Source organism: Impatiens glandulifera, chromosome 1 (genome assembly GCF_907164915.1).
Source record: "Impatiens glandulifera chromosome 1, dImpGla2.1, whole genome shotgun sequence".
Taxonomy (NCBI): Eukaryota; Viridiplantae; Streptophyta; class Magnoliopsida; order Ericales; family Balsaminaceae; genus Impatiens; species Impatiens glandulifera.
This window is the reverse complement of record NC_061862.1, coordinates 9,366,232-9,438,320: the sequence shown is the minus strand read 5'-3', so window position 1 is coordinate 9,438,320 and position 72,089 is coordinate 9,366,232. Positions and strand designations below refer to the sequence as shown.

The 72,089-nt window shown below is 32.5% G+C and overlaps 4 protein-coding genes and 3 non-coding genes across 7 annotated transcripts; 5 read left to right on the top strand and 2 right to left on the bottom strand.

Annotated features, from left to right (window-relative positions):
• The first annotated feature begins 14,688 nt into the window (after nucleotides 1-14,688).
• On the top strand, nucleotides 14,689-17,153 carry LOC124920721 (G-type lectin S-receptor-like serine/threonine-protein kinase At2g19130). The gene has a single exon (XM_047461274.1). It carries the CDS (start codon nucleotides 14,697-14,699, stop codon nucleotides 17,106-17,108), a length of 2,412 nt encoding a protein of 803 aa, XP_047317230.1. The 5' UTR covers nucleotides 14,689-14,696; the 3' UTR covers nucleotides 17,109-17,153.
• A 23,483-nt stretch (nucleotides 17,154-40,636) lies between these two features.
• TRNAR-CCU lies at nucleotides 40,637-40,709 on the top strand. The gene has a single exon. It is a non-coding gene; the product is annotated as a tRNA-Arg (tRNA).
• Nucleotides 40,710-41,944: 1,235 nt separating this feature from the next.
• LOC124919777 (xyloglucan endotransglucosylase protein 6-like) lies at nucleotides 41,945-43,376 on the bottom strand. Its single transcript, XM_047460110.1, has 4 exons — nucleotides 43,157-43,376; nucleotides 42,974-43,074; nucleotides 42,685-42,878; nucleotides 41,945-42,499 (listed from the first exon to the last, which is right to left on the bottom strand). The coding sequence occupies exons 1-4, from the start codon at nucleotides 43,320-43,322 to the stop codon at nucleotides 42,079-42,081; spliced, it is 882 nt and encodes a 293-aa protein (XP_047316066.1). The 5' UTR covers nucleotides 43,323-43,376; the 3' UTR covers nucleotides 41,945-42,078.
• A 16,106-nt stretch (nucleotides 43,377-59,482) lies between these two features.
• On the top strand, nucleotides 59,483-60,485 carry LOC124938790 (protein DESIGUAL 3-like). The gene is made up of 3 exons (XM_047479592.1): nucleotides 59,483-59,646; nucleotides 59,771-60,012; nucleotides 60,089-60,485. The coding sequence occupies exons 1-3, from the start codon at nucleotides 59,548-59,550 to the stop codon at nucleotides 60,294-60,296; spliced, it is 549 nt and encodes a 182-aa protein (XP_047335548.1). The 5' UTR covers nucleotides 59,483-59,547; the 3' UTR covers nucleotides 60,297-60,485.
• Nucleotides 60,486-61,631: 1,146 nt separating this feature from the next.
• TRNAG-UCC lies at nucleotides 61,632-61,703 on the top strand. Its single transcript has one exon. It is a non-coding gene; the product is annotated as a tRNA-Gly (tRNA).
• Nucleotides 61,704-61,859: 156 nt separating this feature from the next.
• On the top strand, nucleotides 61,860-61,931 carry TRNAG-UCC. Its single transcript has one exon. It is a non-coding gene; the product is annotated as a tRNA-Gly (tRNA).
• A 661-nt stretch (nucleotides 61,932-62,592) lies between these two features.
• On the bottom strand, nucleotides 62,593-64,391 carry LOC124941679 (peroxidase 27-like). The gene is made up of 3 exons (XM_047482058.1): nucleotides 64,230-64,391; nucleotides 63,288-63,476; nucleotides 62,593-63,203 (listed from the first exon to the last, which is right to left on the bottom strand). The coding sequence occupies exons 1-3, from the start codon at nucleotides 64,389-64,391 to the stop codon at nucleotides 62,631-62,633; spliced, it is 924 nt and encodes a 307-aa protein (XP_047338014.1). The 3' UTR covers nucleotides 62,593-62,630.
• Between the last annotated feature and the right edge of the window lie 7,698 nt (nucleotides 64,392-72,089).

Genomic DNA, 72,089 nt, shown 5'->3' with positions numbered 1-72,089 from the left:
ACCTTACTATTAATGGGAGGATAGGTTGCAACACCAGCTTTACCAATAAAAATCCTAGTCGGATCCTTTTGTTATAAGACAAAATTAAGAATATCAAATGGGTGGAAATCTTACACGTGGAGCATTGGAAATCGTTGGATCTGAGGAACAACTTTTTCTTTTTCTTTCGTTTTTAAATAATCATTTGGTTATTATGTTTTCCCTTTTTACATTTATCTCCTTATAGTGTTTATCTTCTTACAAAGTGGCCCTTAGTTTGTTAGGCCACCTCAACAGTTGATTTGTAACATAAATAAGGGGAATCTTCTGAGCACTATATACTTAGACAGATTTCTCACATATTGAGCACGTTGAATGTTAAGAGTAGTGGCTCCTTCTTTAATCTCACATTTCCCTCTATCAAAATCCAGATCTCTTCATCTATTCGGTGAACAATTATCTCCTCTTCCCATTCATTTCTAATAAGGGTATCATTTGGTATCAGAGTTGTTGATCTTTACAATGGTCGAAACAAGACATCAGTCGAATAACGATTCACTGCGTGTATCGATAGAGTCAATAAACCAGACGATAATGGAAGTACGTAAATAGATGGAGACTAAAGTCGGATCCATCGAAGAATAGTTACATACCCTGGCGACTAAGGATAACGGTGATCGTTCGAAGGATGGTGCAGGGTCTTCACGAACAGGTGCACCAAGGGATAGGTCATATGTTCCGCCTATAAGACTCACGAAAGTTGATTTTCCTAAATTTGATGGAGTGGATGTTGAAGGCTGAATATATCGGCAGAACAATTCTTTAGGGTCGATCGCACCACAGATGCAACTAAGGTAGAGATCGCTCCTATTCACTTCTCAGGGGATGCTCGAAACTGGTATGGATCATTTCTGCAAACTAGAAATCAAACAATAGCATTAACTTGGTTAAATCTTAAGAAGTCGGTGCTTCAGCAATTTGGTCCATCGATTTGTGATACCCCAATCAGGCAGTTGATGAATCCGAAACAACCAAAATTGTTCAAGATTATAATCTAAGGTACATGACTATTTCTCAAAAACTTATACACATGTTAGATGAATATATACTATACTTTTATCTAAGTGGTCTTAGAGAAGAGATCGCCAACTCGGTACGGCTATTGCAACCTCATTTACTTAACAATGTTATGGCAGTAGTCAAGGTTCAAGAAGCCACCTACAAGTCCTTGATGAGTAGTGGTTACTTATACAGTCCTAGACCACCAATATTACCCACGCCCTCCTATCCGAAATCTACCTTGTCTAATCATCCCAAACTATATCACCCTAACCCATCTTACTCTTCCCCTTTTAACCCAAATCCCAGACATAGGTATATGCAACAAATAGATCATAAAGTTCTTGATGACTGAAGGAAGAAAGGTCTCTGTTATACTTGTGATGAGAAATACGATTCCAATCACAAGTGTAAAGCCAAGTTGTTTATGATACTAGTGAATGAAACTAGAGAATGTGAGAACATACCTGAAACTACTGAAACCGCTAACCTGAATACTCTTATGTCCACGCCGAGATGTGAAGAACCTTCCATATCTCTCCATGCCTTGTCTGGATCGAAGAACTATCAAACCCTGCGAATTTTGGGAAAGATTGGGCTACTATCAGTTGTTATTCTTATAGACACTAGTAGTACTCATAATGTTATTAGTAGTTGGGTTCTCAAAAACATTCACCAACCTATTGTTACAACTAAATCTTTACAAGTAAAGGTAGAAGACGGATCAAACCTAGTAAGCGACAGTTGTTGTCAAGGCTTAAAGTGGACCATGAACGAAGATGAATATACAGCCGACATGCGGGTGCTATCTATGTCCAGTTATGACGTGGTTTTGGGCATTGAATGGCTTATAACTTTAGGGCCATCATCATGGGATTTTGAGAAACTCACATTGATTTGTGAACGATAGGGGAATACTAAATGTCTGCAGGGAATTAATCAAACAAAGATCAACATAATGAAGAGTAACAAACTGCCTAAACTACTGCAAAAAGGAAATATGGAAGCACTAGTACAAGTAAGGAACTCACTTGATGAAGGAGGACAATTCTTCGCGATTGGTGTTGTGAGTTTTCATGAGGCCCTTAAAGGCCTGGCTGGAATTTTGGCTTCGTTTGAAGACCTATTACAGAAACCCACCAAACTTCCATCAGGCCGGGATCATGATCACCAAATCATTTTGAAAGCAAGTACGGAACCAATATGCTTAAGATTATATCGTTATCCTGCATTACAAAAAACCGAAATTGAGACCATGGTGGATGAAATGCTGGAAAAAGAATCATTCGACACAGTCATAGTGCATTTGCTACACCAGTTGTCTTAGTAATAAAAAAGATTAATCTTGGAGTTTATGTATAGACTATCGCCAACTAAATGCAGCTACAGTCAAGGACAAATTCCCTATTCCCATCATTGAAGAGTTACTGGAGGAGCTTCATGGTTCTAAATTCTTCTTGAAACTCGACTTTCATTCGGGCTATCATTAGATTCGTATGAAAATGGGTTATTGACACAAGACAACGTTCTTCACGCATGAAGGGTTGTATGAATTCCCGGTAATGCCCTTCGGGTTAACTAATACCCCATTCACTTTTCAGAGTCTTATGAACACTATACTTAAATTGTTTTTGAGGAAGTTCGTACTGGTCTTCTTTGATGACATCCTGGTATATATTCGCACTTGGGAAGATCACATGATACACGTTACTCAAATTCTAGAGATTCTAGGAACCCACATCCTATTTCTCAACCGTGAAAAATGTGAATTTGGATGTATCCAGATAGCATATTTGGGACATATCATAAGTGAAGAGGGAGTAGCAGCTGACCCTAAAAAGCTGAAAGCTATGGAAACCTGACCACCTCCTACGACGATCAAACAACTTAGAGGGTTCTTGGGTCTTACGGGATATTATCGTCGATTCATTCAAAAATATGGATTGATAGAAAAACAATTAACATATTTGCTAAAAGAGGGGAATTTTAATTGGACTGAAGAAGCAGGGCTGACTTTTAAACACCTCAAGCAATTGATGACGTCTCCTCTTGTTCTAGCATTACCTAATTTTGTTATTCCTTTTGTCGTTGAAACATATGCTAGAGGAAGTGGAATCGGAGCAATACTAATGCAGGAAAACCAACCTATTGCATTCATAAGAAGGTCCCTTCCAAGTGATAACAATCATTCTTCAACTTATGAAAGGGAGTTGTTAGACCTCACATTTTCTGTCGAGAAATGGAAACCCTACATGCGATACAAACCATTCGTAGTTAAGATAGATCATGAATCACTCAAATATCTGCTGGAACAAAGAGTACAAACACCCGCCCAAAAAAAGTGGCTTTATAAGCTGATCGGGTATGACTTTATAGTACAATTCAAACGTGGAAAAGATAATGTAATGGCGAATGCTTTATCTAGAAAGGGTAATAAAGTGCAATGTGCGGGTATTTCAATTTACCATTCACCAGTCATCTATAAGATTAACCAAGCATAGACCACTAATCTTAATCTAATAAAGATCATCTAGGAAATCCAGGAAAATGAAGATGTTCATAAGAAGTTTACCTTCATAGATGGTACGGTGAGGAAAAACGGTAAGTTGGTGGTGGGCTATGATACTGAGCTTCGAATGATACTCATTGTTGCAATGCATTCTAGCCTGATTGGTGGTCACTCAAGTACTCTTATCACCTGTAAAAAAATTGCAATTGGTATATTATTGGATATGAATGACACGAGATGTTAGGGAATATATCCGATCATGCGATGTTTACTAAAGAAACAAAAGAAAAACATAGGCTCTGAAGGGTCTTCTACAACCGCTGCCTATTCCTAATAAATTATGGGAATCAATATCTATGGATTTCATAAAACACTTACCTAATGTAGGGGAAAACAATGATTTTTGTGGTGGTTGATCGCCTATCCAAAATGGCACACTTCGTGGGTCTACATCATCCTTTCACAACTAAAAAGATTGCAAAAGTATTCTTGGACAACGTCTTCAAACTCTATGGAATGCTTTATCAATAATAAGTGACCTAGACAAAAAATTTATTAGCATATTCTGGCGGGAGTTCCTCAAAATGCAGAGTGTGCATCAAGCCCTTTCTTCAACTTATCACCCACAATCTGACGGTCAATCAGAAGTCGTCAATCATTGTTTGGGAACATATATGCGTTGTATGATAGGACAACGCCCGAATTAGTGGGATCAATGGCTTCCCCTTGCGAAATGGTGGTACAACACTAACTTTCATTCAACCATTCAAGTTTCTCCTTTCGAAGCTATATATGGGTATAAACCCCCAGTTTATACACCATATCTAGTAGGAGATTCTCGAATTGAGGAAGTAAACCGCACCTTGTTGAATAGGGAAGGTACCCTCCAATTACTCAAATTTCACCTGCAAAGAGCCCAAAACAGAATGAAACAGATTCATGATAAACATCAAACATAAGCAAAGTTTTCTGTGGAAGATTGGGTTCTTGTTAAACTTCAGTTATATCGACAATTTTCTGTAAGGAAGACATATCACAAACTCCCCCCAGATTCCTTGGTCCATTTCGTATAACAGGACGAATTGGGGAAGTAGCCTACAGGTTGGATTTAAGGCAAGAAGCTGAAATTCATAATGTTTTTTATATATCACAACTAAAAAGTCATCATAGAACACCGAACAAGATTGAAGACATACCTAGTTTGGTGGTTCCGGACTGTATCCCGGAAGAAATTCGAGTAGAAAAACACTTGATGAAGGAGGGAAATCGGCGTCGTCAGTTGCTCGTTAAATGGTCAAGCAAAGAAGAAGAAGAAAACTCTTGGGAGGATGTTGAGACGTTGGTTATGGAACACCTTGAGAAAATCCTGGAACAGGGGCAGACAAGGAAGATATCGGTGAGACTTCGTTGAGGTCAACGAAATATTGAAGAAGAGGGTATTGTTAAAGACAAAATTAAGAATATTAAATGGGTGAGAATCTTACACGTGAAGCATTGGAAGCCGTTGGATCTGAGGAGCAACTTTATCTTTTTCTATCGTTTTTAAATAACCATTTGGTTATTCTATTTTATCCTTTTGCATTTATTTCCCTGTAGTGTTTATCTTCTTACAAAGTGGCCCTTAATTTGTTAGGCCACCTCAACAGTTGATTTGTAACAGAATTAAAAGGAAACTTCTGAGCACTATATACTGGGGCAAATTTCTCACATGTTGGGCACGACAAATGTTAAGAGCAATGACTCCTTCTTATATTTGTCCTTTCCCTCTATCAAAATCCAGATCTCTTCATCTCTCCGGTGAAGAATTATCTCCTCCTCCCATCCTTTTCTAATAAGGGTATCACCTTTATTGAAATCGCTCCTTGCCTTCCTATAGTAGGGGATAAAATTGTGATATATATTTTTTTAATCTTACATGTACCAGTAAAAACCTTTAATAGGAATCCTTATTTGTTAGGAAATTGTCCTTGTGCTCTCTCTATGAGGATAAAAATGTAATGTATATTTTTAATCATTACCTCTCATTATAGATCAGGACCTCAACTGAAAAAAACCAACATAAAATGTAATTGTTGACCCACGTCAAATTTTAAAATGAATCAAATATAAATATAAATATAAATATAAATATAAATATAAATATAAATATAAATATAAATATAAATATAAATATAAATATAAATATAAATATAAATATAAATATAAATATAAATATAAATATAAATATTAATATAAATATAAATATAAATATAAATATTAATATTAATATTAATATAAATATAAATATAAATATAAAATAATACTTAATTTCAAAGTGTCTGAATTGTCGGAACGAGAGTTGTGATTAATTTGGATATATATATATATATAAAAGAGTAAATGAAAATTTGGATTGAACGGTGAGTTGATACGTTCATAAACTTAAAACGGTTAAATATAAAATTAAAAATGTTACAGGTATGTTTCGAACTTTCAATCAAACAAAAACACTTTCAATCTAACAAAAACAAGTACAATCAAGAATTAATAAATTTTATAAATAAAATTTTAATTATATTATATTAAAATAATTATTTATTATATATTTTTGAATTATTTCTTTAATTTAATTCTCTAGTTAATAAATTAAATATACAGACAACAAATAATAAATTTTATAAATATAATTTTAATTATATATATATATATAATAATAATGCTTAAAATTTAAATGGCTTGAATTATTACGTGATTAATTTGAAACTTAGCGTAAAACTAATGATATTGTCTGTATGAGTCGAACTATGAGTTGGTTTAAATAAAAAATACTTTTTATATGTTTTTACATTTCACCGTCTAACTAATAAATGAAATATATAATAATATTAACTATTTAAAAAAATATTAAAAAATATATATAAGTATTCATTAATATATATATATATATATATATATATATATATATATAATTCTACACCATTTTTTAAAATTATATATATTTTTATTTCTTTTTCGTTTTTATTTTAACTAATAAATAAAATATCAACCATTCAAGAATTAATCATACAAAATTAATTTAATTATATTAATATAATAAATAATAAATTTTCTTCTATAGATTTTTTAATAAATATTTATATATATTAATAATTTTATTTGAATTAATTATTTTTATATTATTATTATTATATATATAAACCATATTTTTCAAATATATTATATATATATATATATAACCATCTATTTAAAATTTAATTTACGATATATTTAAATAAATTATATTTGTGGATAAAAGGAAGGTAATAAATGAGAGATGATTGATTTCACGAGGGATAAGAGACTGGTAACATTGAATTGTGATGTCAATTGAGATTGGTGGTTGAATTGTCGATGGATATGAGATCGATAATATTGGGATTTAGATGATTAAAATTGATGGTTGGTTTGCGGTTGGTTTACTGAGTTATAAGAGATGTCGTCGATAGAGATTTTGTGGTTGATTTGCTAAGAGGGAGGGACAAGAGGCGTGTGAAATTATTATTGAGATTGGTGGTTGGTTTACCGAGGGATAAGATTTATGAAAGTGTGATTAAGATTTGTGGTTAGTTTACCGAGGGAAGAGGCCGGTATTATTGGTTTGTCAATGATAAGAGATTTATTGTTGGGTTGTCGAGGAATAAAATGAGAGATTAATTGGAAAACAAAAATATTGGTTGTTAAATATATGAATGAGATTGTTGGTCTACTGAAAAAGTTAAGGTAAAGAGGTTAATGATATGATGAGATTGTTGGTTTGTAAAAAATGAAATTAAAATATGTTGGTACTATATTGAGATAATTGGGTGCAAAAATGAGGTTACAAGATTAGTAAATATGATATATCTATTATGTAAGAAATGAGGGTTAAATTGGTGAACTACTGAGAAAAAAAATTAAATGAATGTCTTTTTATCAAATTTGTTATCCTATTTTTTTTTTATGAATAACAAAAACAACGTTGAATGAGAGGAGTAAAACGACCACTAGATTGTCTCAACTATTGAATCCCCTCATGTTCATACCATAGATATTATCGACGAAAATGATGATGAAGGCGATGAAAACGATAATAATGATGACGATGACGACAAAGATGTGAAAATTATTTATTTCAACTTTGTAAATGTAAATTTTATTTATCTTTGCATGCGACGTTATGTTAGTTTGAAGACATTATGCTAGTTTGAAGAATGGTACAACTTGGGGAACATGGTAGGTTAGATCATGTCCTCCGACTATCCAGTTATTAATGATAGTAAGCAAAGTGAACTACAACCGATAATTTTTATTTATTTTGTTCTTTTTATGTTGAATTTATTTGAAAATTAAGTAGTTTATCACTATTACTATTCCAATTAATTTTGAAATTTGTGAAAGTGAAAACTAAAAACCTTTTTAGTATTATTTACTATGAATAATGTGATTGAACTGAATTGAATGAAACTTTTAAAAGTTAAAAATAGATGAAAAAAATTATTTTTTGATAAGTTATTATCAAGCTACATACAAAAAAATATTTCTATTTTTTCTAACAAATATTATTAGTTTTGATTTTTGTCAAAATAAAAAATATACAACAAATAAGCTCAAATATTATAGTTATGTATTAACCTAGAGAAACCCATTTTTTAGATTAAAGAAAATATATTGCAATTTTATTAATGAATATAAAACATTTACTCCTAATAGAATATAAAAACATTCAAATTAATTACCTAAAAAACTTTTAGGTAGTCGGTAACTTTTAGGTAGACGGTAACATTCCTTTAATCAATGTTGCTAAAGAATATTTAATAAATTCCAAACAAATAATGTGTTACGACTCGAATATGTAACTAATGTTTATGAGTTTTTGATTTCAAGAACCGAGTGAGAAATCTATGATCAAAGTGCATTGGAAGAGTTATGTAAAGAAGATTTCAAGATGAGGGAAAAAGAAGAATAAAGGATGAGAAAAGAATACTGCTAGTATACAAATGACAGTCCAAAACAAAGGGTCAAAACATAAAATACAATTGGGGTAAAAATTTTCACAAGAAATTTCATATATTCATTCATTCGATAGCCATTTGGGGAAGTGGGATCAACATTATATAGTGGTTGATCTCCCCCAGAATATTCAGTTATTATTGTTGCAACAAATACTTAAGACATAACAAAAATCAGTTTGGGAAATAATAAAAAAATTGAATCAAAACAAAATTTTAAACTAAGAAGCAGAAATCCAAGTCCAAGTGCTCAATTGGACCGTTAAATGATGCTGGATTTATTTTGGAACCGCAACAATTATTTCTGGACCGTAATAATTTCTCCCCTTTCAAAATTTGTCGCCCTCAAAGAAAATATCGTGGTCTGGTCAGCCTCTAATGCGCATCCTCCAATCGTCAAAGAGAGCTCTTTTTTCTTATTGTTCGGGGGTATTTTTGAATTATTTCCGGTCCTACCCAACTTTCAAAAACTTTTTCCCAAACTACCCACATTTTCATTCTTTTTCCCAAACTACCCACCTTCCCTCTCTACATTCTTAATTAACCCATTAATTAATTCACTCTCTCTCCTAACCCAATAATTAACCCCCTTCTCTCTCTCTAAACCCATTAAATAACTATCTCTTAATTATTAATTAACATCATCTCTCTGTAAACTATTAATTTACTTATTAATTAATCTATTCTATCTTAATCAACTAATTAAAATATATTATATAAATATTAAATAAAATAATACATATATTTTATTTTATTTAAATTTATAAATATAATATATATAATTAAAATTAAATACACTAAATTAAATAAATTAAATAACTATTATAAATTAAAATAAAATTGAATACATTACATAAATATTAAAATAAAATACATTACATAAACATTACAATAAAATACATTACATTATATCCCAATCAAATATATTACATAAACATTACAATAAAATAAAATACATAATAAATATCAATCACATTCAGTACATCGCGAACTTCATCCTGTATGTCCTTCTTGTCTGCATCGTCCACAAACTCTCACTTTTCGAGAGTTATCCATTTCAGTTCGAATACGCGAACTTTGACCCTTCATACCAAGCTTTTTTTTCTTAATGTCTTCATCACAAATGAGAACACCATACCTTTCCCAATTATTTGAGAGTGGAAATGTTCAATATGCTTGATTAAGAATTGGGTTAAACTTGTATTTCCACATTTCACAACGTGTTGATAAATTATAGCATAATTCAATATATTGTTTCCAATCTAAGTTCATGTCAAACAACTTGTTACAATCAAAGTTAATATTTTATTTTAGTTTATAACATTTATTTAAATGATTTAGTTTACTAGGTTTAGTTTTAATTATATATTATATTTATTAATTTTAATTATATATATTATATTTATAAATTTAAATAAAAATAAAATATATATTTTATTTTATTTAATATTTATATAATAAAATATATATTATTTTATTAGTTGATTGTGATAGAATAGATTAATTAATAGTTGAAAAGAGGAGAATGTTAATTAATAATTAAGAGAAAGATGATTATTTAATGAGAGAGAGGTTAATTATTGGGTTAGGAGAGATAGTGAGTTAATTAATGAGTTAATTAAGAATGTAGAGAAATAAGGTGGGTAATTTGGGAAAAAGAATGGACAGATGGGTAGTTTGAGAAAAAGTTATTGAAAGTTGGGTAGGATCGAAAATGATTCGGTATTTTCAGCAGGTCCAAAAAAGGTCAGACTATAGGACTGTATTTCTTGATAAACCTTCGGTAACATCTTTTCAATAGTGGAGCTGGCCTTAGCATTGCCGTGTAAGTCGCCACTTCACCCATGTGGGAAATTTGTGTGCACCCAAAGTCAATTTTTCTTTTGTTGAGAACTGACATTTGTTGCAGCAATGTCGCCAGGACCTGGTGTAGATATAAAAATAACTTCTTCTAGCTCCGCACATACACTAGGGTGGTATCAAAAATCCAGAACAAGTCCCTCTTTCGGACCAGCACCACAGGTGCAATAAAACAACCATGACTTCTAATTACTCTCATAACTGGTGGTAGGTCTTTGGGTTGCTGGAATAGAGCGTTGAAGACTTCGATTAATTGTTGGAGATCTTCATGAATCTCTTCCAATGTCATTATAGCAAGTGAAATAGTTTGGCCTTCGTGTTTACTCCTTATTTTCACCATGGCAGCAACACTACAATTTTCCAAGGTCTTCTCTAGCTGGTTGCCTTGTATCATGTTCTTCTTTGTCCGATGAATACCCTGTAAGACCGTGATTTTCCCTAGCTTCTCATAAAAAATTGTCAGTTTTTTCGAAATTTCAAGATGAAGGCCTAAAGTAATCAGTCACTCGATGCCTAACACAATATTGTATCCGTCCATGGAAATTTCCTTCATTTTTGTTTGGTAATCATTTCTTTCCATTAACCATTTCAAGTCTTGGCAAATGCTAGAGCATAAAATGTTGGAGCCATTAACCACTCTAACCGTTTGCGCTTGGGTAGCCATACTTTTGTGGCTTATTTTCTCCAAAATCCTACTATTGATAAAATTATGGGTGTTTTCTATATCAATCAAGATCACCACCAACAAGTTCCTGATTTTACCAAGGATCTGGAGTGTTTGAAAACTTTTAGAACCGGTTAATGCATGCAAAGAAATGGTTGGTTCATCCCCTACCTCAAGCAACAAAGGTGGATCATTAAAAACTGGTTCTTAAATGGGTTCTTGAACTTCTTGATGATTAGCCGAGACCATGAATAATTTAGATTTGCAGATATGGTTGGGCTCCCACTTTTCATTGCAAGTATAACATTGGTCTTTCTTCCTTTTTTTCATCCATTACAGTCGGGTCTAATTGCTTAATGTAGCCTTGGTTTATGCCGGAACAAGACACGTGGAAAGAATTATTGGGGTCAGTATTTCGGTTGGTGCTTGGCCCGACCGTGTTAACATTGGACGGCTTGGGCAGTAGTAGCGGTTCAATGTTGTACAAGTGCCCTTTGCTCATTAAGGACTTGTACATTGCTTCTTGGACCTTAGCCATGGACATGGCTTCATTTAGGGACCTAGAAAATCGCATCTTGATGTAGTTCGCAATCTCCTCCCTTAAGTCGGGCAAGTAGCAGTCTATAATGTATTCCCTCGGCATGCTATGTAATTTTTGGGAAATTGACATGTAGTGGAGATTATATTCTTGGACAGTATTAACTTACTTTGGGTACATTAATTGCCTCATAGGGGTGTCATGTATGGAAGGATCGAATTGTAGCAAGAGGTCTCTCTTGAACACATCTCACGTCATGGATTCTTTATGGTTGCGATTCTACAAATAGGACACATACCACATTATTGCTTCATTTGTAAAGTGAATGGGGGTAATGTCCAGTTTAGTGGCATCATTAGTCTTGATTTTGAGAACCGAGTGAGAAATCTATGATCAAAGTGCAACGAAAGAGTTATGTAAAGAAGATTTCAAGATGAGGGGAAAAGAAGAATCAAGGATAAGAAAAGAATACTGCTAGTATACAACTAACAGTCCAAAATAAAGGGTCAAAACATAAAATACAATTGGGGTGAAGAACTTTCACAAGAAATTTCATATATTCAATCATTCGATGACCATTTGAGGAGGTGGGATAAACATTATATAGTGTCTGATTTTCCCCTGAATATTCATTGTTGCAACAACCACTAAAGACATAACAAAAATCAGTTTGGGAAATAACAAAAAATTGAATCAAAACATAATTTAAAACTAAAAAACAGAAATCCAAGTCCAAGTGCTCAATTGGACCGTTGGAGGGTGCTGGATTTATTTTGGGACCACAACAATTATTTCTGAACCGTAACATAATGTTACTGTTTTTAATAAAGAAATAGGAAGAATGTCAATTTTATTTATAAAGTTGGAAGGAAGTGTCAAATTTGTTTATTAAATTGTAAAATTATATTTGTATAGAAACTTATCAAAAAGTGTCGAATTTATTGAGCTTAACAGATTTCTCTAACGAAAGTTAAAATATAGGCATTTTGTCATTGACATGTCATATCCACGTATTATTTTTATAATCAAAATTTTCAATTCAAACGAATCTTAACATTAAACAAATAAAATTAAAAATAACTTCATCTCTTCAACATGTTAATCTCTCATAACTCCGACAACCAACACCGATAAAATAATGTCTTTGCACATCATCAAGAATGGCGACACAAGAAGGGATGGTTATTATTGAAGTTGTCTCTTTCGTATCAATAAAGAAATGCATAAACCCTAAACAATTTTTCTCTGTTTCGTTCTTTTCTATGGCGGATTTTTCATAGACAATGATGAGAAGAGATCAGTATAAGAGATCATCAGCCAAGAAATTGACAATTGCGTCCTCGAACAGGTGGATGCCGTCAATTGTGTCGGCTTCAATCCCGACTCCGTTCTCCCCACTCACCTCGAGACTCGCTTCTATAAAATCAAATTGTTCCCAACTCCTTCTTTCGGTTCAAATCTCAAGCTTCCTTCAACGAAATCTATGGCAAGATCCACTCATCAGTCAAATGATGATGAAGAAGAGAACAAGAAGCTAGAGCTGAAAATGGGTATGTTTCTTCGCCATCTAATTTATCGAATTCGTTGACTATAAAGGAAAATCTCTCGCAAATGAAGGAAACCTGAGCAGCGCAAAATTTAGATCAATTACTTTTCTTCGGATTTGTCGAATCTGTATGAGTCTTCTCTGTCTCCTTCACCGCCTAAGAAAATGGGTTGTTTCTGGTGCTCCCCGAAGAAGGATTCGTCGTCGAAGAAGAGCAAGCAGAGGGGAAGGATGATTCCGGCGACATTTGTGTTGGAATGGGAAAGTGACGACAAAAAGGAATTGTTATTGGACTTGAATATGTTTTCGAGGAAGTAGCAGGAGAAAGTGTTGAAGAAGGCTATGAAGGAGGAAGAGAAAATTAATCCCGAAACATTTATAATCTCTAACGAAATCTATTGCAGATGGGTTGCTGGTGTTGGTTGTCGGAGTTATTGTCGGAGATGTATTAACGGTGTTAAATAAAGATGTCTTGAGAGAGAAGAAGTTATTTTTATTTTTATTTAGTTTTATTTTTAATGATAAGATCTGTTTGAATTAGATTATTGTTTATAAAAATAATATATACAATAATAATACGTGGATATGACATGTCATTGACAACAACACTACATTTTATCCTCGTTAGAGAAATCGGTTAAATTAAATAAATTTGACATTTTACATAGAATTTAAAACTTAACAAATAAATTTGACATTTATATTCAACTTTATAAGAAAATTCACATTCTTCCCATAAAAATTCAGTTTAAAATTTATGTTTGGTACCATAAATTACATTTGCATTTCATTTTTGTATATTTGTTTTCGAGGAATGTACTTTAATTTATCTTTTCATTTAATTTCAGCCTACTGACGCAAATAATATGCCGATGATTAAGCGCCGGCAAAAGTCTAGTATGAAATGTCAAACCCCTATCTTTTTCGCTCATTACTTTGATATTAAATAGCAAACCCATATATCTTCATTCATAACTGATATTAAATAGCAACCTCATTAGTTTAATTCATTATCAACCCCCAATAACTGATTTAATCTCTATTATTCCTTTTGATTTGACAATTCAAGTTCTCACTAACCACAAAGTCAAAGTTCATAGAGAATTAAACACGTAATCAATTTTGATCGACATCATATTCAAAGTATATTTCGAGATAAACTTATGAATTTTGAGTGCATATAACATTAAAATTACGAATTTGATTCAAACTCAAAACGTCTTAAATTAATGATTTGAAATTTGTTCATACTAATATTATGATTAACCTTAATGTGATGGTAATGGATTGTAAATTTCATGTTTTCCATTTTGTTTGTTGGATTTTGATTAGTTCTTTAGGTTTGTTGGTTGTATTTTTATTTTATTTATAATACATCCAAAATTATCATTTAAATAAAAAAATAATAATGTTTGTTAAAATTAAATAGAAAAATGGCACAATCTACATTAAATAGCAACTCTCTCTAGCTAAGAAGTTTGATTCATTAAATAGCAAACCAACCTCTCATTAATTGAGAGTAAAATAGTGAAGCTATGAACACCATTCTCTTTGTCGCCGCCGCCGTCGTTCTCCTCCTCCACTTCTCCTTCATCCACGGTGGCAACACCATATCATCAAACCAAATCCTGTCCGGAAACCAGACAATCGTGTCAGCACATGGAATATATGAACTGGGTTTCTTCAAACCAGGTAATTCCTCCTCAAAAAACTACATAGGAATATGGTATCACAATATCCATCCCCAAACTGTTGTTTGGGTAGCAAACAGAGACAAACCCATCTCAGATACACACTCATCTCAACTCAAAATCCTCGGCCGCAAATTGATACTTCTCCAATCCCAAACACTAATCTGGTCCACCGATGAAGACAACGTCTTTTCCCCCCATAATTCATCATCAAACATTGAAGCAATCCTCGGTGACAATGGTAATTTCGTGTTAACAGATGAATCCATAATGATTTGGCAGAGTTTTGATCACCCTGTTGACACATGGTTACCCGGTTCCAAGCTTTCGTATAACAAACTCACCAACAGGCACCAAATCATCACTTCATGGAAAAACTATGACGATCCATCTCTCGGTTTATTTTCCATTGAATTGGACGCAAGTAACAATGAATATATCAGTCGGTGGAATCGATCGGTACCGTATTGGTTCAGCGGTTCATGGGATGGTGAGATTTTCAGTAATGTCCCGGAGATGAAGATAGGGATGTTCTACAATTGGAGTTATATTGACAATGAAAACGAGAGTTATTTTACGTATTCCACTTTTAATACCAATCTTCTTACTCGATTCTTTCTGGATTTAACCGGTCAAGTCAAGCAAACAACTTGGATCGATGGTGTTGGATGGAATTTATTCTGGACTCAACCGGGAAAGCAATGCGATGTTTATGCTTCATGCGGCCCAAATGGAGTTTGCAATCAGATTCAAATGCCCTTCTGTAATTGCATTCCAGGTTTCACTCCAAAGTCAACCCATGATTGGGATCTTGGTGATTTCTCCGGCGGCTGTGTTATGAAGAACACCCAATTGAAATGTCATCATAAAGAAGGGTTCAAGTTGCTTCCTGGATTTAGATTGCCTGATAGTTCAATTCCTTGGCCGGTTGAAAGTGAAAAGGATTGTGAAACTTCCTGCTTCAATAACTGTTCCTGCTTTGCTTATGCTTATGGCAAAGAATGTTTGATTTGGAGTGAAGGGCTATTGAATCTTGAACAGTTAAGTCTAAGCGATGGTAATGGAAAGAGTATTTATATCAAACTAGCCGCCGGCGAGCATCCTAGTGGAAAGAGGAGTACGAGAATAATTATGGGTGCTGCCGTTTTGGTTTTCCTAGGTGCTGTCTCTGTTTTGGGTCTGGTTTTGTTCTACATTTGGTGGAAGAAGATTAGATGGGTTGGAGTGTCAAAGATGGAAGGATATCTGATTGCGTTTGTGTATAAAGATTTGCAAATTGCAACCAAAAACTTCTCGGAGAAATTAGGAGGAGGAGCATTTGGCTCAGTTTATAAAGGGATGTTGAAAGATTCAACTTTGATAGCCGTTAAGAGACTAGACAGCATAAGACAAGGAGAGAAGCAGTTCAGAATGGAAGTAAGCACGATTGGAACCGTTCAACACGTTAACCTCGTCCGCCTTCGCGGATTTTGTTCCGAAGGCGACAATAGATTGCTCGTTTACGACTACATGCAGAACGGTTCACTCGGTTCTGTTCTTTTCCACGAAGAGAATTCTAAAACTCTAGACTGGAAAACACGACAGAGAGTCGCAATCGGAATTGCGCGTGGCCTGACTTATTTACACGAGAAATGTCGAGATTGCATCGTCCACTGCGATATAAAGCCTGAAAACATCCTCTTGGATTCGGAATTCTGTCCCATGGTGGCTGATTTCGGTCTGGCAAAGCTAATAGGTCGAGATTTCAGTAGAGTTTTGACTACGATAAGAGGAACTAGAGGCTATCTTGCTCCGGAATGGATATCGGGACAAGCTATAACTGCGAAAGCTGATGTTTATAGTTATGGGATGATGGTGTTCGAGTTGATATCGGGAAGGAGGAACTCGGAGTGGTTGGAAGACGAGAGAATAAAATTCTTCCCGACTTTGGCTGCAAATTTGGTGTTGAAAGGCGGGGATATAGTGAGTTTGTTGGACGATCGATTGGATAGAACGGGTGTGGAGGCGGAAGACGTGATGAGGATTTATAAGGTGGCATGTTGGTGCATACAAAACGAAGAAAGCGACAGACCTACAATGGGTGAAGTGGTACAGATACTAGAAGGTGTTAAAGATGTGAATCAACCTCCCATTCCGAGGCTTCTACAAGTCTTTGTGGATAAGTACGAGGATGATCAGGATGATGGTGACCTCTTTTTTTTCACAGATCCGGCAGCGGTTGCATCCTCCTCAACGGATAAAAGCCGGCAGAATTAAGCATATATTCATTAAGACTAGTGAGTGTTTATGATTATTTTGTGGGTAATGTGTTAGTATAGGTCTACTTTAAAAAAATGTATCTTCATCAATATATAAATTTCGAATACTAAAATTATGTCTCATTGACTAGGTTATGCTTTTAAAATTGTCTCATTATGATCAACATCAAATTTATAGTGTTTTCAAATGAGGGTTGTGTTTCGAAATAATTATTTTTTCTTAATTTTTTTTTATATATATTAAGAAAATCACCTAGGGTGTGTTTGATGAATTGGAATTGGAATTGAAATTGGCATTGACATTGGAATTCTAATTCCAATTCTATGAGAATTGGCATTGAATTACAATTCAATTCCTATTTTTGGAAAAATTATAGAATTGTAATTGAATTCCAATTCCTATGTTTGGGAAAATGATAGAATTGTAATTCAATTCTAATTCCTATGTTTGTAAAATAAAATATCAGTTCAAAATTTTAATTTTTTAAATATATTTTCACGTTTTTGGCACGTTTAATACGTTTTTGACATGTTTAACACGTTTTTGACTTGTTTAACATATTTTTACACATTTTTGGCACGTTCAAACACGTTTTTGACATGTTTAACACATTTTCACACTTAAAACACATTTTCACACGTTTAACATGTTTTTCACACGATAAACATGTTTTTCACATTTTCCACAATTTTTCACGTTTTTCACACGTTTTAACACATTTTCACGTTTTTCACACATTTTTCACACGTTTTCACGTTTTTCACACGTTTAACATGTTTTTCACACGTTTAACATGTTTTTCACACGATAAACATGTTTTTCACGTTTTAACACGTTTTAACACATTTTTCACGTTTTTCACACATTTTCACGTTTTTCACACGTTTTCACATTTTTCACACGTTTTCACATTTTTCACACGTTTTCATATGTTTTTCACGTTTTCCACAAGTTTTAACAAGTTTAACATGTTTTCATGTTTTTCACACGTTTTGGCACATTTTTAACATGTTTAATACGTTTTTCACACGTTTAACATGTTTTTCACTTTTTTCACACGTTTTTGGCATGTCTAACACGTTTTACATATTTTTGACACGTTTAACACGTTTTTTCACGTTTTGGCACATTTAACACGTTTAACACATTTAACACGTTTTTCACACTTATATCACATATAACACGTTTTCATACGTTTAACATGTTTTTCACGTTTTTGGCACGTTAAAAACATTTTTGGCATTCTAACACATTTTTACACGTTTTACACATATTTGACACGTTTAACATGTTTTTCATGTTTTGGCAAGTTTAACACGTTTTCACACGTTTTCAAGTTTTCCACACGTTTTAACACGTTTTTTTACGTTTTTCACACGTTTAAACACGTTTTTCACACTTTCACACATTTTCACGTTTTTCACGTTTTTGGCACATTTAACACGTTTTTGACATTTTTCATACGTTTAACATGTTTTTCACACGTTTTGATAGGTTTAAAACGTGTTAAACATGTCAAAAACGTAAAAACGTGTTAAACGTATAAAAATGTGTTAAACATGCCAAACAAGTGAAGAATTTATTAAACGTGCCAAAACATGAGAAACATGTTAAACGTGTTAAAAACGTGTTAAATGTGTTAAAAATGTGTCAAACGTTTCAAAAACGTAAAAAACATGTGAAATGTGTCAACAATGTATTAAACGTGTTTAATGTGTTAAAAACGTTTTAAACGTGTTAAAAACACGAAAACGTGTTAAACGTTCCAAACATGTGAAAGACTTGTTAAACATGCCAAAACGTGTTAAACGTGTCAAAAATGTGGTAAATGTGTCAAAAACGTAAAAAAAATGTGTTAAAGACGTCAAAAAACGTGAAAATCGGTTAAACGTGTCAAAAACGTAAAAAAATGTGTTGAATGGTAAAAAAACGTGAAAACATGTTAAACGTGTCAAAATAAGGTAAATGTGTCAAAATCGTAAAAAAAAATGTGTTAAATGTGTCAAAAACGTAAACAAATGTGTTAAATATGTCAAAAACGTAAAAAAACGTGTTATATGTGTCAAAAACGTGAAAACGTGTTAAACGTGTAAAAACGTGTTAAATATGTGAAAAACTTGTTAAACGTGCCAAAACGTGCAAAATGTGCCAAAATGTAAAAAATGTGTCAAACGTGTTAAAAACATGAAAATCGTGTTAAACGTGTCAAGGACATGTTAAACGTGTTAAGGACGTGAAAAACGTGTTAAATGTGTCAAAAACGTGTTAAGGACGTGAAAAACGTGTCAAAAACATGTTAAACGTGCCAAAAACGTGTTAAACGTGAAAATCATGTTAAATGTGAAAATCATGTTAAACGTGAAAATCATGTTAAACGTGTCAAAAACGTGTTAAACGTGTCAAGGACGTGAAAAACGTGTCAAAGACGTGAAAAACATGTTAAATGTGTCAAAAACATGTTAAACATGTCACAAACTTGAAAAGCGTGTTAAATGTGTCAAAACGTGTTAAACGTGTCAAAAACGTGTTAAACGTGCCAAAAATGTGTTAAACGTGTCAAAAACGTGAAAATCTTGTTAAACGTGTCAAAAACGTGTTACACGTGTTAAAAACGTGAAAATAATGTTAAATGTGTTAAACGTGTTAAGGACTTATTAAACGTGTCAAAGACGTGAAAAATGTGTTAAACATGTCAAAAACGTGTTAAACGTGTCAAAGATGTGAAAAACGTGTTAAATGTGTCAAAACGTGTTAAACGTGTCAAAAACGTGTTAAACGTGCCAAAAACGTGTTAAACGTGTTAAAAACGAGAAAATCATGTTAAACGTGTCAAAATGTGTTAAACGTATCAAGGACGTGTTAAACGTATCAAAGACGTGTTAAACGTGTCAAGGACGTGTTAAACGTGTCAAGGACGTGAAAAACGTGTTAAATGTATCAAAAACGTGTTAAACATGTCAAGGACGTGAAAAACGTGTTAAATGTGTCAAAACGTGTTAAATGTGTCAAAAACATGCCAAAAACGTGTTAAACGTATTAAAAACGTGAAAATCATGTTAAACGTGTTAAACGTGTCAAGGACGTGAAAAACGTGTTAAATGTGTCAAAAATGTGTTAAACGTGTCAAAGACGTGAAAACGTGTTAAATGTGTCAAAACGTGTTAAACGTGTCAAAAACGTGTTAAACGTGCCAAAAACGTGTCAAAACGTGTTAAACGTGTTAAAAATGTGAAAATCATGTTAAACGTGTTAAACGTATCAATGACGTAAAAAATGAGTTAAATGTGTCAAAAACGTGTTAAACGTGCCCAAATATAAAAATATGTTAAACGTGTGTAAAACGTGTTAAAAACGTGTTAAACGTGTTAAACATGTCAAAAACATGAAAAACATGTTAATTTGGAATTAAATTCCGACCTAAAAAGATTGGAATTGAGAACTATCAAATTACACTATATTGAATTCCATTGGAATTCTAATTCCAATTCCAATTCTTAATATTAAAGTGTCTAACAAACATAAGAATTGGAATTGGACCCTCCAATTCCAATTCCAATGCCAATTCCAGGGTCATCAAACACACCCTTATAGTCATTTAATTTTTTTGAAAATGGTTCATTCAAAATGATGAAAATGAGAATCGATTAAGTTTAACAACAAAAATATAATGATCTAATGAACAAATTTTAACGAGTACGAAGATCTTCAAGAAGATCAATGATTTTCTTAACTGTCTCAACTAGTTGAACGGTTTCACTGATTGTCATAATAATGTAATTATGAATTAAGTGTTCGGTCGATAACGATTATTGAACATTTTACGGTTCTGTTAGGATCTAGGTCGCGGCTGGAAGACCGGGGTTGGACCGGTTAGCGCGTCTCACTCAAAGGGTGGTGATTAATCCGGTTAGAGATTAACACCGGGGTTTCAATACCACACAAACTGTCACAAACCCTTGAACCAGGTTCAAGCGCGGAAGATGTTTGTTTCAGGTTGAAGCAGCACACTCACGAGATAGGCAGAACCGGTTTTGGATAGGACAGGTTTTGGGGTTGCTGAGTCGGTTTTGGATCTTAGTGATTCGGTTTAGGTAGTGTTGAATCGGTTATAGTGGTGTAAATGGGTTAGTACAAATCGGTTAGAATGTAAAATTGACAGAAAATAAATAACAAGACATGTTTTTATGGATGTTCGGAGATAAAACTCCTACGTCACCCCTTCCTCTCGAAACCGCAAGAAGGATATTCACTAAGGAATACAAACACAATCCGATCGAGACTTATTTCCTGCTCGATAACACCCGTACAATTTTAACCGAAATTGTAAATACACACTTCAACTTAGCACTAAAGCTCTCTAGAGATAGAACACAATATTATCACTTGTAAATTAATTGTCCACTGTGTCCCACATTTACTCCTCTTCAGCTGCTCCTTTTATAGATGAAATGTGCCAACGGTCACATTTCATTTCCTTGAATTTGATTGGTTGAGCAGAGGTTCAATGATTCAGACCTGGCGGTCAACTTTTCAGACCTGGCGGTCTGTTCTTCCAGTATGTAGGTCAAACCGGCTAGGTTTGTCTTTTACTCAATGTGGTAACTGTCGGTTAGACAGTTGTCTGTACTTGGGAGATTGTCTTTCTGATTTATCCTGAAGTAGAAAGATCTTGTAAGACTGTCTTCTGCACCCTGCAGACTGTCCACAGACTTGTATGGATATGGCAATGTTCAGTCTGTTCCTTTTGTATCATTCTCAACAGATACCCGAAGTGTCTTTTTATGCTGGTCGGTTGTTTATGTTAACCGGATGACTTCCGGTTTTTCCATAGCTTTTGATTGACCGACTGTCTGGTGTTTCCGGCCTTCAGTTTTGGCCGATCCTGTCTTTCTTGTTCGGTCAGGATTTTAGACGGTTTGATGACTTGACCGGTGGAGTTTCTTAACCGGTTGAGTGATTTTGACCGGTCCGGTTCTTTGTCTGTTCCTGCATAGAAGATTTATTTGTGTTAAGTTCTATTAACCGGTCTAATTTTATCTAACAATTTCTCCCATTTTGATTATTTTATTTAAAATGATCAAAATCATGTAAGATTGCAAATGTAGGCCGGTTCTATTTTTAAGAGTTTGTTTTGGCCGGATTTTTGGAAACTGACTTGGGAGAATTTTTCGAAAAATTTTGGAAAATTTTGAAAACTTCTATCTTTAATCTTATCAATTTCTCCCTTTTTGATTATTTTAATTAAAATATTCAAAATCAAGTCGGAATGTAAATGTAGGCCGGTTTCCAAAAATAACTTTATATATATAAGTAAAGATAACCGCAAAAGGGCAAAATATTATATATGTAGAAACCGAAATAAACATAAGTGAAGATAGAAAAGAAAGCCCCTAGTTCAATCTGGATGGCAGGAAGTCTTCCATCAGGTCATTTGTTGGTTGTTCCTTAGCCTGTTGAGCCGGCCTTGAAGAGGGACCTTCAGCTCCCGTGGTGTCCGGGTGAGGAGTTAACGGTTGACCGACCGTGCTGACTGGAACCGCATTGAAAACTCGCTGTTTTGTAGGTGGCGGCTCGAGATCCTCTTCAAGTCATCCTCGGTTTGCAAAGCCGGGTTCAGTGGAGGGTCAACAACTGTCTCAGTGATTCTGCCCAGCATTTCGGTGACTTGAGCCTTCCTTGATGGAACTTTCCTTTTTCGTGTTACCGGAGCCGAAGAGGAGGGAGCCACCTTGGTCTTCTTATGAGCCTTGGCATATTCATCGTACCTTTGTTTTTCAGCGTTGAACCGCTTTGCATCCTTGGCCTCTTGAGCTGCTATGGCCTTTGCAAGTGCCGGATTTCTGGCCGATACATTTCGTACACGTTCGGCCAATTCCGCATCAGACAATCGTGGTGCCTCCTTCTTCTTCCGCGTCTCTTCGTCCAGCGCATCTTGAAGTTCCTTAGCCGCCTGAGTGTTTGCCTCCTCAACCGCTTTATCGGCAGCCAGCTTAGCCTTTATCAGTTCATTCACCTGTTCGCTGACCGCCTTGAGGTTGGCCTCAAGCTTGATGTTCCTTTCCTCAAGACTTGCATTCTTCTCTTCGAGATTTGTGACCCTGTCGAGTGTCGAACCGACTTGGGTACTTGACCGCCCTAGGTCCTCATCGACCTTTGTAAGCCGTTGCTCGGTCTTCTCTTGAAACTGTTCTAAGTCATCCACCAACTTTGAAGTCGTATCTTCCAAGGCTATGGTTCGGTTAAGATGAGCGTCGTACAGTACCTCGGCATCACGGTAGTGGGTTTCGACCGACGTGATCCGCTCGTTTGCCTTCCCAAGATCATCCCTTGTTGTTTCGGCCAACTTGATTATTTGAACCGTGGTTTTCTTAATTTTCTTCTTCCACGGCTTAACCGCGGTGTTGGCAAATTCGTTGATGATAGTGATGACCTTCTCTTCCGTAATGGCCGGTTCCAAGTCCCGGACTTGATCAGATTCAAGATTGTCGGTGAGAGGAGGCTCTGTCCTATCGTCGGTTATGTTGATAGCCTGATCCGCCAGAGGGGACTTATCGCCTGGGTTCTGACCGTCATCGTTCTCAAGAGTTGGAGAGTGCATTGTATCTTGCTGTTCGGGCACCGCTTCAAGCCGCGCCACTTCGTCGATGAACTCTCCTTTCTTGACCGCAAGTAAATCCAACACCATGAGTTGTAGTTGAGACTTCGGTGTTCCTGGAATATACATTTCTGTAAGTTTTCGAATATGTTCGGCTAGCTTTTGTAGCCGAGCACGCGGTTCCACTATTGCGTGTCGTTCCAAGGCTTCGCTGGGATCCTTGGCTTTTGTTAGGTTGATGACGTCCTCCTCTATCTCCATCAACCTTTCGAATCTTTGTCCAGCGGTTAGTCCCGGTAGCATTTCTTTGTAGAATTGGTCACACCGGTACCAGAACCATTCACAGTATACTTCGGATGCCTCGTGAGCCTGCATATCGATTTCCTCCATGATTCTGCGCACTATATTCTCGGCCATCTCATGGTCTTTGTTAACTTGAACGTCTTCCTCCCAGGGCCGTCTGCACCGGTATCTTCATGTTGAAGACTGGCCGATTGTTCCTGTTCAATCAGTCCTTTTTCTTTACCGGACTCATTTTCTTCGGTATAGTGTGAAGCAGTTCGGTCGGAGCTGGAGGCCGAATCGTCCTCATCTCGCGTTTCAGAGGGCGGATCCGCGAATTCTATCGGTTGTTTGTCCTTCCTGCTTCCGGATCTGCCCTTTACCGGAGCCAGTTTTTTAGCGGCAGACTTCTTCCTTCGGCCACCTGTAGAGCCGGAGGCCGGCTTTTTCTTTTTTAGAAATTGGCGGGATCTTATTATTTTACTTGACGAAAGAAGAACACTAGGACCGGTGTTGATGTTGTGGTGGAGCATGATCTTCCCGAGTGGGATGGCGTATCCCCATGACCGGGTGGAGTCCGGTCTCACCATTTCCTTTAGGTTGGTGAAAATCTCCTTCGCCCAATTAATATTTATGCCGTTTAGTAAACCGGCAAGCATCTCGATTTTTGCCTCGGTGAGGTTGTCGAAATTTCCCCCTCTCGCCTGGACCGACTTGGTGAAGATGTCACAAAGCGGTATGTATTCCGGTCGCAGTGATGATTTCTTTCCGGAGACTTCTACAGGAACCGCGGTTGCCGAGAGAACCTGGCAAGCCGCCTCGAAAGTTTCTCGATCTAAATCCATCGAAATGTTGCGTCCATCTGTTGGTAGGCGTAGGATTTCTGCAACCGATTCTTCGGTTATGTCGAACTGTTGACTGCCGACGGTTGCGGTTATTGTTCTGCCGGAGAGAGATGCGGTTTTAAAGAATTCTTCAACCGCTTCTTTGTATAAAACAAACGGACCACCTAGGAAGTATTCGAGACCGGCCTCGGAAATCCGGATAGAACTCGTTTTGCCGGAGCCGAACCGTTTTCTCTGATTTCTTCAAAGTCTACCTGGATGATATGTTTGAATAATGCGGAATCACGACCCATTGTTGATGATTGAATCGAGAGAGCAAGAGAAAAACCGTTTTGAGAGAGTTTGAGAGCTAGAGAGAGAAAGTCGTTTCGCGTAAGAATGAAATAAAATGGCTAAGGACCCTTTTTATAGGTGCGGTTTGGAAACTCAACCGTCGCAAACCGTCCCATCACCCTCAGGCGGGAATTTTCCCTCCAATTGGATTGGGCGGCAAACCAAGGGCGGCAAATCAAGGGCGGGATGTTTGAGCGGGAGTTTTTTGGCGGGAAATTTCCCTCCAAAAATTTCGAGTGGACTTTTGATTTCAGTTTTAATGAAACGGTCCCTTTTCAAAGCCGTTTATGAAGAGATGTGATTTATTAACCGCGAAGATGCGATTTATGACTTTAATCGGAGTTTTCAGTGAAGACAAAGTGATTTATTGATATTGACCGGTTAGTTGGATGGTTGTTCCGATTTTGCAGCTTTTGACCCGGTTATTAAACTTAAATAGATTTTTATTGAAGGAACAGTACAGGATAGAAACCGAAAAGTAGATCGGTGTAAAAATAGACATACATAAGATAGAAAGATACAACTTATGTAATAACTACCCTAGAAAGCTTTTCTTCCACCCCATCCATATCAAGAATGTTCGAAGGAGATGCCGGTGTGCCCGGTCCAAATTCTGGGCGGTACTTGAGAATGAGTCGACTGATGTGAGAAGCATAACCGAGACCTTTCTTGGTCAGCACCATAATTTTCAAGTTCTGGAAAATGACCGATGACCAGTTGATAGGCGTATTGCTAACGATGTAGGTCATCATGTCAAATATTTTCTTAGAGTAGCGCTGGTTCGGAGATTGACATATGATAGATCGGTTAACAATCTCATGGAGGAGTTAGATGTGGTGAGCAAGGCGGGTTTTTAACCCGTAGTTCTCTATCGGTACATCGGTTCCAGAGAACATTTCCGAATAGTCGGTTGCGTCGCTTCCCACCCGTGTTGGAAAGTCAAAAAACCCTTCTGTGGGCAGATTGAATGTTTGGGCAAATTCGGCTTCATCCAGCCAGAAAGTGTGATCTCTCACCGTGGAAACAGTGTAGTTTCTTCTTATGCAAGCACTTCTGAAGAAGGTCTTGACATCATCAAGCAGTATGGGACCGGATTCATCGAGAAAGGTGCGAAGACCGGTGTCGATGAGAGAGTCAAGCATGATTTCCCTAGTTTCCAGATCCCAATGTTCCATACAAGATTCGAAATCGATGCTCAAGAAGTTTCCTAAAGTTCGACTCGGCATGATTCTAACTTTGCTAAGAGAGAGAGTTCAAGAAACTTTGTTTTGAGATGTGTTAAGTTGATTAGGGGATGGCTTCTTATATAGATCCGGTTTTGGAGGGAAAATATCATCATTTAATGTTGAAGATCAGTTTTGTTTTATCAGGGAAGAGAATATTTATGTTTCCAAAACGTATTGGGAAGGGGTTACTTTTGACCGGCTACGAAGCTCGAGGTAAGAATCTAGTTGAGAAGTAACTAAGTTATTTGGGTAGTAATTACTCATGTAGTTGGGAGTTACTGCATTAATTGAACGTTACTTTTCATTAATGACGGATGTTATAAGAAAAGTAACCGATTGAAACCGAATATAAAATAAACCGGGCCGAAACAAGCATAAGATAGTTGAACAAAGATACAACTGGTTCGTGTAGCAAAATGACCGGTTGTAAGAAGGAGTGACTTAATATCCGCTGGAGTTGGCGTGACCGTTGGAATTGATGTGGCGGTTCCTCCTCTTCCAAGCCTTTTCAAACCGCTCATAAAATGAATCGGTGACTTCCTTGGTGAGTACCTGGGCTTGGTTCAACCCTTCGCCCGGACTGTTCGAACGCCAATCATTCATATTAGGACGTCGAACAGCACCCTTGACCAGTTGACCGGTGTACCAGTGGTTATAGCGGCCATGATGTTGAAGGCAGTGGTGCAATACGTGTTGGTCACATCCCTTCCCAGGATGCCTCGACCGATCACGTCGTTGAGAAGCTGGTATTCAGCTTTCAACAGTGACTTGGCACCGTGGTCATCAACTGGTTGATTTGACCGGGCAAAGGCTAAGGAGATCTCGGCTTTTAGTTCAGCCGGTACATTAAGGTCGGTCAGCCCTTGCTTTGGTAGGTCAAAGCATCTTGCAAAGTCATTTTCGGTAAAGTCGAATACAATCTCTCCCACTTTTGACTGAATATGTGTGTCAAAGTGAGGAGTTCCACGAAAAACTCTAGCATTGTAGAAGAACTCCAGGACAGATTCAGAGTAGATGACATGTTTGTCATCTAGAAAGTGTTGGAGACCAGTGTCTTCAAGTGACTTGATCATCTTGAAGACATCGTAGTGTTCAGTACTTAGAGCAGATTTGAAGTCCACTTGAAGGATGTTTGGAAACTGAGACATTTTGTCTTAGTTAGAGAATGGGTTATAACTTGTGATTGTTTTGTTTAAGGTTTGCTTAACTTATATACTAGTGGAGAGAGGATCTTATTATCCAATGTGTCATAGGTAATAATGTCTATTAACCTTAGGATAAAGAGTTTTGCATGAAATAAGCATGTCTATAGCCTAAAAATATCAAATCTTCACGTCTTTTGAGGTGTAACCATTTTACTTTGAAAAGGTAATATTTCAGGACAGATAAGTTTAAACACGGGTAATTATTTCACTTTTGTTCGAAGACCAAATAATCTAAGATAAACTATTTCCGAACCGGTCAGTTATCAGTTGTTCGTCCCGATGCGGTTATTTGGTGCATGCACTAAATAACCGGTCGGTTTACTCTGGCTGATGGACCAGTCGGTTCTTCCATAGATACCTTGGGAAATTTGAAGTCCGGCAGTTTAGGAGGAACTACCGGTTTTTTCTGTCTGAACCGATTTCCCTTTTTAAGCATTCTTAGAGATAATTTGATTAATATCGGTCAAACCAAGTGTTAGCCTAAATTGAGAAAACTTAGCTTCCTGCAGGGGCTTTGTGAAGATATCGGCTACTTGTTGATCTGTCGATACGTATTCCAGCCGGATATGCTTCAACATGACATGTTCCCGGATAAAGTGATGCCTTATGTCAATGTGCTTGGTTCTAGAGTGTAAAACCGGATTGTAGGTGATTGCTATGGCACTTGTGTTGTCATAGAAGATTGGAGATTCTTCGGCTATGACATCGGAATCCTTCAGTTGTTGTTGAATCTAAAGAAGTTGTGAACAGCAGCTTCCGGCCGCTAGGTATTCAGCTTCTGCGGTTGATGTGGCAACTGATGTTTGTTTCTTGTTGTGCCATGAAACAAGCCGATCACCTAGGAATTGGCATGTTCCGCTGGTGCTTTTTCTATCAACCTTGCAACCTACATAGTCTGCATCTGAATAACTTGTTAGGTTAAAAGATGAATCCTTTGGATACCACAGGCCGACGTCAGGTGTTCCCTTTAGGTATTTTAGGATTCGCTTTGCTGTTGTGTAGTGGGATTGTTTTGGGTTGGCCTGGAATCTTCCACATACACCGACTGCAAATAGAATATCCGGTCTACTTGTTGTCAAGTATAGAAGAGAGCCAATGATGCCTCGGTAAGCGGTCAGGTCTACCGCTTGACCCTCATCATCTTTGTCCAATTTGACCGATGAACTCATTGGAGTGGCGGCTGAGGAGCATGTATCCATCCCAAATTTTTTTAGAAGTTACTTAGTGTACTTGGGTTGGCTAATGAAAGTTCCTTCTTCGAGTTGCTTAACCTGAAGACCTAGGAAGAAACTTAATTCTCCCATCATACTCATTTCAAATTTGTTAGTCATCAGAGTTGAGAATTTATCACATAGCTTAGGATCGGTTGAACCGAAGATGATATCATCTACATAAATTTGAACAAGTAAGATATGTTCCTTTTTCTCAAACTTAAATAACATTTTATCCACCGAACCGATGGTGAAGTCATGTTTCAACAAAAATGCGGTTAGTGTATCATACCAGGCTCTAGGAGCTTGCTTTAGACCGTATAAAGCTTTGTTTAACCGGTATACATGGTTGGGTAGTTGGCATTTTTTAAACCGGGTGGTTGTTCAACATATACCTCTTCGCGTAGGTCACCATTCAAAAATGCACTTTTAACATCAATTTGGAAAACCTTAAAATTCTTGAATGCGGCAAAGGCTAGAAAAATCCTAATAGCTTCAATCCTAGCTATAGGGGCAAATGATTCTTCAAAATCAATGCCTTCTTCCTGTTTGTAACCTTGTGCCACTAATCTGGCTTTGTTCCTCGTGACCAAACCGTCTTCATTGAGTTTATTTCTAAATACTCATCTTGTTCCTATGACCGGTTGATCTTTCGGTCTAGGGACTAGGTACCAGACTTTATTACTCTCGAACTGGTTTAACTCTTCTTGCATTCCCAAGATCCAATCCGGATCTGACAATGCTTCATCCACTCTTTTCGGCTCAATCTGGAATATAAAGGCGGAATTGAAGTATTCCTCTAGAATTTGACGCCTAGTTCGAACAGGTTCTGAAGGGTCACCTATGATTAGCTCGGGAGGATGTTTAGTGTTCCTTTTGAAATTCGGTTCAGGAGTGTCTACCAAATCACCGTTTACTTGATCAAGGTTATACATATCGGTAGGCTAAACAGGATTGTCAAACCGACCGATTTCCTCGGTTTGGACCGAAGTGTCAGCTTCCTGTCGTGGGACAGCTTGATCCGGATGGGTTTTATCATTACCCATTTGGTCATGGACAAACCACCTGAAAACCGTAATTTCATCTTCACTATCAGAATGGATATTGTTATTTTCCAGTCTGTTGTGTAGATCAAAGCATGATGCAGTATTACTTTCAACCGATTCATCGAAAACAACATGAAGTGATTCCTCCACGGTTAAGGTTCTATTATTATACACTCTATATGTTTTACTCACTACTGAGTAACCTAACATGATCCTAGTATCGGTTTTTGCATCAAAAGCAGATAGGTAGGTTTTACCATTTATGTGAATATATCATTTACAACCGAAAATCTTAAGATACCTGAGGTTAGGAACTCTATCAAAATATACCTCATAAGGTGTTTTATTGTGAAACTTGTTAATTAAAGACCGGTTTTGTGTATAACATGCAGTATTGATAGCCTCAGTCCAAATTTTTTGAGCAATACCCGAATCGGCTATCATGGACCGTGCGGCTTCCTTGAGAGTTCGGTTTCTTCTCTCGGCCAGACCGTTTTGTTGAGGAGTCCTAGCACTAGACAACTCGTGTCTAATACCGGATTCATCAAGAAATGCGGTTAAAGTACTGTTAGTAAATTCGGTACCTCTATCACTTCTAATGCTATTAATGCGTGTTGATTTTTCATTTTGCAAGCGTTTAAGCAGTGTGATCAAATTTGATGCGGTTTCACGTTTGGATGGTAAGAATATTACCCATGTATACCTAGAGTAATCATCAACAACTACCATGGTGTAAAGCATACCACCTAGGCTGATGACCTGAATCGGTCCAAATAAATCCATGTGAAGAAGATCTAAGCATCGGTTAGATTGAATGTTTCCTTTACTCTTAAAGGTTGACCTAGTTTGTTTACCCATTTTACATTCTGAACAAACCCTATCCTTATTAAATACTATGTCAGGAATTCCGTCGACTAACTTTCTACCGCGAATATAATTTAAGGTTTTCATGTTCAGATGGTTTAGTCTCTTATGCCACAGCCAGGTTTGATCAGTCTTGGCTATCATGCAAACCGGATATTCCACTTTAGTTTTCCAGTCTACTTTGTAGATGTTTCCTAGCCAATTTCTTGTTAGTAGTATGGTACCTTGAGAATTCTTAACTAGGCATGCATGTTTAAGAAATTCTACAGTGTATCTAGTATCACACATTTGACTAATGCTTAGTAGGTTAAAACGTAGGTTTTCAACTAAGAGTACATTATCAATTGTAAGGTTACCATGGACAATCTTAGCCTTTCCCACAGTTCTACCTTTTGAGTTTTCACCGAAGGTGATTAGTGCATCGGTTTCTATTCTGATGTCGGTTAGAAGGTTGTTGTTCCCGGTCATATGCCTTGGGCAACCACTATCTAAGTACCATTCAGAGTTTCCTAGCCGTTTCTTTAAATCCTGCAAAATGTACATATTTACAACTATTTGGTACCCACATTACTTGTGTCCACATGCGATTAGTCCCTTAGGTATCCAGACTTTGACAAACCGGACATCTTTCCTGGTCAATGTCTTAACTACTTTTCTTGCACTCAATTTTGAGTCTTTCTGTTTTCCTAAGAAGGCTCTGTGTGGGGATAATTTTTGGTTTGTCCTATGCGGCTGTGGGTTGGCTTTCCTATTATTGAACAGGTTGGCTTTCCTTTTCTCAGGGTGAAGCCATTTCTCAGAATCAGTCGGACCTACATAGGTTAATTTGTCTTCCGTATAGTAGGCAGTTAGTTCCTCTTCGGCGGTTAAGGAACTTCTTATAAAACTTATAAAGGGAAGATCATTCTTTGTGAGCCTTACTTTGTCTAAGTGTTTTTGGCCTTGGGATCTATTGTTTTTGTAACCTAGACCAAACATGCAGGTGGGATGTCTTTTATAACTGCACATCTTTCTTACCATTTCACTAGATTTATTCCATGCGGCCATTCTATACTAGAGGCGGGCATTTTCTTCCTCGGTCAATTATTGAAGTAGCTCATTGAACTGTTCGGTTTCAGAGGATAGTTTAGGTGCTGACTCGGTTTCTAAGGTAGGGATTTCATCAAGCTGTATGATCTTTGGTTCGGTCAGAATGGGTACTATGAGGTCGGCTCTAAAGTTGGGTTGCTTAGGTAATGGAGTTAGTAGGTTCTTATACTCTGCTACCATATCATTCAATGCATTATATAACTCATCTTTAGTAAATTCTTCACAAGGAGAGTCAAATACATGTTCCTCATTTGCCATAAGGCATGTGAGTTCATCATCACTGTCACTGTGAGCCCATAAACCTCCTCCATCATCGGCGATTAGTGCTTTCTGAACCTCACTTCCTTCACCGGTTTGTTGGTAGTTATTTCGGTTATTTTGATTGTCCGGTTTCGGTCATCCCTCCTCAGTTTTCTGCATTCCCACTTGAAATGTCCCAAACAGTTACAGTTATAGCATCTTACATTAGATTTATCACCATAGTTGTAGTTGTTTGTCGGTTGGCTCCTTTTCATGAACCTCCCAAATTTCTGTGCAAGCATTGCCATGGCATCTTCGGTGAACTGTTCGGCGGTTCTAATCGGTGCAGGTGCAACCGGTTCTGTGGATGTGATCAGTGCTCTAGTTGAGGTTGAGGCTGAAACTTCTTCTTCAGTCCTAGATCTCATTTCGAACTCATATGCCTTAAGGTCTTCGAATACATCATGTAGTTTCATCTTACTTTGGCAGTTTGATTCCCTCATTACCATTGTCTTTATGTGCCATGCACTTGGAAGAGATCTTAGCGCTTTCATGATGACCTCCTTGTTATCATACCTCTTGCCAAGAGTTGTTAGCTCGTCTAACACACCTGTGAACCGGTCACTGTATTCTCTCATTGTTTCTCTCGGTTTCATCTTGATGCTTTCAAACTTCTGAGTAGCTAACATTACCTTGTTTTCCTTGGTTCTTTCATTTCCCTCATGAATCTGTATAACCATTTCCCACGTTTCCTTTGCGGTTTTGTAGTCTCTGATCTTGCAGTACGTGTTTCTGTCCACACTGTTGGAAATCTGGTTTCTGGCATGGTTATCCAGGTTATTTCTTCTTCTGTCTTCAGCTGTCCAATCCTTCTTGTCCTTGTCAATGATTATCGGTCCTTCGGATATTATGAACTGCATCTCATCATCCATGGTGATTAAGTGTAGGTGCATACGTGCCTTCCAGTTGGCAAAGTCATCACCTTCTAGCATTGGTGGCCTATCGAAAGACATGCTTGCTTGAGTATTGAAACTAACTCCTCTGATACCAATTGTTAGGATCTAGGTCGCGGCTGGAGGACCGGGGTTGGACTGGTTAGCGCGTCTCACTCAAAGGGTGGTGATTAATCCGGTTAGAGATTAACACCAGGGTTTCAATACTACACAAACTGTCACAAACCCTTGAACCAGGTTCAAGCGCGGAAGAGGTTTGTTTCAGGTTGAAGCAGCACACTCACGAGATAGGCAGAACCGGTTTTGGATAGGACAGGTTTGGGGGTTGCTGGGTCGGTTTTGGATCTTAGTGATTCGGTTTAGGTAGTGTTGAATCGGTTATAGCGGTGTAAATGGGTTAGTACAAATCGGTTAGAATGTAGAACTGGCAGAAAGTAAATAACAAGACATGTTTTTATGGATGTTCGGAGATAAAACTCCTACGTCACCCCTTCCTCTCGAAACCGCGAGAAGGATATTCACTAAGGAATACAAACACAATCCGATCGAGACTTATTTCCTGCTCGATAACACCCGTACAATTTTAACCGAAATTGTAAATACACACTTCAACTTAGCACTTAAGCTCTCTAGAGATAGAACACAATCTTATCACTTGTAAATTAATTGTCCATTGTGTCTCACATTTATTCCTCTTCAGCTGCTCCTTTTATAGATGAAATGTGCCAACGGTCACATTTCATTTCCTTGAATTTGATTGGTTGAGCAGAGGTTCAGTGATTCAGACCTGACGGTCAACTTTTCAGACTTGGCGGTCTGTTCTTTCAGTATGTAGGTCAAACCGGCTAGGTTTGTCTTTTACTCAATGTGGTAACTGTCGGTTAGACAGTTGTCTGTACTTGGGAGATTGTCTTTCTGATTTATTCTGAAGTAGAAAGATCTTATAAGACTGTCTTCTGCACCCTGCAGACTGTCCTCAAACTTGTATGGATATGGCAATGTTCAGTCTGTTCCTTTGGTATCATTCTCAACAGATACCCGAAGTGTCTTTTTATGCTGGTCGGTTGTTTATGTTAACCGGATGACTTCCGGTTTTTCCATAGCTTCTGATTGACCGACTGTCTGGTGTTTCCGGCCTTCAGTTTTGGCCGATCCTGTCTTTCTTGTTCGGTCAGGATTTTAGACGGTTTGATGACTTGACCGATGGAGTTTCTTAACCGGTTGAGTGATTTTGACCGGTCCGGTTCTTTGTCTGTTCCTGCATAGAATATTTGTTTGTGTTAAGTTCTATTAACCGGTCTAATTTTATCTAACAGGTTCCTTTCAATCTAAATGGTCCACCAAAAGATAAATGGGATAGGAGCTCAACGACTCAGACTACCAGAGCTCATTGTTTCTATCCATACTTTCCAACAACTAACGATAGATTTCGGCATAACCCACTATATGTCAGTAATGTTCCATAATGAGCTCCAAATTGCAACAATTTCATCACAGTGTAAGAGCAAGTGAGGCGTTGACTCCACCTTTTTATGACACATTTTACAACGATTTGCCATAATACACATTTTGTTTCATTCATCTATCATTCGTCAATATCTCTCAATGCATGACACTTCATCCAAAGAACAAGATTTTCGATTTAATTAAAACCCGAAAAGGAAAAAAAATACACGAGTTCATGGATTAAAGCAAGACAGTCCTTTTATTCTAATTTTAAAGAGAAAACAACTCACAAGAATTAATACAAACAAGCAACAATACTGCAAATCTAATCATTTAGCCTTAAACATAGACACCTTCGTGACTTCTCCAAATGTAATATTTCATCTTTGACATAGCTCTCAATTATCCGAAGTTAAGAGCATGCCCATCAAAAATGGAATTTGCCTCCATGTGTATAATGAAATTACTCCAGTATAAGGACACTCACCAAGGATGTGAGCAATGATTGATTCTTCATTATTAGAGCAAAGAATACAGCACGTACTCGGGATCGTCATAAACTTATTAATTTTGTCTCTCATCAGGAGTCTTTCACGAGTCTTTCACGATGGGCAAGCCAAATGACAATTTGATGTCGGGTATAATTTTAGATGCCATGCACAATGAGCCTAATCAATAATCTTCCCTCTAACTCGAATGCATTACCATGCATTTACTATTTACTTCAACCTTCCAAATATGTGAATTCTCTTGTTCAATAAAAGACATCTAATTAATCTCCTCAAGATTTTTTCCGCCTTTTGAAATTCGTCTCAGAATTGCATTACATTTACCATCCTTGACATATTCACACAAGGAATGATCAACGCTTAAACCAAGGCTAAAAAGACGTTATATATAATTTTTAAGTAAGAATTGAACCTTCATGTTTGGGTACAGATATATTATTTAATAAGCTATGTGCCAACTTTTAAGACTCAATTTACTTTTATAATTAATGTGTCTCACATCCACGTTTAATGTTAAAATTTTGAAACAATATTTGCCCCTTATCATTTAATCTCTTAGACTCTTATATTACTTAATACTTAGTGAGGTGCTATATTCATCCTTTATGATTATGAAACTCGGGACAAATCCCCCAACATCTGTTCTAGTAGATTTGGTGCTCCACCCTATACTCACATTCACAATATATATTGACTTTTCATTCTCTTTCTTAATTAATTTTGACTTATTCTATAAAATAATCACTTTTGTGAAGGTGGTGTAAGGTGGAGTACCAAATCTGCAACATCATATCTGAGCCCGAACAAATCTATTTTTAGAGTGAGGGGGCGCTTGGTTCAAATAAGGGAATCGGAATAGGAATGGGATTGATAGATGTGTGGAATGAGAATGGGTATGATTAATAGAAGTGTAGTGTTTGGTTATGAGTATTAATCATTCTCAATACCATTGATAGTGTTTAGATTTATTAGAGAGAAATTATTAATATTATTTTATAATTGAATTAGATTAATCTTTTTATTTTTTTATTTTATTTTAATTAATTAATTAAAAATATAAAATATTATTATTTTTATATTATAATTGTTTAAAATATATAAAATATTGAAGTGTGTTCTAATTTAATAAAATATAAATATCTAATATTTTATTATATTAATTATATATATATTTTTAAATACATATAAAAAATAATTGAATGATTCAATTTTTTTTATTTATAAATAAAAATTATCTATTAATAAAGATAATTTTTAAAAAATATTATATATTAATAATTAAATCAAATGAAATATAATATTTCACTTAATAATATATACTATTAACATTGTATAATATTTTTAATAAAAAAAATTATTAAAATATTTTATATCTAACTTTTCTAATATTTTTTCAATATTTATTTTATATAAAATTGTTATTTTATTTTTAAGTTTTTATATTTTAATTAATTTATTATAATTTTATTATTAATATATAATATATAAATTAATTATATAAAAATAATTTTTTTATTATTAGTTATTATAATTATTTTAAAATATTTATTTTATTTTATTAATTTTATATTATTTAAAATAATTTCTCAATATTATTTAAATAATTGAAATAATTTATTTCAATAAATAAATTAAAATAAATTATTATTTTAATTATAAAAGAACGTCTAATATAATTATAAAATATATATATAATATTATAATTATAATTATGAGAGAGAACGTGGGAGAGTGGACAATCATGGGAGAGAAAATACATTACAAGGGAATATGATTCATTCCTCCCAATTTAGAGAGGAATGGATGATTCCTGAGTATCCGGGAATCAAATCAAAGTTCTAGAATGAAACTCATCAACCAAACACTTCATTTTATTCCCTTTCCCATTCCTGAGTAAAAAAACCACGTACCAAGCATCCTTGAGTTCTTAAAAAATTAAGGTCCAATAGTATATGGTCAATCACATATATTTATACTAAAATAATAATAAAAACTCATCATATTCATATTATTATATATACTTACATAAATAATTTTGTATGGTTTATTTGGAAATTTGTATTTTATCATATTATTATAATTATTTTTTAAAATTATTAAAATAAGATTTAAGAGTGATTTTAATTTTATTTGATATACAATAAGTGATTGAATTAGATAAAAAAAAAATAAAAAGAGTGAATAAAAAAAATATGATTTTTGATAAATGTTTAAATCTGTTTGATCAATTTTTTTTAACAAATATAATTAGTTTAGATTTTTCATTTTTTAACAAATAAGCTAGGAATCCCCACGTTACAAATGCAAGTACCATATGAAATAGTTTTTAAAGTTGGATTAGTGTATAAATAATATCTTAGTACTAATGTAGGTTAATAAATTTAATTATCTCATATAAATTAATAAAAAAAAAAAAGATTCTTATAATGAAGCTTAACAATATTATTTTTTTCTCAAACTTAACTCCAGTACTTTTCACGAAAAACAAATTAGAAAGGAAATAAAAAGTTAAAAGAGGCAAATCATAGACCCCATTGCATTTGAAGCTGTGGGGGCATTAATTGCTTAAATTAATGGACATTTCAACTCTCAACCATGTCCATGCATATATAACTCATCTTTTTTATAACAAAACTCAAGATTGAATATTTCATGGACATAAATAACTAGTAATTGGTTGTTCAAAAGTTTGTTTTCAAATAACTATTCAATAGTTTCCTAAACTGGGAGAACTTGAACTTGAAGGTGTTCCCTACACATTTAGGAATGTGATGTTTCATCCACTATATCATATCCAAGCATCAACTATTGTGAAGGATCATAACTTTCTTTTGTGGAGTCCTCGATCGAGACCTAATCTCGAGTACTCTCAAAAACAAGATTAGTTAGGCTAATGATTGTCAACATTGTTTTTAAGGTTAAGATTAGTAGGAGTACCATCTCTATCTTAGATAATCCAAACACACCTAAGCGCCTTTAAAAGGAACTAATAAATGAATAGATGGCCGACTCATTTCCAATAATTGCAATTGAATTGACGTAGGACTCGTTTTCAATGAAATTGATAGCTCATGATCATCTATCCCAATTCAATTAATCAAAATTATGCATATATAGTCTCAATTCAATTATTAATAACTCATGAGAATCTCTATTATTTTATTATAATCAAATTATGATATATTTTGATTTGATTGCACAATTAGTTCCTAATCATTCAAAAATCAAGTTTAAAGTTCAATCATTACATAATTGTTTTTCTTTTTTTGCACTTTTAACCTTAGTTGAAAAGCTCTTATATGTATTTAATATTGAACTTTAATTAATAACTTAAATTGAAAGAAACACACAATATGGACCATTAATATAAAGTATTTACAATTGTTACTATTATAATACCAACACGAACACGAGTAATGAAACTCCGTTTCCATTCAAAGCACTTTGGAATCTAAGGTATTATACTAATTTATACTACGGGGAGAGGAGAGGAAAGTTTATCGCCGCCAACAGTGTGGCGGCGAGTGACCCGAATGTAGCAATAAAGTGCTGCAAGTATTGCAACAACAAGGCCTCCTATAATAACATCTCCGCCAGCCTCCGACGAGGAATGCTTTGTCATGATTGGCTTGATACCCATCTCCGGCGATTCCCCAACCGCGTCCTCTCCTTCTGATAACGGCGTGGCGATTGAAGGCGGGTCTGCGCTTATATGATACTGGCCGGTCATTCTCGATGATCCGTTGGCCAGTCTTGATTGAAGTAGAATGATTCCGGCGAGAATAAGAAGGAGAAATCGAATCATAATTAGAATTATGAGGAGTTTGATATAGTGAGTGGGTGATGTATATATAATTATGATTAAATATATATAGAAAGAAAGAAAAAATGGATCTCCAGCAGAGATAATCGTGTGGGTCGAAATAGGGGAGAAGGTTCATTATTAATTTATAGGAAATGGGACCATCCAAATAAAATTAAATTATTGACATGATTCTCTGTAACCTGTAGTTGAGACTAAGACTCAGAGAAACACGGTTCTTCATCATTTAATATATGTAACTAACTTTTTTTTTATTATTATAGTAATATAAGTAACACTAACCTTAAATTAAAAAAAGCATAGTTTTATATAAATTGAATGAGATTTTATTTTATTTTTTTAAGGTAAGAACTACATCCATGACTTTTACTTCCATACAAAAATATGCATACAATAATCAGGCTTTGTTATGTAGTTTCATTTTTTATTTAAAAAAAAAATACAATCTTTTCATCTATATTCTTATCAATATCTTTTAATCATAAACAAAAACAATAAAACATTATCTATTTTTTAATTATTACTTTTTTTTATAATATATTAATAATTGTAAATCATTTTACAAAACAAACTTTTTAAATGTCTATACAAAATAAATTTATTCAAATATATATATATATATATATATATATATATATATATATATATATATATATATATATACTTTTGTTTTATTCAATAAGCACAATAAAAAAATTGAATTACATATTTATTTTTAATGTATCAATTCTAATAAAACTCTGAATTTAACATGTTTGTGAGGGAGTAGTATTAAGATGAATAAAGGTTTTTGTTGTTAGGGCTGCAAATGAGTCAAATTATTCGTGAGCCGCTCGATTAAAACTCGACATGTGTTTGACTTTGATCAAATTCGAGTCCAGTTCGAGCCGACTTGTTTAATATTCAATTCTAACTCGAACACATATAAATAACTTGTTGAGCTTTTTCGAGCATGATAATAAATAATATATTTTTTTTATTTTTTTTAATATTAAAACTTAAAATTTAAAATAAATATTTTTTCATACACAAATATTTGAAATTTTAATTTTATTCCAGTTTTTCAAATCGAATTTGCAGGTATATAGTTGCGTTGAGCTTGCACTCAAGTTAGGCGCTTGAGCTCGAGTTCAAGTTGGCTTGAGTTTGGCTTGACTAATTTGTCGTCCTACGTGTTGCACTCAATTTAAACATGAAGACTCTTATCTTAGTGGTAGAGCACATGAATTATTTTCATAAATTTCAGATTTCACACTCAATCTTTAATAAAAACTATATAGAGACAATCGATAATAAAATAATATTATTGGAAATTAAGTTAGAGTTAAGAGATTTGGTGTGTAATTAATAGGAATAAAAATGATAGATGATGAGCGGTTGCATGTGGCATTATATAATATTAATTGTTTTGTGATGACTTCCATCTAATTATTTTTGTCAAATTTATAAATGCATGCATGCATGCAGTCAATCGAGTGATTTGAAGAGGGCAATTAAGAATTTAGCAGCTCTATATATATATAATATTTAATTAATATGGTCAATTAATTAATTCATTTATTCTGAAAATTAAATATCCAAAAGCCAGATCTAATCTAGAGTGAATCACAGTTGGCATGTAATTGTCTATGCTAGCTGGAGCCTAGAAGACTCTTACCAGGCATGATGTACTTACTATAATTAGCTAGCTAGGGATTAATATATATTGTCATTCATATTAATTATTATATTATTCTACGTTTTCAAATAAATACATTATTTAATTTCCAACCACCAACTATGAAAACCAAAATATTATGTCAAAACTGTTCATTAAAATACTTAATTAATAAAGTTATTTGTTTAAGATCAAATAAAAGCGTCTGTAGCTCAGTGGATAGAGCGTCTGTTTCCTAAGCAGAAGGTCGTAGGTTCGACCCCTACCTGACGCGAATGTAATTTTTTATTTTTAAATGCTTCTATACAAAAAAAAATATATATATATTAAATAGTTTTTTTATGTCTTAAAATAATATTTCATTATGAATTGGTGTATTTAATTGTCATTTTATTTTTGTCCTGGGGTTTCACATTTGCACGTGACCATATTTCAATTCCAAATCCTAAACTTCCCAAGGTGAAACTTAGAAAACAAAAAATGAATATAAGTCAGAGTGACACGAATTTATTCAAATTTATATATTCATTACAAAAATAAAAGGTAACCCTTGGCAGGTCTGGGTCATCCTAAGTAGGTAAACCATATCTATAATTGTTATATTTCTTCTTGTTGTTTGTTTGCAGATAGTGTCACTCCATTGTAAATCCAGGGAATGTGTTTTCTTCTTGTTATGATTTCTCGATATCGGTTATTTTCAACGTGTTAGAAATCGAGGTGACAAAATGAAGTTGGTTAATTCACAAAGGAAGCCCATGAATCAAACCAGCCTCGTTTCTTTTTGTAAAGTCATTTGAACCAATGCAAAATGAACTTAACTGGAGAATAGTTGTTGAACAAAATTCAATTACGATGTGACAAATAATATAACCACCGAAAAAACTTTATTGAAATTTTATTATTTGTATTGCTCGAGATGATAAATGTTTATTTATTCTGGAATTAAGTTCTTGAATCGTAATCAATTGTAATTAACAAGGCAGATATTCTCACTTTTATTTGGGATTTCAAAATATTAGCTTTGTATCTTACTCAGCAATTATACTTACTTACTCTTGAGCTATTCATATAAGATATTTTGGATAGTAGTAGAGTTGGATATGACATTTCTAATTTTAATATAATACAACTAAGTTTGTTTTGAAATAAAAATATATTAGAGAGTTGTGACATGAAAATCATTTAAATAAAAAATATTTAATTAATTCAAGTTGAGAAAAATATAATATTAGAGGAGAGGCAGACTTCCATTCTTTGGGGCCACCACTATCTTTGAAATTCTATGCAAATATTTAGAATAGAACAAAAATATGATGGAATTTTTTTTAATTTTTAATATGATATTTCATTTGAAAAAACATATCAGTTCATATTACACTTTTTCAATATATAAAATATTATTGAACTTATGCAGTTATGTGACATAAATTATGATATTAATACTTTTTTGGGTCGATTTTCATATATTAATATAGATCTAGAATTTGACTAAACATATAAAAACAAAAGTAGAAATTAGGAACTAATTAAATAATAATCTAGGTGCACCATATATTACATGCTAAAAACAAAATAACAAAACATGGAGCTCATGTCCTAATATAAACATCATTTTTTTTTTTTTGTTGATCGACAATGAATAATCAATGGCGGTGGTGTTCGCATTCGGTCGGCATGGTCGGGAATCGGGCAGTATCTTCACAATAATCATAAACCATATGATTAGCCCTAACCCAAATCAACTGATGGTTCTGATGTAGGTTCATTTCAGACAAAGTGGGTTCGTCCCACCAAAACCGACGTTCGTTACTGCTACTGCACCGTCTCTGACTCTCACTAGCCGGCGCACTAGCCGGGCACTCGCATGCGTCTATTGCAAAGCCACGGTATGAGGCCACGAATGGGGCGTGGGTCCAATCTGTTTTAACCCTACCGCCCTGAGTTGCCCAATCATCAGCATTCCAGATTGAACTGTAGACCCCCATTGCCTGATCTTTTGGGAATGGTATTCCTCTGTGTTCTAGATTTGTATGAACCCTAACTGGTGTTTCATCCACTAGAAATCTGATCCATCAAATAAAATAAAGACTTCATTTATTATTAGGTATGGACCCAGAACAAGAACCAGAACCATTAGTACAATTATTGATCTGAAATTGGACCCCACTATTACTTTAAATCATTTCAGAATTCAGACCCATGCCTTGTTTGTGTTTTTGTGAAGGGAGAAAGAGAAAATGAAAACTTACATAACTTGACGCTGATTCCAGAAAATTGAATAGGAATGGAAATCCTTGGTGGGATCGAACCAAAGGTTTAATCTTTGTTCTCTGTTACCGACTCCATTAACATAAACATTGGTTTGAACCAGGTAAGGTTCTCCTGTTGTATTGCCCAGGAACTCGAAATCGAATTCGTTGTGGGTCGGACCGTCTGATGACATCTGTAAACATCACAGTCACAGATTGATAAATCAAATCAGATCAAAAGAAAAAGAAAAGATTTTTCATTCAATAATCTGTAATAGCTAGAACTTACATAGAAAGCTGTGACAGTTCCAGCAGAGTCACCTTCTACAAGTTTAATTTGAGTGGTGACCTTTCCAAACATATACTTGGTTTTGGATGCAAACCCAGCACCTATTATCAAAAAAAAAGGTTATTAAGAAGAAGAAGAAGATGATAAACTGAAAAACAGAAAAGTGTTGTTGTTAGTTGTTACCAGAATAGTTATCAAGCTTCATCTTGAGTGTTTCTCCTTCGTAGACAAAATGGTCATAGGCCCAAGATGGCTGAAAGAGATCGTCGAACTTGGATGAGAATGCTGAACCCAGCATTAGACTCATGATGATGAACAGAAGAAGAACTGATGAACAAGAATGACCCATTGCTTTGCTTGGAATATGAAGATTTCAGGTTTTTGTGAAGAAGATGAGTTTCAATAGGTTAAATATGCGTCCTTTTATAGCCTTATCTCCTTTGGCTTCCCTAGCAAGAGACGTATGACAAATTAATCTTACCCATACCAATACCAATTCAAATTTTTAATTCTTACAAAGTACTCTACTAGGGGCTTTCAATGCTCTGTGTTTTAATTTCATTAGTTTTTTCTTTTTCTTTCTATGACCTTCTTCGGATAAGGGTTTAAAGAGAAAAAAAAAAAAAAATTGTAGAGTAAATTTTTTTTTTTTATGATTTTAAGAATGGTAAAGATTATTTTTTTTTTGTTAAATAAAAAAAAATCTTATTTGATAATTTTTATTTTATTTTATATTTTTAATAAAATGTATATTTATATTTAAAATATAAATATAATAATATATATATATATATTTTTTAGTCAATAATTTAAGTGATTTAATAATAATAACATATAGGAATTTGATAAAAAAAAAAAACAAATAAACTAAAAAAACAAACTCTTATGGTCGTTTTATTTTTTTATTATTTAATATAAAAAAAAATTACATATTGTATCCTATTTTTTTAATTATTAATTATTTTATTTATATATCAAAATAATAAAATATTTTTATTAATTTATACAATTTAAATAAAAAATACTAAAATAAATAAATCCATTAAAACCTAAATAATTATTTTTTATATCCAATAAAAATCCTTAAATAACCCAATATAAAACAGACTCTTGGTCTAATAAAATTTATTACAGTTTTCACATAAATTATTAATTATTTTAATGTATTTATATATTGACTTAATAAGTTGTGTATTTATGAACTGAGTGAAATAATTACAATTTTGTATAAAGAAAATATTTTAGATTCAAAATTCTCACTACAAATTCCTTAAATTTAACTTAAAACCATATTTAGGTTGTGTTATCTTTGTAAAATTTAGGCCTGGTTCGTTATGATTTATTAAAAAAACGAATTCAAAATCAAATATATTTCACTCCACTTTAATTCATCACATCACTCAAATTATTAACTAAAATACTAAAATATTCTTTATTTTAAATTATTATTTTATTTATATATATCAATAATTTTTAAGTTTTTTTTCCAAAATAATCATTATCTCTTCAAAATCATTACCCATTATTTAATTTTTCTCTCTCTTAGTTTTTTAAAAACCCACAACCGAAAAGAAAAAAAACTTGTATGTGCTTCCTACCATTAAAACAAAGTGAAAAAAAAAATCAGTGTATTATAATTACTATTATATAATATATGTACGCTCGTATAAACTTTTTTTTTACTCAAAAAAGTCTTTACAAAAAATATAGCAAGTATATGCCAGGATGTATTAATTATTTAAAAATATAAACTCTTATTTTCAAAACTAAAAGTCAAAAAGTGTAGAAATATAAACATGATTTTTTACTTGCAAGGTAAATATTTATGAGTGACATATTACTTTTTTATTTTACTTAATAATTCAAATTAATTAAATATCATTTCACTCGTTTATGTTCTTCTCATTTATTATATTATTAAATTTATTTATTAAAATACTTTTATTTTAGATTATTATTACATATTAACATTTTAAATATTATCATAAAAATATCATTTATCTCTCCAAATTAAAAAAAAAACTCAAAGCCTTAAACTATTGTTATATTTATTTACCTACTGTGAAAGTATATATTTTAAGTTGTATGAATTTATTAAGGATGATATTAAATAAAAGAAGCAAATAAAAATAAACAATCCTATAAATACAAACTAATCAAAGTTATGAAACCAGTCACATATATTGGCTAATATGGTATTTTATTAATAGAAAACAAGACATAATAATATGGTACAATGTATAATAATTGTGATAATAATATAACTGTACCCACTATAAATTAATGAAATGATCATATATTATTTGAACTTAAAATATTTTAATAAAAAAAGAAAATTTAAAACCTTATCACTTCTTCATTTTATTAACTTGTGTAACAAATGTAAGATTGGAATTTAAAAATAAAGAAAGGTCACAGATATCTATGCATGGATATTATTATCCAGGTGGCATGCCATATGGTCCTAAAGATAGCCACGCAAAATAGAAGAAGAATATAGCCGTTGGGAACTGTAGTACGTATGTTAGCTGGCACAAGGCTGGCTGTTTTTTTAAAAAAAATTATTTTTATTTTTATTTTTATTTTGGGGAGGCATGTAGTACGACATGTCACTATTTGTGGAAAGAATGAGTAGTAACACTAACCAATAAGAAGGAGCCACGTAAGAGAGTACAGCTGGTGAGTATTATTATTATTGTCCAGGCTGTAATTTGGGGGATATAAAAGGCAAAGTAAAGGTGACCTCTTTTGTTTTTTGTTTTGGGGATGGGCTTGCCAGCTAGCTATTAAACATTACTGTCTGTGACTCACCCACCCCCAAAATTTATGGGATCTAAAAAACACTGGAATATGAGTTGGTATATTTTTTTTTTTAAAACTGTGATATTTATTTTTACTTTTTCTGTTTAAATTTTTTTATTTATTTAAAAAATAAAAAAAAAAATATTTAAAAGAGAAGATAAGAAAGACTATAAAAGTTTGAGAAATGATGGAGAGAATTTGAAGTAAAGAATGACGTGACACAATCTACCATCTGATTTAAAAAAAAGAACAAAATTTTTATCTCCAGATTATCCTTTATTATTTTTCCAACAAGTGATACAGTGACACATTATTCACCCTCCTAAATTCTCTTTCACTATCCATACTCAAAATTGTAATATGAAATAATGACATTTACCGTATTAACTTTAACCTTCTTTTATGGAGCAAATAAATAAATAAAATTCATCTTATGGCACTTGGTTGATTGTTGATGTTTAAAAAGTGTTAATTTTGTTTTGTTGCTGAGAATTAAAGGTGTTAATTATATACAATTTTTATGAGAATAATCAAGCCAAATGCTTTAAACATGGTCCCCCTCTTCATTTCCCTCACTCATTATTCATTATCCATGAAATGAATGCCCATCATATCTATCTCTCTTTTTCTTTTGCCTACTAGACATTATGTGGCTTGGTTAAACGCATTTTATCAACACGTGACAATCATAAAAATACAAAAAATCATAAAAATACAAAAATGTTACCAATTTATATATTGGATTATAGTTTTTTTTTTTTAAGTTTAGGGTGAAAAAAATAATAATGGTAGATGATTTTAAGTTTACTAAAAAACTTAAATGGTATTAATATATAAATAAAATAATAAATAATAATTTAAAATAAAAAGTATTTTAATATTTTAGTTAATGATTGATTAAAAATTAATTTTGTTTAAAATCTAAAAAGAAAATGCCTTATAAATTATTGTTAATATTTTCCTTTTTTTATTTTTTTATAATTTTTTCTTTGAAAAGTTATCATCTTGATAGTTTGATGACTTTTCTAGCATTAAAAGATGTCTTGTTTCTCTTTCGACCACTCAAATTTAAGTTGGTGTTGTATTTGGTACGATATGAAATTCAGTTTAGTTTAATCGAATTTGTTGTATCGGATTTTTGTAATCCGAATAATATTTTCAATTTTTTGTAGGTTGTGTGTTGTTTATACATTTTAATCGTGTTGATGATCATTTATCGAATTTGTGTTGGTGATCATTTATCGAGTTAATGTTTGTCTCTTTCTTTGAAACATGTTATCGGATATGAAATTATTTTTTATTTTTATTAATTTTATTTTCATTATTATTATTTTATAATAAATAGTTTTTTTTTAATTTATCTTTAATCTAAAAATCTTTTACATGTATTCTCTAATAATTTATATAAAATTCTCGCTATTTCGATAATATTTATAGAGAATCAGTTATCATATGAAAAAACTTTTTTCGGCGTTACTAACATACCCTCAGTCAGACAATTTTTTTTTTTTATTATCGCTCAGAATTTTGGATAGAGATTTCTCAAACACCACTTAATTAGTTTGTTCAACTTGTTATATTTAATCACCTTATTGTTATGAAACTTAACATCTTTTGAGTCACCTTACAAAAATTACATGATTATTATATGACTTATATTATTTTATTTTATTTTTGCAAATTTGTATCATTTAACCTTTCGTTATATTTTATTATTTATAAATTAATGATATATTTGTAACTCCTAATTTATTTTAATTATAACTAATTCTTTATAAATAAAATAAATAAAAAATAAAAAATTTATTGTTTAAATTAGTTATTAACATCAATTAATTACACTCCAATTTGATAGTTCAAATTTGCAAAATTTTAATTCTAGCTAAAAAAAATTAAAGTTAAAATAAGAATATAATAAAAACAATATCTATGTGGCCACTTGTTTGGTAATAAATAAAAAATTAAAAGACAACTGTGAAAAAGGAAGTGAATCATTAAACTCTTTTAATCAATTATTTAGTATATAATTCCCTTAAACCTTCTACTTTGCAGTCCACTAACCATATTTTAAATGTTTAGATTCAATTAATTAATTAATTAATATTATGATTAATCCTAAAGTAAAATAAATTATGGAATTCAGCACAACTCCACCATCTTCCTTAAGTAATCATAAGACAAGATTAACAATCATGAATTTTACCTTTAACCATTATGAAGAACCTGGCCAAGTAATGATGAACTCTTTTTATTTTTTTTTACAAATCCTATTGATTATATATTAAAAATTAATTTTTTTATAAATAAATTACTCTTCCAAAACAGAGGTAATGATGGGGAGAAGATAAGGCAAGAGTTGGAGTGCACGCATTTCTAACCCTTCCTGCTGCCCTATTAACTATTACGATTTATGCCACTGGGACCAATTCATTTTTAAGTCTAGTAAAAACTAAATAGTAATCAGATTGAAATGAATGCAATTCATACATTAAAGGGAAAAAAAAATCAAATATTTGAAAACAATAATAGGCTCATTGTTATTTGAGTCTCGAATTTAAGTCAATTTTCGTTCAATCAGCTTGAACTTTGAATGGTGTAATATGAGATCGAACTATCAAAAATTTAGCCATTTAAATATTTTCTTAAATAAAAAAATATTTGCCACGTAATTTTTTTTATAATTAATTTGATATGTTTTAAAAAAAAATAATATTTATAGATGTTTATTACTTTTTTTTTTAAATTAAAAGTTACTTTGAGATTTACGACTTCTAATTTGTCGAAGTTTGTTTGTGTGACTAAAATATAGATAGATTTTGTATTTACTTTTTAAATAACTTCTTTTTATGTACGGTCTAATTTTAAATGTAAATGTATTTAAAATAAAATATTTTTTTCGAAATATACTTGTTCAAAATTGTCGAATACAATTTGAATGTCTTAAAAATGTGTATAAATAATTTAAAAATTGAAAAAAAGGAGAGAATTGCTATTTTATTTATATAAATATGGTAAATTAATTAAGAAAAATAAAATATTACGTTAGAGTAAAAAGAAGGGTGTAACCCCAAAAACTCTTGTCCCAAAAAAAAAAAAGCTCGAGATTGGATAAATTTCAATCTCGATTTACGAGTCAGGAATATTTTAAAATAAAATATTATTTTAAAAGATTTTATGAGAATATCCTGACATTTTGAAATTAATTAAAAGTAATTAATTTATGATTAAATTTTAAATAATCTTTTAGATTTGAAATAATAAAATAAAAATTTGTTTTTTAAAATATGTATTTAAATTAATTAAAAGATTATTTATTTGATAAATAGTTGTTAATTTTTAAGCTTAAAATCAATAAAATGTATACATATACAAACATATTTTAACTAGAGTTTTTTTTGGTTCGTAGGTTGGTCATTGGTGTTACTCGAGAAAGAGTTTTCGCGCTACATCCTCTGTACCCTTTAAAAATGGTCTCTACTCTATAAAATTTTGGCTTTTGATAAATTATTTGTATAATATTTTATTTAACCAATTATTTTTCCGGTCCTAGACATACACAAATTTTTGTGTATTTAAAATTGTAACAACAATATTTAAATTTACAATTTTAAATGCTAGTACATGTCTTTGAGGATAATGACTAAAGATGAATATATTTGAATAACATCAGTTTAAAAGACATTAGAGTTTAAAAATATTAAAATAAATCTCAAACGAGCCCTTATCAAAATATTTTTTTGTATTTTAATCAAAGATGACTGCCATTCGTCGTCGAGAAGAAGACGGAGACGTAGGGCAAAATAATGTCGTTTCGAGTCTTCCGCTTTTGAGAGTTGAGGGAGGGGCAAAACAACGATGTTTTTGGGCACGTGCGCGGACACTGAGCGTTTCGTCAATGCTCGGGTGTTCCGTCTATGTTGGGGGAACATTATTGGAGTAACTATTTGGTAATTCGCTGCTTCGTGAGCGCGTCTTCCTCCATTGTAGCTGGTGACATGGTGCATTCCTGAGTGTTTGATGAGGATCTAGCACATATCCGAAGGATGTGGTTCATGCTACAACAACTCTTCCGAATTTCGGCCACACGGGATCACGCTTTATTTTTAGTTTAAGAATTTGTTTAAAATTAGATTTTCTTTTACCCTTTTGGCTTTATTTTAATTTTAAAAATATATAAAATATTTTGAATAAATATGATATATGTTTTTGTCAACTTTCTTTTTAATATAATTTTAAGTTTAATAAATAATTTTTTTGAGATAAAATAAATAAAATATTTATTTTAATTTATTTTAATTTTTCTAAAATTAATTTGAGATAAAATGAGTATAACATTTATCTTCAATTATTTTATTTAGGATAATTTGAAACATTATATAACACAATTTAAATTTTAAAAATATATGGAAAAAAAAATTCAAGCACATCTATGGGCTTGTTCGGTCGAACCAATTCCTGTTCTACCCACCTTTCAAACAATTTTTCTCAAACTACCCACCTTTTCATTCACATTCCCAAACTACTCACCTTTCTCACTCTAAATCATTAATCAACCTTTTAATTACACATCTTCTACATTAAATTCACTAATTACTTTATTTTATAAATACAAATATATATAATTAAAATTAATAATATATATTAAATAAAATATATTATATAAATATTAAAATAACACATCTATTTTATTTTTACTTAATTTTATAAATATAATATAAATAATTAAAAATAAACATTATAAATTAAATAATACAAATAAATATTATAAACTAAAACAAAAATCATTACTTACACCTTTAATATTATATATTAAAATAAAATATATTATATTATATAAATATTAAAATAACACATACATTACATTAAATATTAAAATAAGACATATATTTTATTTCTACATAATTTTATAAATATAATATATATAATTAAAACTAAACCTACTAAATTAAATATCAAAATAAATATTATAAATTAAAATTAAATAAATAACATAAACCTTAAATAAAATAAAATAAACTAAACCTTAAAATAAATTACCTAAATCTTAAAATATTTATAAAATTATTAATTTAAAAAATCTTAAAATTAAAATAAATTATAATAAACTTTAAAATATAAATATTATTTTAATATTTATGTAATATATGTATTATTTTAATATTTATATAATATAATATATTTTATTTTATTTTAATAAATAATATAATATTAAAATTTTATGTAATGTAAGTTATGTTAGTGTATAATATTTTATTTTAGTTTATAATATTTATTTGAATTATATTTATAATATTTAATTTTAATTATATATATGTATTTATAAAATAAAGTAATTAGTGAATTTAATATGAAAGATGAGTAATTAAAAAGTTGATTAATGATTTAAAGAGAGAAAGGTGGGTAGTTTGGGAATGTGAATGAAAATGTGGGTAGTTTGAGAAAAATTGTTTGAAAGGTGGGTAGGACAGGAATTAGTTCTTGTTCGGTCCAGGTTATTTAAATAACCTAGAGAGAGAAATGATTATTGGTAATGATTGATGATAATTTTGAGGAAATAATGATGTTTTTTTGGTAAAAAGACGTAAAAGGTATTGATATATATAAATAAAATAAATAATTATAATTTAAAATAAAGAGTATTTTAGTATTGAGAGGGGGGAGTGAAGTGACAATTAATTTGGTTGGGTTATTTGGAAATCCAAATCCAAATAAGGCCTAAGCAATTGGACCCAAAAAAAAATATATAAGAAAGTCTAAAATGTGCCCAAAACCCGATAAGACATAAAAAAACCCAACCATGTTCACCAGTTCTTCAATTCAACCCTTGACCTTTAGCTTTTGTTACACTTTCACCTCTAAACTTTCTGTTCGTCTAATTCTTACCCTAAGTTTGGACTTGGCCGATTCTACCCTTAATTTCCTAATTACTTGAAATATTTCCATCTTTTGTGACTTAGTCATTGATGATTACAATAATGTGCATAAGGGTTCATATTAGTACTCTATTTGTTATTTACCTTATCTTGCTATAACCCAATTATAATATGACCCATTATCTACTATGAATTGATCTGGGCTTTTCTAGTAGATCAATTGATGTCATAAGTAATTAATATCCCATTTGAATATTTGGGATTTGCTTCAAAATATTTTGATCTGTTTTTTTCTGGTAGATACAAAACGGGCCATTGATGTCATAAATAGTAAGTAATTAATACCCATTTGAATATTTCTTCAAAATGTGATATTCCATATTGTATAAACTAAACATTTATTCCATAAATTTAATATGATTTGTTTCTCCCAAACAAACAAAATAATGCTTTTAATTATAATGATGAAATATTTTCATTAATCAATATTTGTCCGAAGAACACAAAGTGTGATGAAAACAGTGAAGGTATCTCTAATATATGTATGTAAATAATTATGAAGTGAGGCAACACAATATAAAAGTAAAATCAACAACTTCTGTGTTTTATGTTTGGTTACAAAGAATGAACTATTTTTTTTTTTACCCATGTTTCAAATCATTTTTTTTAAACTATCCACATTTTCATTCCTTTTTTCAAACTATCCACATTTTCTCTAAAATATTAATTAACATTTTAATTAATCTCTCTCTTAATCCATTAATTAACCCTTTCTCCCTATCTTAACTTATTAATTAATTTTTCCCCTCAATTAACTAATTAAATATATTATATTAATATTAAAATAAAATAACACATAAATTTTAATTTTATTTAAATTTATAAATATAATATATATATTATCTTTTCTTTACCTTACAATTTTTACTAAATTTATAAATCTTTATTATACATTTATACTCTTTTTTCTTTACATTATTTGAATTTAATCTCAATTAATTCATTTATAATATTATTGATCAATCATATAATTTAATCTATCTTTCAAGATGTTAAAATATTATTTATTTATTTTTAAATTTATTATTATTGTTATCAATTTATTTAATAGGAGGTTAATTTAAATCATTTTAGTTAGTTTTATCATCAAACAAAATCAATAATAAATATAAAAATTATTTAATAATTTAACTTATACTCCCAAATAATAAATTTGTTGAAACCTTAATTCTTCAAATAACATCTCATCAAACAAGACTATATATATTTATAATATATTTTCACCATATTAAATAACTCATATTTTAAAATTTTAGTTTACTTATTTATTTTTAATTAACATACTATAATTATATATTATATTTTAATTTTTATTAAAATAAAAAAATAAAAATTAATTAAATATAAATAATATGAGATTATTCTTTTACTTAAAATACCATAATAAATTAATTTAATATTTAGTTTTCACATTTTATTACAGTTGGAATTCTACATTTTCAAAATTAAACCATTGTTTTATGTCGTAGTTAATTTTATTTTTTAATAAAGTATAACTAGCATAACACCCAAGTCATCAAATCACCCAATTCATCAAATATGTGTTTTTTTTTCTTTTAGTTTCCTTACCACTGGGCTATTTTTATGAATTAGTTAATTTTGGTTGATACTCTCTAACACAACATTTCTTTTTAAATAAACTAGACTATATAAAGAGAATAATGTAAAGAAAATATAGTGAATATATAGATTTATAAATTTAAGTAAAAATTATAATGTAAAAAAAAGTATATATATATTATATTTATAAATTTAAGTAAAATTAAAATATACGTGTTATTTTATTTTAATATTTATATAGTATATTTAATTAGTTAATTAAGAAAAAATGAGTTAATTAATAAGTTAATTAATAAAGTTTAATTAATAGTCAAGAGAGAATGAGTTAATTAATAGGTTAAGGAAATAATGAGTTAATTAAATATTTTAGAGAGAGAATGTGTGTAATTTGGGAAAATGAATGAAAATGCGAGTAATTTGGGAAAAATTGTTTGAAACATGGGTAGAACAAGAAATGGTTCATAAAACCATCTCCAATTCATACTCATATTCTCAAATTCAAAATGCAGTAAATGTCAGTAATTCAACTTCAATCCAAAATTCCATTTTCAAATTTAAAAGAATATTTCATTTTATACAAATTTTTTATAATTTTTAATAACTATTCATATATTTATCAATTTTATAAATTAAACCTAATTACCATATTATTAATCATATTTGTATTTGTATTGATTATCATTATTTTTTTTTATATTTAGGTTGTATTTTTAATTATTGTGGAAAATGTAATTTTTATTTTTAAGTATGATAAGAGATTATTTTTAATTATAATAAGAAATGTAATTTTTATTTTTAAATATTTTAAAAAAATATAATTATTGTATTTGGTTATTTTTTAGTTTTTTTTATCAATATTATTTATTATTATAAATTTATGATATATAAAAAATATTAATATAAATATATAAGATAAAACATAATATAAATAAATTATATACAAAATTAGATATAAAATTTAATTAAATTAAAAATTAAAGAATTAAAATAAATATTAAGAATAAATGATATAAAAAAGTTAAATACCCAAATCTAAACATTAATAAACTTTAGGGGTTTCTTTTGAATTTTTAATTCAATTATGCGTAATGAATATTGTAAACCGGTTTGGGTAGGGTACTGTTAGAAATGCTCTAAGGGAATGATAATTATGAAAATAATTGATAAATGTGAGAATAGGTATATAATTGTTAAAAGCAGGCTGATTTACATAAGGTAAGGGTGGGTTGAAGCCCACATAAAAAAAATTAAGATGATATGATATTAATTCATAATTTTTTAAATATTTTAAATTTAATTCACTATTTTTTATTTAATTTTTAAAAAATAATAAAATTTACCTTTATCTATTAACTTTATCTATAATTTTCTCACAATTTTTCTAAATTTATTACAAATCTTTTTTAAACCAACCCCAAACTCAGAATTTCTGAATTAATCCTTGTTAAACATTAGTGTTTGATTAAGACCATTGCAATGATTATAGAGAAATTATTATTATTATTTGTAACAAAATTAGTATTAATTAAAAATATAAAATACTATTATTGTTATATCATACTTATTTCAAAATATTGAAGTATGTAGTAACTTAATAAATAAATAAAAATATAAACACCTAATTATCAATGGATTATACTAATTACATTCTTTTCATCCAAAAAAAAAAAATTAAATTTTTCCAATTTTTTTTAATATGTTATAAGATTTCTCAACAAATTACCTATATAATTTTTTTAGAATTACAAATAAAATATTAACAATCAAACATAAACAATATGAGTTAATGTCTTTAAAATATTGTATAATAATCACACACATTTATATTAAATATAATGTTATACTATAATTTTTTTATAACATTTTTTATTAAAATATTTTATATTTGACTTTTATAATATTTTTTAAATAAAATTTTCATATAAAACTCTTCATTTTTTCTTTTGTTTTTAAGTTTTTATATTTTTCATTTTAATTAATTTATTATAATAATATTATTTATGTAATATTTAAAATTAAAATTATATAAAAATGATCATATTATAATTAATTATTGTATTTATTATTAAAATTAAAATTATTTATATTTTATTTTTAATAATTACCAGATATTATTTAAATAATTGAAATATTATTTTTAAATAAATAAATAAAAATTATTATTATGGTTTTAATTATAAAAGAATGACTAGTATTATATATATAATATAAAGTACTTATCAATATTATGAAAAAGAAACAAGTACCCTTAACTCTAATATTCTAGTTTCTTATATATTATGTAGATTTTGAATGTAACCTGTTTGTTAGTAAACTTTGCATCAGTCTTATTGTGGGAAATTGGACTAAATGACCCTAAAGATAAGGGTATTTGCGTCCGTGGTCACTGATAATTAAATTTGATCTGGTGACCACTTTATTTTTTTTGGACGAAATTACCCTTTTCGCGTAACGCGAAGTGGCCTCGCGAAACGCGAAGTGAATTAGGTTAATATAAATACTTAAAATTTTCATTTTCTTCATTTTGCTTCTCTCTCTTTCTCTCTCTTCTCTCTCTTCTCTCTCTGTTCTTGTTCGTCGGCCGGCGACGACGAAAACTTTGGCGACGGCGACGACGAAAACTTTGGCGACGAGGACTACGATTATGCCCCATGAATCTACAAAGATAAGAAAACCTTAACCTGAATCGATGTTTATAATACAGATTTATGTTCTTATTTCAATACCTTCATTTCAAACCCTAACTCTAACCCAAATCGATTTATGTTCATGTTTCCAGCATCTCCATCTGAAAACCTTAAATCAATTAAATCTGTTCATATTGGTTCATACTGGTTCATATTGATTCATTTTTTTGTTCATCTTATTGTTCTTATGTCGATGATGATATTTGCAGATCATATGGGTTCTGTTTCGTGAAGTGCTTCTCGTTACGCGAAGTACTTCTCGTTACGCGAAGTACTTCTCGTTACGCGAAGTACTTCTCGTTACGCGAAGTACTTCTCGTTACGCGAAGGGCTTCTCGTTATGCGAAGGGCTTCTCGTTTCGCGAAGGGCTTTATGTTTCGTCATATGGGTCTGGATTCAGTGAAGAAGTATTTACAGCAAGACGGAAATCGGCTAAGTGTCGACGTTATAGATGAAGGATTTTCTCAATAGTCAATACAATTGAGTTGTTTTCATTTAGGTGTTCTATAATTATATGTTAAAGAGTTTATTTATAGAATTGCATTTTGAAAAGGGGGAGACAGAGAGAAATTGAGATTGGACTTGGATAAACTTCCCTTTCATATTAAGGGACTTTAATCCAATTTGCATTATTAAACTTAATTCTAATGGACATTAAAATAAGCTTCATTTACTCAAATTCTCTAATTAAAATGAGGCTTCATTTCTTTTGTCTGTTTTATTTTTTTAATCAGATATATATAAAGTTTTTCTAATTATTAATGTAATATTGTACTTTCATCCTGTCATCTAAAGAAATCAAATGATAAACATATTTTTGTTATTTACATTTGGGATAGAAATTTAAGACAAAACTCACCAAAATGTAATATTTTTATCATTCAAACTCACCAAGAAGTTTCAAACTAGACTAGAGAGTTATCATATATAAAGCTATAAAAAAACAAAAAATGGAGGACCAGTCTAGTTATTATTTGAACAAATAAGATATATCTTTTCTTTGGATATTGGTGGTAGTCTATTATGGAAATGAAAAATTGTTCTCATTCACCTAATCATTCACCTAATATTTTCTTTGTCCTCGTCAATTTGTTCTAGTTGTTCATATTGCGCACCACCACGCCCATTATTATGATTGTCTGATTTTCTTTGTCCTCGTCGACGACATTCATGTTCATACAATCCCTCCACTTCATCCTCCGGTTCCTCACGATCCTTTGGCTTCTCATAAGATCGCTCACGAGATTTCTCCCTATCACCCTCTCTATTTCTTCCCTTTTCACGGGATTTTTCCCTACACATAATGGGGTGAACATTAGAAGCATTCATATCAAAATGCACAAACTGAAATTCAGATTAAAAAACACTAACTGTGTTTGGGAGAGGTACAATTCCAATTCTTTTGTTTGTTTAACAATTTAAAACTAAGAATTCAAATGAAAGCACCAAGGGTGTATGTAGTATTACCGGTTTGCATGACGATCAACCCTTTAGTATTCGTAGTGCTTATGTAGTATGCCCTTCGCGAAACGAGAAGCCCTTCGCGAAACGAGAAGTCCTTCGCGTAACGAGAAGTACTTCGCGTAACGAGAAGCACTTCGCGAAACAGAACCCATATGATCTGCAAATATCATCATCGACATAAGAACAATAAGATGAACAAAAAAATGAATCAATATGAATCAATATGAACCAGTATGAACCAATATGAATCAATATGAACCAGTATGAACCAATATGAACAGATTTAATTGATTTAAGGTTTTCAGATGGAGATGCTGGAAACATGAACATAAATCGATTTGGGTTAGAGTTAGGATTTGAAATGAAGGTATTGAAATAAGAACATAAATCTGTATTATAAACATCGATTCAGGTTAAGGTTTTCTTATCTTTGTAGATTCATGGGGCATAATCGTAGTCCTCGTCGCCAAAGTTTTCGCCGTTGCCGTCGCCAAAGTTTTCGTCGTCGCCGGCCGACGAACAAGAACAGAGAGAGAAGAGAGAGAAAGAGAGAGAAGCAAAATGAAGGAAATGAAAATTTTAAGTATTTATATTAACCTAATTCACTTCGCGTTTCGCGAAGCCACTTCGCGTTACGCGAAAAGGGTAATTTCGTCCAAAAAAAATAAAGTGGTCACCAGATCAAATTTAATTATCAGTGACCACGGACGCAAATACCCTTATTTTTAGGGTCATTTAGTCCAATTTCCCCTTATTGTTGAGTCTCAAAATCATGTTTATTCTATTATTAGTTATAGTTGATAATTGATATTATCATATTTTTGTTTAGGTATAAATAAAATAAACTGTAAAAATAATATAATTTCTCATTTTATAATTTGGTTCATTTTTTTAAGAACATTTATGTATGATATTTGAATAAATAATAGATTTAAGTAGTCATAAGTGCTTAAGAAAAATCAAACCCCGAACATTGTAATCTATCTATACCTGATAACCAATAACCAGGATGAAGCTTTATATAAAAAAAAATTAAAAAATAATAAAATCAAGCACACACAAAGACACTTCGAATCAGGACAAAAAAGTCACAGAAAATGTAAATCTTAAAACACTTCATTATATTATAGTGAGTTACAACAAAATATATTTTTAACACTTTAGAGGTTCACAAATACAAAGTCTTTCACCGTTAATGATGAATTACATAAAAATAAAATAATAATAATAATAATAAAAGATCTCACCGAAATAGAATAAGAGATCTCACCGAAATGGAATGCTCAAACGAGTATATGATAGAGTCCAAAGAAAAATCTAACCTTATTAGATTGTAGAGAAAGTCGCGAGAATTCACAGGGCCAAAACCGATACTTAACTGCCCGCTCCCCCTAAATTTTGAATATCTATCACTGATTTCTCTCTTCTGCATGAGTCCTGTCTTGAAACCTTACTATCTATTATATATAATATATAGTATGGTATTAATCAAAGCCTGAGACACACCACTACCTATAGGCTATAGCTGGACCCAATAATAAGTTTGATGAAAAAAACAAACAAACATAAAAACAAGCCCAAACAAAAACATTAATAAATATGGATAGTGGTGCGTCAGAATCATTACTCCTCAAAAAAAGAGAAGTTTAGGTGTTTCCAATAATATTTTTTTTTTCTAAACATAGGATTCTCCCATATGATCATAACTTGATCAAAAGCAGTGATTGAAAATGAATGGTTTTTATATTTTTTTTTTGAAAAGAATGATTGAAAATGTTCTAAAATAACTAAAAAATAATATTAATTGAGTTGGAAAGAATGGTATAATGTCCTTAATTAACGAGATAGGAGTAGAAGACCGTGTGAAAAGAAGGATAGAGTTGAAGAAATATGAAGGACATCGATAGGCATGAATGGAATGGGCCATATATTCTCAAAAGTGTGAAAAAAGTTCTGTTTTCCCTCCAAAGTCCAAACACAAACAGTAGCACTCCTCCTCCTCGATAATCTCACCATTGTCTCTCTGTCTGTCTGTATAGACTAGTGTGTAGTGTAATGTAGATAAATATATATGAACTAGCCTGGGCAGTTTGAGTATTGGATCATCATCATCATCGATAGTGTGTGATGTTGAGAATAGTGGGGATTTTAGCATGTATTATGGTTGTAGCCATGGACATAGCAGCTGGCTTATTCGCAATCAAAGCCCAAGCTGCTCAGGATCAGGTACCACCAGTTACCAACATCTACATCTACATCTACTCAACTTCATTTCTGCATAATCATTCTAGCTTAGCTTAGTTTAGTTTTGGTATAACATTATTATTATTATTATTATTTACTTTTACAGGTTAGGGAACTGAGATTATTGATATTTGAGTGTAAGGAGGCAAGTCCAAAAGTCTTGAAACTGGGGTTAGCTGCTGCAGGATTTCTGGGTGTTTCCCATGTTCTAGCCAATCTCATCGGTTGCACAGCCCTTTTTTGCTGCAGCTGCACTACTCACTCTACTGATCACCAACACCACTCCAAGGCATCCTCTTCCTCCTCATATACCCGCCAATGTTCACTTGCATTCCTCCTCTTCACATGGTCTGCAACTTTTGTATACTCATCATGTTCATCATCATCATCATCATCACATATTGATTGTATTAATTTGCTGCAGGGTGGTTTGGGGCATAGGAATGTTTGTGTTAGTGACATCAATAAGGGATAACAACAACAGCAACAACAACAAGTCTTCTTTGATGGCTTCATCTTCATGCGGCATCTCTCATCACCATTTTCTCTCCTATGGAGCCATCTCTTGCTTTGCTCATGCTATTTCTTCTGTTGCTTTCTACGTTACTGCCACTGCCACCACTAATTCATAATCGTTTAATTTTCTTTTCAATCTGGCTCCCCTGGTTGTATTCTCATGTCTCTGTTTTTCCTTTTCAGCTTTTGGACAAATTTCCCTTAATTCCGGATGTTCATCTCTTGACTTTAGTGCTCTTAATTTGAGGCCTTCTCTTATTTTTATATTAATATGTCCTTTTCCCTATTTTTGTCACTTCAAAACTTTAATATTGGCTTATAAGTTAAGAAAGACCTTGTATATATATTAGCTAGCTCATTTGAGTGTCTCTTCACATCCTTTCTCATGCTCCCATGTCTATTGGATGTCCATTTTGATTGGGAGCAAATGAGACCAGTACACATGAGCAATTGGACCGTTTATTTTGAAAAATTGGAACTTGTTAAGAAAATCAATTTGAATTGATTAAGTGATGTCCAATATATTTGAGGATAGTTATGAATCATGATTTAAATTTGCAAAATACTTAATTTAACTATTCAATATTTTTTTGGGTAATAATATGAATGGATGAAATAAGGGAAGAACATCTAACCAGATTATCAAAGGAGTTTAATAATGAGTTTTATATTCATGACATCATGTTAATCTCTAATTGAGAAACTTAGAACTAGATAAAAAAAAATAAAAAAATTCAAGCAACACATTTAATTTGATTACTATTTCTTATTTTGAATCATTGTTTTTTTTAGAAAAATTAATGATAAAGGGAAAAATTTGTTGTCATGAATGATGTCGAGATTGATGGGGCAACACGTGATTGAACTTTTTTTTCTTCTTTTTTTGAAAACTCTGGGTTCAATTTAATAGGAAAGTGAAATTTCATTTTCTAAATCCAATCACGTGTTGACACATCATTCAGGACACCAAATTTTCGCTCTCTATTATTACTCTTTCGAAAAACATTAAATTAAACATCAATGGTACTGTATAATTGTGAAGCTGAAGTGAACAGTAGTATAGTGAGTATAAAATTATAAGAAATTCTAACATCAAAAGAGCATTTATAGTCCAACAGTTAGGATAATTGTTTTTTAAGAAATAGACCCGTTATTGACTCTCAATAGACGCACCTTTTGTTTCTTTCTCTTTTTTTTTTTTTTTTTTTTTTTTTTTGGTAAAAATAGACTTATTTTGACCTTCCATAATCGTCGTAGAGGTAGAGAAGACAATGTTTTTATTCATTTTAATGTCAAGTGAGCGTTTGTAGTCCAACGGTTTTGCCTTCCAAGCAATAGACCCGGGTTCGACTCCCGGCAGACGCATTTTTTTCTTTAGCTTTTGGTGAAAATAGATTTATCGTCGTAGGGGTAGCGAAGACAATATTCTTATTCATCTTAACATCAAGCGAGCGTTTGTAGTCCAACGGTTAGGATAATTGCCTTCCAAGCAATAGACCCGGGTTCGACTCCCGGCAGACGCATTTTTTTTCCTTTAAGAAAATTTCCTTCCAAGCAATAGACCTGAGTCCGGGTTCGACTCCCGGCAGACGCATTTTTTCTTTATCTTTTGGTGAAAATAGATTTATCGTCGTAGGTGTATCGAAGACAATATTCTTATTCATTTTAACATCAAATGAGCGTTTGTAGTCCAACGGTTAGGATAATTGCCTTCCAAGCAATAGACCCGGGTTCGACTCCCGGCAGACGCATTTTTTTCTTTATCTTTTGGTGAAAATAGATTTATCGTCGTAGAGGTAGTGAAGACAACATTATTATTCATCTTAACATCAAGTGATCATTTGTAGTCCAACGGTTAGGATAATTGCCTTCCAAGTAATAGACCTGGGTTTGACTCACAATTTTTTTCCTTTATTTTTTTTTTTGTTTTGTTTGTAGTCAAATGGTTAATTGTCTTCCAAGCAATAGATCTGTGTTGAGAAATATTTTATTCATCTTAACAACAAGTGTGCGTTCCTAGTCCAACGGTTAGGATAATTGTCTTGGTTTTGACTCCAACGGTTAGGATAATTGTCTTGGTTTTGACTCCCGGCAGACGCACCTTTTTCCTTTGGTAAAAATATTTGAGAATTTATGTGTTTTCTTTTTGTTAGAAACCCATTAATCTCATAAATTATCCTTACAAACCATATTCAAATTAGTTAGTATATATTATGATATAGTTCATATTCAAATTAGTTAGTATATATTATGATATAGTTCTTATTTGATATATAGTTTCATAAAGTAATACTATTTTTACATTACAAGACAAATAAGGACAATGAATTCCAAATATATATATCTTGACCTTCCATAATCGTCGCAAAAGTAGCGAAGACTATGTTCTTATTCATCATAATCAATCAATAAAAACAATAGAAACAAGAAAGAAACCAATCCATAAAACATTAGTTGACAAAAGCACAATGCTTTCTTATTTGTCCTTCACGGCCAGTAAGAACTCCAATCTTTCCCATCTTAACCATAGACACCCTAAAATCCTCAAAGAAGGTAGATCCACCGGTGGACCTTTGAAGTTCAACGTACCCTTTGGTCTCCCTATCATCAAGAAGGGCAGCATCCGATTGAAACAAACCTCTTCTCTTTGAAACAAGTGTGTAATAATCATCATCAAATGTTCTAAAACTTCCCGGGTCCATCTCAACGAAAGTGGTTTGGTCTCCGGGCCTACATTTCACCTTGAGATGTGCAACGTAATTGGGATCCATTGATGGATCAGAGTCGCCATTTCCGGTGAAGTTATAAAGCCTATTGTTGATTGCAAAGCAATGACCAATTCCTATTGTATGTCCTCCCGAAAGAACCGCAAGGTCTTTCGAATTCAAACCGAGTGAACCGAACGTGTTCTTGAGTGATGTGATGTTGGCAAAAGGGGATGGTAAATCATTTGCAGCTTCATCTTTTATGGATATGCTTCCATCTCTACGTCCCAAAGGCACTTCCCAATATGGTCCTTTTATCTATATGTTCAATAAATCATATTCATATAAAATTTTCTTTTAATTAGTAAAAGGATAATTTATTTGTAGCTAGCATGCAATTACCAATAAGACAGAATCTCTTGCTACCAAAGCCAAGATGTCGGAGCAAGAAACAACGTTGGGGCACTTGTTCTCCACGGCGGTTTTGACGGCATCAATGACATGCCATCCTCTTAGAGTCTGGTTTGGTATTGCTTCTTTCTCGGCTTCATTATTGTTTGTTGAGTTTAATAGTACCGAACCGTCACAACCCTTAACAAAATGAAGGCAATATTAGCCCTTTTCAATCACATTTTTTTTTATATTTGACGTTGGTTTTATGTTGTGTTTGTCAAAAAAAAAAAGTAATAATATTGTTTGATACAAAAACAATGTAAATTATTTGAGTTTTTAATTGGTTTAATTCCTAAAATGTCATTTTGTATTTTAAATTTAATAAAAATAAAATAAAACATATTTTAGTTGATAAAATTAGTAATTTAATGATTAGAATAATAATTATTAGAATTATAATAATGTGATAGTGAGATTTTTTTTAAATGATGAAAATATAAAGAAAAAATAAACCCTTAAAAAACCCAAATCAAACATGCTTTGGATATTGGTTATTTAATGGATTTTTTTTTTATTATAAAAAAACAGAAAATTATTTGAATTTTTAATTAAGTTAATTACTTATTTTATATTTTATAATTAATACAAAAAAGTAATGGTATTTTAATATTTTAATTGATAAAATAAACCATTTGATTAGTTAGAATAATAGTACTTGATAAGGAGAGAATTTTAAAAAAATGATAAAAATAAAAATAAAAATAAAAATAAAAATTTCATATCAAATCGATCTTTAAATGTTAAAAAACAACTTTTACTTTAATTCGATAATCTCAAAATGTGACTTTAAGATGTTAATTGTAATTTAATAACGATTTTTAAAATATAACATATATATAATTATTAGAAAATCAAGTGAGCATGCATGTTTGTTTGCGAGAATCAACTTACCCTAACAAAGCAATCGTGGAAATGCATCCTAAGCAACGGAGCTGCAAGAGTGGGAGCTCTAAGAACGAAATCAGCTGTGGTCTTTTTGACAATGGACTCAACGGAGGGGCATGTTTTCTTGTAGAAATCAAGCTTCAGATCATCAGAATTGGCAACACTCATGGCTAATGAAACTATGCAAAACATGAAAATGGTGGAGAAGATATAGTGGTGAGACACCATGATTAATAATCTTGATCAAGATTAGATAGGCAATTGTATTTAGAATGAGAGATTGGATTGATAGTTATGATGATATTTATAACTAAACTTAAGATTCTCCAAATTTGGACTAATTTGCTCAATAATTATAACTATACATTCGATTCAACAAAACCAGCTCACATCAAAATATTTTATAAAAATAAACAACTTGCATTATAGATCACATTAATCAACAAACAGTATCATCCCTGTCAACATCGATCTAAAATAGCAAATTATTCAAATAACATACACTTGTAACACTACCAACCATTAATAATAATATATAACTTGATCAATTAAACGTTATATCACAAATCTTTTCAATTTAACTGTCCTAATTCTTTTTAATATAATATAATGTTTGCCCCCACAATTCTCAATAAAATTCAAACATACTTCAAACCTACTCTTTTAAATTTCTTACATTATTGTTTTTTGAATAATGTAGAAGCAAGATGCCTTTTTTTTTGTACCTCATCCTCTTAATTAGCTTTAATGAATTGAATTTTATTTCTTAATGAATTCAGAACTTAGAAAACTCATTTAACTAAGTCTTAGATTACAAAATTATTCACGTAAAATGACGAGTTCGAGTTTTCGTCATGAATAATTTTAAAAAAAAATTAGACCATGAAAATTTACTTACAATGTTTAATCCATGACCAACTATTGCACACAACCTTTTTTTTTTAATCTTGGCAAGACATTGATCAAGGCATTTGTAGACAATAATGGTATGCACATGAAGACTCTCCACAAACCATATATAATACAAATTATAGTAGTACTAAGAGAATATCAGGTCAGATTTCTTCGCAAATTTTAATGATCGGTGATGATCAATGATTTAGTGACGAGAAACTAGTGTCCTAAGGTTATGAGTTTTCTCACCAAGGTAGTATAGTGGTAAGAGTCGGCTTAAGAGACAAAAATGTCACGAGTTCGATTTCATCTGAAAGTGTTTTAAATTTAAGCAGGGACCATTGTTGTGGGTGTCATGCTAGTTCTTATTTAATTTTAAAAAAAAGTTATGAGTTTGAGTCTTTCTCTTCGTTTTAAAGCATTTTAAAAAAATATATGAGAAACCAATAAGAATGTGAGGTATTAACTATTAAGTTTAATTATTAGGGAATATGAGTGAAAGACAGAAGAATATCAAATAGTAACTTAAGCACCTAAATCCATATATAGAATACAAACTTTAACAAATAAAATATTAAGAAAAAGAAGAGAAAAGGTGATGGCGCAGCCAAGCCCAGCCAAATCATGCATAATTGATGGGGATGTGGGTTAGGGTTTGTCCTATATGCATGCATACATGTTACCTTGAACATGAATCGCTCTGGCTAATTAGCCAACTTGCTCTGAAAAAGACATCCCAACTCCCACTCAAAGGTTATAATATTATTAAACAAATGATCTAGACGACAAACGTAATAATGAACGAATTGAAATGAAGAACCCTAGTTACCTAATTCGGTTTAAAGTAGAAAAGTGATAGCAAATAAACACACCTTTAAAATGAGATATTTTAGTTATTTTAGTTAGGGTGTGTTTGGTTAGAGGTGAGTATGATATGCATTTACTTTGAGCAGGAAATTGTAGTTATATATATGTTCATTGTTTAATTAAGGATTTAAAATAAGATTCTATTTAGAAATTTAATTCTTACGAAAATAAAACAAGTTTGAATTCAATTTAAAGAAGAGAAAATTCAAACAAATATCTTAAGAAAAAATTACGATCATATGAATTTTCAAACATAAAAAGTGAATTGTATAATTAAAATAACAATTATTATATAATTGATTATAATTCCATCATCATGACTAAGTAAGAATTTAAATGGAGATTACTTAAGATTCATAATTAAATATCTTAATATATATTCATGGAAACAAATGTGGATATTTGTTTTGGGCTGGGAAGTGATTGAATCTTTGAGGCAGGAAAGTGTGATCCGATTAGCTTGTTATGACATGGGCTTAATAATTTCTTATTTTCTGAAAATTAATTATGTCATGGAATTAGACTTTGTTTATAATTTACTAACCACTTGATTAATAGATAATTAGTGGTTGTTAATTAATTAGCCACATAACCTAAGAAACACCAAATTTATTCCTTCTTCAGTTTCGATTTTAGATCGTTGCATCCAATCCAAACGGCCCTAAGAAACATATGTACCAATTTGACCAAAAGTTCCTCTGCGTCATCAAATTAACCACTAATACATCCATTCCCTTCCAATAATTTGACACTGTTATGGATAGGAAGCAAAGCCCAAGTTGAGCCTTCTATAGTAGAAGGAAATGAGAATTGTCTGACCAAATTAGAACAGAGTTACAAGATCCCGACCATTGGTGAATGGTATGCATGGCTGACCATAGGGTAAGGCCAGTTAGGCGGCCGTCTAGGCCCCCGTTCCACATGGGACACTAGTGAGCAAGAACAAATCCAGGAATTCGAGTTGGGTGGGTTTAATTTTTTTTTTGGGTGATCTTAAAATCTAAGGAGAAAATTATGTATAAAACGAGAGTATATAAAGATAAATTTTGTCTTTTTTTTTTAAGTTATAAAAAAAACTAATGTAAATTAAATTTAAGAAATTATGAAGTAATATCATATTTGTAATAATCATGAAAAAAATTGAAACAAGTACTTGTCTATGGTATACAAAAGGCCCATACGCTGCCAGGAAGACAGTAACAACCAAAGTCCCCATAACCATTAACTTTCCAAAGCTTCTAAGGATCCCTCCACGGTAAATAATGGCGAAACAAGTAGACAAAATACACAGGCCCAGCCACGACAAACAAATGTTTAAAGCAAAGAAGAACGAAAAAAAGAAATCCCCCTGTGAGTTTAAGTATTGATTGTCAGAAAATATAAAGTTGTAGGCCTTTATTGTTGTTAGTGTATATAATATAATAATATATTATATTGATATATTATTATATTATACAATACAATATAATATATTATATTATTATATTGTCTTTTATACCATTAGGGTATATTTAATTATTAATGGGCTTGGGCCTATATGTATAAGTAATTTAGGGTTCTAGGCTAATTACTCCTATATAAGGATTGTTTGTAAAGGTTGAATATACAACACTCAAGATTTTTCAAGACTTTTTCTTCTTTAGCAAATATCTATTTTCCAGAATTTCATATCTTCATAGCTGTTCTTAGAAAGATCCAATAGTCAAAGCCAACATTTGGTATCAGAGCTAGATTGAAGAACATGTCGTCGACAAGATCAACCAGATGCGGCGGCAATGAAGATTGGAAGAGAAGGGAATGTGACGCTCTCATATTCGTTACTCACGAAGAGTAACTACTCGGTTTGGGCATTAAAGATGCGGGTAAACTACAAAACACAAGGAGTGTGGGAAGCCGTGATGCTCGAAGATGTCGATGAACGGATGGATAGAATGGCTCTCGCCGCCATCTATCAAGCACTCCCTGAGGACGTCCTTCTCATGGTGGCTGAGAAAGATTCCGCTAAGCTAGCGTGGGAGACGCTAAAGACAATGCATGTTGGAGTGGAGAGAGTCAAGGAGGCAAAAGTGCAAACCTTGAAGACACAATTTGAGGCGATTCGTATGAAGAATGGGGAATCGGTGGATGATTTCGCCATAAAATTGACATCCATTGTGACTGGTATCCGCTCGTTAGGAGAGAAGGTGGAGGAGATCTCCGTCGTCAAGAAGTTCCTTAGAGCCTTACCACAAACATACATGCAGATCGTTACAGCGATCGAGCAATTTGGTGACCTCAAGAATATGACCGTCGAAGAGATCGTCGGTCGTCTCAAAGTCCACGAAGAGAGACTTCGCGGATACGGAGACCAAGAGGAGGAGCATCTATTGCTCACGCATGATGAATGGATGTCACGAATGAAGAAAAACGGAAAAGCCATTTTTTCTTCTGGATCATCGAGTCGTAGCGACAACGGTGGAGATAACCGAGGTCGTGGCAAAGGGCAAGGGCAAGGGCAAGGTCAAGGGCGAGGTTGTGCAGAAAGTTCACCTCGACAAGAAGGTACCAAGCCCCGCAAAGACAAGAGCACGATGAAGTGTTACGCTTGTCAAAAGTATGGGCACTACGCGTCTAAGTGCCTTAACAATAGGTCTGACGGTGAGGCAAACCTCACTAGCTTCTATGATGAGGAGTCAGCATTAATGTTTGTTGAGGTAGTGACGAAAGCTTTGCCCGAAGAAGATGATGCAAACCTTGCTAGCTTCTATGACGAGGAGCCAGTATTAATGTTTGCTGAGGGAGACGAGAAGACAAACCTTGAAGAGTTCATGCAAGAACCGTCCAAGGAGGAACCAGATGTGGTGTTGTTCAGTGAAGAGAAAGTCATGGAGAAACTCCTCGCAAGTGGCGATGAGTGTAATTACACTAATGTGTGGTACCTTAACAATGGAGCAAACAACCATATGAAGGGCCATCGAGAGAAGCTCAATGAGCTCGACGAGAAAATTACTGGAAATGTGAAGTTCGAAGACGGAAGCGAGGCGCACAAGTTTCCTAATTTATCTTACAGGGAAATCTATGTGAGCAGAGACGCTATATTCGAGGAGGAGAAGAAGTGGGAGTGGTGCAACAACAACAAGCTCGTACAAAATTCCGTGGAGTTCGGAATCCTACGAGATGTTTATGAGGAGGCACCACTAGTAGAGATGAATCTTGATGAATTGTTGTTGCTCACCACCGACGAGCCAATAACATATCACGATGCGGTAGTCGAAGAGTCGTGGAATGAGGCCATAAACAAAGAGCTCGAGTCTATCAGGAAGAATAAGACATGGGAGCTCACCGACTTACCACCCGATCACAAGACCACCGAGTTAAAGTGGGTTTTCAAGTTTAAAAGAGACAGTGAAGGCAACATTCTCAAGCACAAAGCGAGATTGGTAGAAAAAGGCTATGTGCAGAAGCAAGGTAATGATTTTGAGGAGAACTTTGCACCGGTGGCGAAACATTACACAGTCAGGTTAATTTTTGGTATCGAGGTGGACCAGAAGAATGATAGCATTAAGGTAAAGCAGAAAGCTTATGCGAAGAAGGTGTTGAAACAGTTTGTAATGGAGGATTGTAACTCGAGCAAGTATCCTATGAAAGCAAAGTTGCAGCTCGGAAAGGATGTGGAAGGAAGCTTAGTGGATCCGAAAGAGTATAGGCGTATCATCGAGTGTCTCAGGTACTTGACGCACACTCGACTCGATATCTCTTATGTAATTGACATAGCGAGTCAATACATGGACAAGCCTACCACTCTACACCAACAGACAGTAAAACACATTCTTCGTTACGTAAAGGGAACGACGAATTATGGGATTCAATTAAGAAGAGGACGAGAAGTTGAAGAACTCGTTGGTTTTACTGATAACGACCTAGCTGGTGACACAGACGATAGAAAAAGTACTGGAGGGATGGTGTTTTATCTCAACGGGAATCTGATCACGTGGCAATCTCAGAAGCAACTAACTGTTGTTTTATCTTCATGTGAGGCGGAGTTTATGGCAGCTACTGCAGCGTCATGCCAAGGACTTTGGCTAAGAAACTTGTTGAGCGAGGTGCTCGGATGCGAGTTGAGGCCGGTAACCCTCTATGTCGACAACAAGTCTGCAATAAAATTAATGAAGAACCCGGTGTTTCATGGACGTAGAAAACACATCGACATTCGGTTCCACTTCATCCGTGAATGCGTCAAGAATCAACAGATCGTTGTAGAGTTTGTAGGCACTAGAGAGAATCGTGCAGACATTCTCACTAAGGCACTAGCAAGAGTCAAATTTGCAGAGATACGAGAGATGCTCGGCGTGAAGTATCTCGAACCAAATCAAGCTTATGGGGGAGATTGTGAGTTTAAGCATTGATTGTCAGAAAATATAAAGTTGTAGGCCTTTATTGTTGTTAGTGTATATAATATAATAATATATTATATTGATATATTATTATATTATATTATACAATACAATATATTATATTATTATATTGTCTTTTATACCATAGGGTATATTTAATTATTAATGGGCTTGGGCCTATATGTATAAGTAATTTAGGGTTCTAGGCTAATTACTCCTATATAAGGATTGTTTGTAAAGGTTGAATATACAACACTCAAGATTTTTCAAGACTTTTTCTTCTTTAGCAAATATCTATTTTCCAGAGTTTCATATCTTCATAGCTATTCTTAGAAAGATCCAATAGTCAAAGCCAACACCCCCATCAAGTCATTCCCTTTTTCAAGAAAGAGATGACCCATCGCTAGAAGGGATGGCCCATCGCGAGAAGGGACGACCCTTCGCGAGAATCACATTAATCTTCCCTAAAACAAAACCGATTTAGAGCATCATCTGCAAATATCATCTTCGACAAGATGAACAACCAATATGAACAAGATGAACAATAAGAACAACCTCATGGTTTAGAGCATGAAGATGAACGTAATGGAAATAAGAACATAAATCGATCCAATCACATGATATTAGAGCGAGTTTTCGTCGTCGATTTGTATGATGTGTTCGTTTAGGGTTCCGTCATCGTCGTCGTCGCACAAGAGAGAGAGAACGCGAAGTAGAGAGAGAAGAGAGAGAAAGAAAAATAACGAAATGATTTTTTTGAGTACTTATATAAAGAACATTTTCCCTTCACGTAACGATTCTCCCCATCGCGTTACGTGAAGGAGGTTTTTTCTTCAAAAAAATATAAAGTGGTCACTAGCATAATTAAAATTATGCGCTCGTCATCAGCGCATTTAAGACATTTTTTAGGGTCATTTGATCAAATTTCCCTAACAAAATGCTTTTCAATGAAGGGAGGTTGATTTCTTATAAAAAAAATTGTCGCGCGTCTCTCCCAACATATATAATGTCTATCTTTAGTCTCTCGAGAGCGGTGGCGGGAAAAATTAAAAGGTTGATGAGAGACTTTTTATGGGGATCAATTGATTCTAACAACACTCATTTAGTTAGATGGAATAAGGCCAAAAGACCCACCAATCAAAGATGGGGTCTTGAAATTAGGGAGATGTTTTTTTCAACAAAACTTTGTTGTCCAAGTAATGTTGTTGGTACGCGGCTGAAAAAGAGAACATTTAGGAAAATGTTATCCATAATGTTAGAGACATGTTTGTTCATGATGGTGGTTATAATGTTAATATAAGATTTTGTCGTAGACTCAACAAAGTGGAAAAAGAGATGTTGGAGAAATTGAATGATAAAATTAAAGGGACAAGATTAAATTATACCATTGATGATAAGATAATGTGGAAAAAGTTGGATTAGTTTAACATGAGCAAATACAATGAATCATTAATCAAATTCGAGGTGAATAACTACCCGTAGAATATGATTTGGTACAATGGTACACCCTCCAAAATTTATTTCATTGGATGGTGCTCCCTCCATGGAGGTATCCTTACGGATAATAAACTTCAATTTAAAGGGATCGCCAATGTGAGCAGATGTCACTTATGTAAGGAGGCGGAGGAGATTACATCACACATTCGTTTGCATTGCCCTTATGTTGAACCCATTTGAGGTTTATTGTGGAGCATTATGAGAGTTAATTGGATTATGCAAGACACCATCACCG

Bases quoted from the DNA above. Each gene is read 5' to 3' on its own strand.
- LOC124938790 (XM_047479592.1), top strand. From the start codon at position 59,548: ATGTTGAGAATAGTGGGGATTTTAGCATGTATTATGGTTGTAGCCATG. The intron at 59,647-59,770 runs GTACCACCAGTT...TTACTTTTACAG, and splicing joins CCCAAGCTGCTCAGGATCAG to GTTAGGGAACTGAGATTATT. The intron at 60,013-60,088 runs GTCTGCAACTTT...AATTTGCTGCAG, and splicing joins GCATTCCTCCTCTTCACATG to GGTGGTTTGGGGCATAGGAA.
- LOC124920721 (XM_047461274.1), top strand. From the start codon at position 14,697: ATGAACACCATTCTCTTTGTCGCCGCCGCCGTCGTTCTCCTCCTCCAC.
- LOC124941679 (XM_047482058.1), bottom strand. From the start codon at position 64,391: ATGAGTGTTGCCAATTCTGATGATCTGAAGCTTGATTTCTACAAGAAA. The intron at 63,477-64,229 runs GTAAGTTGATTC...CATTTTGTTAAG, and splicing joins TCCACGATTGCTTTGTTAGG to GGTTGTGACGGTTCGGTACT. The intron at 63,204-63,287 runs GTAATTGCATGC...TTGAACATATAG, and splicing joins CAAGAGATTCTGTCTTATTG to ATAAAAGGACCATATTGGGA.
- LOC124919777 (XM_047460110.1), bottom strand. From the start codon at position 43,322: ATGGGTCATTCTTGTTCATCAGTTCTTCTTCTGTTCATCATCATGAGT. The intron at 43,075-43,156 runs GTAACAACTAAC...TTTTGATAATAG, and splicing joins GAAGCTTGATAACTATTCTG to GTGCTGGGTTTGCATCCAAA. The intron at 42,500-42,684 runs GTAAGTTTTCAT...TTGATGGATCAG, and splicing joins TGGAATCAGCGTCAAGTTAT to ATTTCTAGTGGATGAAACAC.